The sequence below is a fragment of the Lucilia sericata genome, unplaced genomic scaffold (assembly GCF_015586225.1).
Source record: "Lucilia sericata isolate MDLA Ls3-8-SP2 unplaced genomic scaffold, ASM1558622v1 Contig002298F_arrow, whole genome shotgun sequence".
Classification (NCBI taxonomy): domain Eukaryota; kingdom Metazoa; phylum Arthropoda; class Insecta; order Diptera; family Calliphoridae; genus Lucilia; species Lucilia sericata.
In genome coordinates this window covers 1-60,556 of record NW_023996114.1, presented here as the reverse complement: position 1 = coordinate 60,556, position 60,556 = coordinate 1, and the positions used below count along the sequence as shown (strand labels likewise).

The 60,556-nt window shown below is 30.1% G+C and overlaps 1 protein-coding gene across 3 annotated transcripts; it reads right to left on the bottom strand.

The window, feature by feature from the left end:
- Positions 1-24,180: 24,180 nt before the first annotated feature.
- On the bottom strand, positions 24,181-56,047 carry LOC119613767 (protein numb). Of its 3 annotated transcripts, XM_037969800.1 has the most exons (5): positions 51,650-52,251; positions 28,764-29,302; positions 28,486-28,664; positions 28,106-28,354; positions 24,181-25,984 (listed from the first exon to the last, which is right to left on the bottom strand). In XM_037969800.1, the coding sequence occupies exons 3-5, from the start codon at positions 28,564-28,566 to the stop codon at positions 24,605-24,607; spliced, it is 1,710 nt and encodes a 569-aa protein (XP_037825728.1). In that variant the 5' UTR covers positions 28,567-28,664; positions 28,764-29,302; positions 51,650-52,251; the 3' UTR covers positions 24,181-24,604. The 3 variants fall into 3 exon arrangements, with proteins under 3 accessions (XP_037825728.1, XP_037825727.1, XP_037825729.1); XM_037969799.1 differs by having other exon boundaries at positions 28,486-29,302; positions 51,650-52,263; XM_037969801.1 differs by lacking the exons at positions 28,486-28,664; positions 28,764-29,302; positions 51,650-52,251 and adding an exon at positions 56,013-56,047.
- Between the last annotated feature and the right edge of the window lie 4,509 nt (positions 56,048-60,556).

Here is a 60,556-nt window from a genome sequence, read left to right as displayed (position 1 = left end):
AGACTAGTCTATAGTCTAGTCTAGTTCGTCTATAGTCTAGTCTATAGTCTAGTCTATAGTCTAGTCTATAGTCTAGTCTATAGTCTAGTCTATAGTCTAGTCTATAGTCTAGTCTATAGTCTAGTCTATAGTCTAGTCTATAGTCTAGTATAGTCTAGTCTATAGTCTAGTCTATAGTATCTAGATAGTCTAGTCTATAGTCTAGTCTATAGTCTAGTCTATAGTCTAGTATAGTCTAGTCTATAGTCTAGTCTATAGTCTAGCTATAGTCTAGTCTATAGTCTAGTCTATAGTCTAGTCTATAGTCTAGTCTATAGTAGTCTAGTCTAGTCTATAGTCTCTAGTCTAGTCTATAGTCTAGTCTATAGTCTAGTCTATAGTCTAGTCTATAGTCTAGTCTATAGTCTAGTCTATAGTCTAGTCTATAGTCTAGTCTAGTCTATAGTCTAGTATATAGTCTAGTCTATAGTCTACTCTATAGTCTAGTCTATAGTCTAGTCTATAGTCTAGTCTATAGTCAAGCCTATAGTCTAGTCTATAGTCTATAGTCTAGTCTATAGTCTAGTCTATAGTCTAGTCTAGTCTATAGTCTAGTCTATAGTCTAGTCTATAGTCTAGTCTATAGTCTAGTCTATAGACTAGTCTATAGTCTAGTCTATAGTCTAGTCTCTAGTCTAGTCTAGTCTAGTCTAGTCTATAGTCTAGTCTATAGTCTAGTCTATAGTCTAGTCTATAGTCTAGTCTATAGTCTAGTCTATAGTCTAGTCTATAGTCTAGTCTATAGTCTAGTCTATAGTCTAGTCTATAGTCTAGTCTATAGTCTAGTCTATAGTCTAGTCTATAGTCTAGTCTATAGTCTAGTCTAGTCTATAGTCTAGTCTATAGTCTAGCTATAGTCAATTTCACTTACTACTTCTTAAATATTTGAACATCTTTTTTGCACATTTTATGGTTAAATGACCATTTTCAAAATTGCAACATTAATGGTCTTTTGTTTTTGGTCAAAACGTAACTGCAAGTTGGGGGTGTATTCAAGTGTTCTGACAATTTCTTTTGTTCTACTGAAACCATAAAGTCTAAAACTCAAGTTTAACTTGTTGATGATAGCAAGGAACAAGGACATTGGCAAAGCAATAAAAACTGCATAAAATGTCAAATACATAATAACAAAAGAACACTGGCTTTCCCCGTTACCCTAAAAAAACTCAAACGCAAAAACTTAAACTATAGACACTACACACGCCCGATTGTAAAGTGTTTTACTACCACATATACAAACTGGATGATATAACCCAGCAAGCGTAATGAACAAAACGTGTGCAAAGCTTTACGAATCAGGAGATTGAATAAAATTAGAGACAAGAGGTCTTACTAATATTTGTTAGTAATTATCTTTAAAGTTGTTTCTTTAATTTTAAGCATTTTTCATTTAACAGCAAATCTCTAATGTTTACTGGGTAGTAAATATGGTTGTTTTAGCAACAACATTATGACAATCAAAACTGGCAATTAACTGTGTCGTCTCAATGGTATCCTTAAAATAATAATAATTATTATTATTGTTAGTGTATTTGTCGTAGTCTAAAGGAAATATTGTTATGAGCCACAGACGCACACAAAACCCAAACACAAACACATTCACACAGACTCTACACAACCAGAAAGAAGGTATTCGTCTAAATCCAGTAACTGGCTGATTACTTCATAACAAAAGGTTATAATACTCAAAGCAACTGTGGAGACAGGGAATGTTTCCAGAGGCAGTTGTTGTACTAGAAATTATGGTGTAATAATAATGAAAGGATGTCGCCATTTAAGTACATACAGAGAGAGAGAGAGAAAACAGGATACAAAATTTAACACAATAATTATAATGGTGCTGATAGTAGATGTTAATGATAATTGTAGTGTCATTGGAGAAGATTGTTGTTTAATTAGTTGTAGGATTTTTAAACCAAAAAAAAAAGATGTTTAAAAAATTAAAAGATGATTTTTATACATAAATATTTTACAATTGTGTTTAAACAACTACCATTGAAAAGGAAATGTAAAGTATTTCTAAGATTTTTTTAAATAAAAATATTAAACAAAGCTTTTACAAAGGCTCCACAAAGTCCCATGTTAGAATATGAAGCTAATTTTGGTGAACAAGTAGGCGTATGAGTACGATGTTGTTATAATTGTTAAGTATACGTCACTGTGTTTTATATTTATACAGGAAAAAAAGGAAAAATTTTCTTTCATAAAGAATTTAAAAAATATTTTCTTTCTTTTATATAAACTTTTTTAAATATGCGTTTTAGTTTATTTTAAATTCAAAATAACTATTTCTTTTGTCTTACAAAAGAATTATACAGATCATTTACAAATACCTTTATTTTTTTCAAAATTCTTTTTTTTAAATATTAGTTTATCCTTTTATACTTTTATTATTCATACTATTATGTTAAAAGTGTATAATTTTTCAAATTAAATACTTGTATTTTTTGTTTATGACAGATCAAAGCAAAATCATTTGTGTTCTTTTTTTCCAGCCAACAACCAGCTTTTATAAATAAAAAAATGAAACACTTTAGTGCACACAAAACCGCACACACACACACATGCTTCAACACATTTATAATACAAATACCAACATACCTGATTTCAAGCATAAAACTTACAAATACATTAAAATTTCATTAAATTGTTTACATGAATTTTCTTTTTGTTTTTCACATTCATTCGCATTTTAAACTCATTTAAGTGTGTATAATTTGTGACATTAACAGTTAACAGCACAATCTCTTCTCAACAACTTACAAAGAGTTTTATAAAATTTATAAAACAAAAAAGTATATAAAGACTTTGTTTCAGAGATCAGCTCAAATGAACTGAGTAACTCAGAGTTCAGTTCATCTACAAAGAGTGGTAACATGTATGTATTTGTTAGTAAGCAAACATTGTACATGATGATTTTCCAAAAAGGCAACATTAACAAAGTAAATTCACACAAACAAAACCCATCATGTTCAAATACTTAAATAATTTTGTTTTTAACCAGCTTTTTGGTTACCAAATAGCCAACCAAACCCCAACCTTACCAAGTATAAATACAATGAGTTTGAGTTTGGTTTATCAAACATCATTTTTCGGGTAGCTAAAGCAGCCAACTATTAAAACATCTACTGACCATTTGTTTATACAGAGGAGAGTGATTTTTTTTCAACTTATAACAAAAAAAGTTGCCAGGAGTTTAATTAAATTCTCAAATGGAGCGCGTTTTATTTGTTTATTTGTTGTTTACTATTTCTCGTGCATAATGTAACATACTTTTGGGGGGGTTTATTATGCTGCAGTTGAAATGCTATTTAAAGAATAGCAAAAATAAAACAAAAACAGACAGTTACATTATTCTTGTTTAAATTTACATTACACCAACATCCACTCACTTACATATATTACATGTGTTTCCATTTCCATTACATTTGTTTATATTTTACTTTGGCTGATCGATAAAAGAAATTAAGCTGGTATAGTTGTTGTAATATTTGCAACAATTTCCCTTCATGAAATAAAACTGAAGTTTTATCAAAATTATGTATTTCCATATAAAATAAAATGCAAAATAGAGTGAAACAAGAAAGAAATAGAATGGAACTAGAATAGAACTAGAACAGAAACTAGAACAGAACTAGAACAGAACTAGAACAGAACTGAACTAGATCAAAACTAGAACAGAACTATAACAGAACTAGAAAAGAACTAGAACAGAACTAGACAGAACTAGAACAGAACTAGAACAGAACTAGAACAGAACTAGAACAGAACTAGAACAGAACTAGAACAGAACTAGAACTAGAACAACTAGAAACTAGAACAGAACTAGAACAGAACTAGAACAGAACTAGAACAGAACTAGAACAGAACTAGAACAGAACTAGAACAGAACTAGAACAGAACTAGAACAGAACTAGAACAGAACTAGAACAGAAAAGAGAACAGAACTAGAACAGAACTAGAACAGAACTAGAACAGAACTAGAACAGAACTAGAACAGAACTAGAACAGAACTAGAACAGAACTAGAACAGAACTAGAACAGAACTAGAACAGAACTAGAACAGAACTAGAACAGAACTAGAACAGAACTAGAACAGAACTAGAACAGAACTAGAACAGAACTAGAACAGAACTAGAACAGAACTCGAACAGAACTAGAACAGAACTAGAACAGAACTAGAACAGAACTAGAACAGAACTAGAACAGAACTAGAACAGAACTAGAACAGAACTAGAACAGAACTAGAACAGAACTAGAACAGAACTAGAACAGAACTAGAACAGAACTAGAACAGAACTAGAACAGAACTAGAACAGAACTAGAACAGAACTAGAACAGAACTAGAACAGAACTAGAACAGAACTAGAACAGAACTAGAACAAACTAGAATAGAACTAGAACAGAACAAGAACTAGAACAGAACAGAACTAGAACAGAACTAGAACAGAACTAGAACAGAACTAGAACAGAACTAGAACAGAACTAGAACAGAACTAGAACAGAACTAGAACAGAACTAGAACAGAACTAGAACAGAACTAGAACAGAACTAGAACAGAACTAGAACAGAACTAGAACAGAACTAGAACAGAACTAGAACAGAACTAGAACAGAACTAGAACAGAACTAGAACAGAACTAGAACAGAACAGAACTAGAACTAGAACAGAACTAGAACAGAACTAGAACAGAACTAGAATAGAACTAGAACAGAACTAGAACAGAACTAGAACAGAACTAGAACAGAACTAGAACAGAACTAGAACAGAACTAGAACAGAACTAGAACAGAACTAGAACAGAACTAGAACAGAACTAGAACAGAACAGAACTAGAACAGAACTAGAACAGAACTAGAACAGAACTAGACAGAACTAGAACAGAACTAGAACAGAAACTAGAACAGAACTAGAACAGAACTAGAATAGAACTAGAACAGAACTAGAACAGAACTCTAACAGAACTAGAACAGAACTAGAACAGAACTAGAACAGAAACTAGAACAGAAACTAGAACAGAACTAGAACAGAACTAGAACAGACTAGAACAGAACTAGAACAGAACTAGAACAGAACTAGAACAGAACTAGAACAGAACTAGAACAGAACTAGAACAGAACTAGAACAGAACTAGAAACAGAACTAGAACAGAACTAGAACAGAACTAGAACAGAACTAGAACAGAACTAGAACAGAACTAGAACAGAACTAGAACAGAACTAGAACAGAACTAGAACAGAACTAGAACAGAACTAGAACAGAACTAGAACAGAACTAGAACAGAAACTAGAACAGAACTAGAACAGAACTAGAACAGAACTAGAACAGAACTAGAACAGAACTAGAACAGAACTAGAACAGAACTAGAACTAGAACAGAACTAGAACAGAACTAGAACAGAACTAGAACAGAACTAGAACTAGAACAGAACTAGAACAGAACTAGAACAGAACTAGAACAGAACTAGAACAGAACTAGAAACTAGAACAGAACTAGAACAGAACTAGAACAAGAACTAGACAGAACAGAAACAGAACTAGAACAGAACTAGAACAGAACTAGAACAGAACTAGAACAGAACTAGAACAGAACTAGAACAGAACTAGAACAGAACTAGAACAGAACTAGAACAGAACTAGAACAGAACTAGAACAGAACTAGAACAGAACTAGAACAGAACTAGAACAGAACTAGAAAGAAAGAACAGAACTAGAACTAGAACAAAACTAGAACAGAAACTAGAGCAGAAACTGGAACAGAACCAGCACAGAACCTATAACTGAACTGGATTTGGACTTAACCTTGGCGTAGGTCTTACAAAATTCGACTAATTCTTATTTTGTTATTTACAGTGAACAAACCTGAAGGCATGTTTGTTGTACTTTTGTAATTATCATGTACGTTAGTGTTTTACATATATGTTGTACATGGCAATATGTTACTATAGTAAATATACATTACTCTTTTTTTATTCAGGTTAATGTTTGTTGCCACGACCAGTGTCCATCAGTAAAAGTTAAATATTTTAGACAAGTTTAATTAATAATTAATATTTTAATTAGAAAAAACACAGTTATCCCTGCACAGGCATACTATAAAAACTTTAAAATGAGGCAGCTAATAGAAAATAAATTTCATCAAAATTGACGAGATCCTTAAACCTTGCTATGAACATAAATTTATAATAATTTAATATAATATAATTAACTATGAATAAAAAATAGTTGTAGTTAAAGCTATGAAAAAATTAGGTCAGAACAGGCCTAAAGGAGAAACCAAATAAAAAAAATATTTTATTAGGGAAATTTTTATTACAATTTATTCATAAGTTAAAAAGGCTGAAAGAATTTCCACAACAAGATTTAACAAAAAGCTAGGAAAAAAGTAAAGTTTATTATATTTTTCTAAAAACTAAAACAAGTCAATGTAGAAATCAAATTTATTACTTTAGTTTAAAATAGCACTTAATACAGTGCAACTTCCTAAAGTTCATACAAATTTATAAAAAATATTTCCGTTTAAAGAAACAACCATGTATTTAATAAATAATATTTATAATAAAACTCACCAGCAAAAGAGAACAGCAAAATTTTAGAAAATATTGCACAACCTTAGAAAATGTAACACAATACTTTAAATAAAACAACACACATATACATCTTAGCATACATATGTATATCCCTTCCCTATATACACACATCAACAGAATGCAACATTAGACGGAAATACACTTTAGCACGATTGTGATTGACACACTGATGAACCGGAAATGAAATTTCACAAGCAACTGCAAAATAAATACAACAACATCAGAAGCCAGTAATGGCAGCAAATGTAATACTCTGTATTTAAAAGGAAATATAAAATTGCAATAACAAGCAAGAAATAACTATAAATAAGATTTTATTTAAATTTTAGTCTAAAAGAAAATGTTTTTCTAATAAATAGTTTATATTGCCTAAAATTTAATTCAGTTCTAGTTCTAGTTCAGTTCAGTTCTAATTCAGTTCTAGTTCAGTTCAGTTCTAGTTCAGTTCTAGTTCAGTTCTAGTTCAGTTCTAGTTCAGTTCTAGTTCAGTTCTAGTTCAGTTCTAGTTCAGTTCTAGTTCAGTTCTAGTTCAGTCTAGTTCAGTTCTAGTTCAGTTCTAGTTCAGTTCTAGTTCAGTTCTAGTTCAGTTCTAGTTCAGTTCTAGTTCAGTTCTAGTTCAGTTCTAGTTCAGTTCTAGTTCAGTTCTAGTTCAGTTCTAGTTCAGTTCTAGTTCAGTTCTAGTTCAGTTCTAGTTCAGTTCTAGTTCAGTTCTAGTTCAGTTCTAGTTCAGTTCTAGTTCAGTTCTAGTTCAGTTCTAGTTCAGTTCTAGTTCAGTTCTAGTTCAGTTCTAGTTCAGTTCTAGTTCAGTTCTAGTTCAGTTTAGTTCAGTTCTAGTTCAGTTCTAGTTCAGTTCTAGTGCAGTTCTAGTTCAGTTCTAGTTCAGTTTCTAGTTCAGTTCTAGTTCAGTTCTAGTTCAGTTCTAGTTCAGTTCTAGTTCAGTTCTAGTTCAGTTCTAGTTCAGTTCTAGTTCAGTTCTAGTTCAGTTCTAGTTCAGTTCTAGTTCAGTTCTAGTTCAGTTCTAGTTCAGTTCTAGTTCAGTTCTAGTTCAGTTCTAGTTCAGTTCTAGTTCAGTTCTAGTTCAGTTCTAGTTCAGTTCTAGTTCAGTTCTAGTTCAGTTCTAGTTTCAGAATTCTAGTTCAGTTCTAGTTCAGTTCTAGTTCAGTTCTAGTTAGTTTCTAGTCAGTTCGAGTTCAGTTCTAGTTTCAGTAGTTCTAGTTCAGTTCTAGTTCAGTTCTAGTTCAGTTCTAGTTCAGTTCTAGTTCAGTTCTAGTTCAGTTCTAGTTCAGTTCTAGTTCAGTTCTAGTTCAGTTCTAGTTCAGTTCTAGTTCAGTTCTAGTTCAGTTCTAGTTCAGTTCTAGTTCAGTTCTAGTTCAGTTCTAGTTCAGTTCTAGTTCAGTTCTAGTTCAGTTCTAGTTCAGTTCTAGTTCAGTTCTAGTTCAGTTCTAGTTCAGTTCTAGTTCGATTCTAGTTCAGTTCTAGTTCAGTTCTAGTTCAGTTCTAGTTCAGTTCTAGTTCAGTTCTAGTTCAGTTCTAGTTCAGTTCTAGTTCAGTTCTAGTTCAGTTCTAGTTCAGTTCTAGTTCAGTTCTAGTTCAGTTCTAGTTCAGTTCTAGTTCAGTTCTAGTTCAGTTCTAGTTCAGTTCTAGTTCAGTTCTAGTTCAGTTCTAGTTCAGTTCTAGTTCAGTTCTAGTTCAGTTCTAGTTCAGTTCTAGTTCAGTTCTAGTTCAGTTCAGTTAGTTCAGTTCTAGTTCAGTTTACACAGTGTGTCGTTATGGAATACATATGTATGTACTCTATAGATAACAAACTGTAAGCAAATGGTTTGTAAAACACCCAAAACCGACAGAAAAGTTAAAAATAAAAATCAACGAATAACCAAAAAATGGTGCACAACTTTAAAACAACAATTTGCCATAAAAATGACACAAAAACAAACATATCATATGGAAAATATTCTAAAAATGTACACAAATATGCACAAAACTACATGTACATACGTACACACATATGTATGTGTGTATTTATGTAAACTAGTCGTTGTTGTTGCAGCATATATCAAATATTACTGTTGTTTACCTTTTACGAAAACAGTTGAATAATGATGTTCAATGTTGTGACAGTTGCTGTGTATCTTTTGTGCTCTTTCTGTTTCTCTCCTTTTCATGTATGTGTATATGTATGCATGCATGCTGGTGCCGGCTCCTTTTTGTTTTTTTTACATATTTACATTTGTTTTTATATTAATGCATGCAATTTATTTGTAAGTAAAAATATACTGTATAGTGTAAATGTTTTGATTTAATACTTTACAAAAATTCTGCATAAAATCTATATGTATAGTTAATTAATTTGTTTGTGTGTACATATATATGTATATGTATGTATAGTTGTTTAATTTTAATAACGACCTTGTATGTTTTTGGGAAAATAATTTTATGAAAATTATTTACATTTTCACTTTGAGGCAAATTGTTCATTTAAAATTTGCTTAAAGGAAGTTAAGTTGATTAAAAATTAATTAAGTATTTCTGGGATCACATGGCACAAATAGTTGTGGAAATAAAGATGTCAATAGAAAATAATATTAAGTTGAGTTCATAAGTATTAGTTTAGTTCCTGTTTTGTTTTCTTTGTTTCCTTTTTTTAAGTAACCTTCATAAATATAATTCTTTAAATCTTTAATGCAACTTTATTATTGATAAAGATTTAAAAAAGAGAAAAACTAGTTGTATATTTTAAAATCTATAAATCTATATGTAAGTGTATTTAAAAATTTTTACAACATAGAAAATATTTATGTATTTGTTTGTCTGGCAAAATGTTAGTCTATGTTTTATAATAGAAAATGCATTTCAATTATTTTAAAGTAACTTTCTCCATTTACAAAACAAAAATAATGCAGACACCCACCAGTACTCCTGGCATTCACAATTTTCCTTTCAATCCTGTTTATCTCCACAGTTAAAATAGTAAAAAAAAAAAAAAACAGAAATAAAACACAACTCGGTGAAAAAAGAAGTATCATTATTTTTCATTATATTTGAGCTGTAGAAACAGGAAAAACATAAAAACCTTAAATAGAAAAAATAAAAATAAAAAACCAGCAGATCGACTACTAGATTTCTTTCTTTTTTCTATAGCCTTGTTATCTTTACCTGGCTGGCAGCACCTTCTATCCATATCACTGGATAAAGTTAAAGAATAAGTGCTGGTAGTGGTGGTGGCAGCAGTTCTTCTTTTTTTTAACAGATTTATTCTTTCTTTCAACGAAAAGCTTCATCAGCAAAATTGTATTACAAAAATAGAAAATAAAAGTAAAGTTTCAATTACAAACAGTTTCTTTTCTTTCTTACTTTTTTGCTTGCAAAAAAAGAAAAACCTAAAATGTTTCTTTTACTTTTTGTATTTTTGTTCAAGCTGGCTTTAGTTGTTATTCATAAGGAAATAACAAAAATTAGTAGTGGCGAAAAAAAGTTGGGTTTGAATTCATAAACAACAAAAGACAACAGAAATATATTCGTAAAAATATCAGATTTTTTTTATAAAAGAGTCAGCAAAAAAAATTTAAATTTATGCTTTAAAAAATAAACTTTTTTACATCATAAAATTATTAGCAGCTGAAAAGTAAATATAAGTTCTGTTCTACTTCTCAAATTGAACTCAACTAGAACTGAACTAGAACTGAACTAGAACTGAACTAGAACTGAACTAGACTGAAATAGAACTGAACTAGAACTGAACTAGAACTGAACTAGAACTGAACTAGAACTGAACTAGAACTGAACTAGAACTGAACTAGAACTGAACTAGAACTGAACTAGAACTGAACTAGAACTGAACTAGAACTGAACTAGAACTGAACTAAACTGACTAACTAAACTGAACTAGAACTGAACTAGAACTGAACTAGAACTGAACTAGAACTGAACTAGAACTGAACTAGAACTGAACTAGAACTGAACTAGAACTGACTAGAACTGAACTAGAACTGAACTAGAACTGAACTAGAACTGAACTAGAACTGAACTAGAACTGAACTAGAACTGAACTAGAACTGAACTAGAACTGAAGAACTAGAACTGAACTAGAACTGAACTAGAACTGAACTAGAACTGAACTAGAACTGAACTAGAACTGAACTAGAACTGAACTAGAACTGAACTAGAACTGAACTAGAACTGAACTAGAACTGAACTAGAACTGAACTAGAACTGAACTAGAACTGAACTAGAACTGAACTAGAACTGAACTAGAACTGAACTAGAACTGAACTAGAACTGAACTAGAACTGAACTAGAACTGAACTAGAACTGAACTAGAACTGAACTAGAACTGAACTAGAACTGAACTAGAACTGAACTAGAACTGAACTAGAACTGAACTAGAACTGAACTAGAACTGAACTAGAACTGAACTAGAACTGAACTAGAACTGAACTAGAACTGAACTAGAACTAATGAACTAGAACTGAACTAGAACTGAACTAGAACTGAACTAGAACTGAACTAGAACTGAACTAGAACTGAACTAAACTAGAACTGAACTAGAACTGAACTAGAACTGAACTAGAACTGAACTAGAACTGAACTAGAACTGAACTAGAACTGAACTAGAACTGAACTAGAACTGAACTAGAACTGAACTAGAACTGAACTAGAACTGAACTAGAACTGAACTAGAACTGAACTAGAACTGAACTAGAACTGAACTAGAACTGAACTAGAACTGAACTAGAACTGAACTAGAACTGAACTAGAACTGAACTAGAACTGAACTAGAACTGACTAGAACTGAACTAGAACTGAACTAGAACTGACTAGACTGAACTAGAACTGAACTAGAACTGAACTAGAACTGAACTAGAACTGAACTAGAACTGAACTAGAACTGAACTAGAACTGAACTAGAACTGAACTAGAACTGAACTAGAAACTGAACTAGAACTGAACTAGAACTGAACTAAAACTGAACTAGAACTGAACTAGAACTGAACTAGAACTGAACTAGAACTGAACTAGAAATGAACTAAACTGTTTCTGTTCTAGATTTTATTTTCTTTTTACTGCATTTTTTTAGTTAAAATTTTGTAAAATGATTATCATTTAATCACATTCATTAAATACCTAAATCATTTAAAAACTATTTATTTTATTAAATTTTCTCAATAAAATCATGTTAAATTAAAAAAGAACAAGATATTTTCTTTAAATAAAATCTTATTTCTTAATAAATAAACATTTAACTTATCATCATTATATAAATATTTTATTACAGTTTTATCTACTTAAGAAAACTAAAATCTTTAAACTTTAAACTTTTCAGCAAAAAGTTATTAAAAGTCATAAAGAAATTTCTACAAAAGTGTTGTTGGCAAAAGGTCATTTAGCTAAATAGTTTGTGGGGTGTGTTAGTTGAACTAAATACTGGAGATTAAAACAAAAAATTTAACAAAAAGTTTTTCCTTTTTGTTGTGAGTTTTAAATATGAAAGAAATGATGACATCAAGATAAATTGTTATAACAATAATTAGATTTATTACAAATGATATAAATTAAAGAAAATAAAATGTTTAGAAATATAAATAAAATTACAAATTTATAAAGAAATAGATAAAAATGCTACAAGACGTATGAGTGTTATAATTACAAAAAATAACACTCATACGACTTAAAGGCTTCTACCTATAGTTATACATATTTTTCTCTTTTTCACAATCCGTTGCAGTAAACGTTGTTGATACCCTCTATTTTCCTGTGTATGTGTATTTTTTACCGTTTACCTTTTTTTTTTAAGAGGCCAACCTAGTGCCTGCCATAACACTGATTGAATTCATTTCCGTTTATTTATTTGTTAAATTATTGCTGTCACATCAAGCCAAGCGGACAGGCAGGCAGCAGACACCATGAATTGTATTAAATTAGTGTACGACATATGAAATCTTGTATGTTACGATGTGTTCCCTTTGGTGTTCGTTCCATCCTTGATGTGATGACTATAAATGCTTTGGAAGAGTATGAAGAGTATGTTGTTGTTGACGTTGCTGCCAACGGAAATTTACCCAACAATTGTTATAATTCCCCAAGACATACTTACTTTTCAGTTTATCTTTTTTTCTCTCTATATTTTATAACAGAAAAAAACTCGCACCAAATAAAATTACAAATGAAATGTTTGGTATGAATGTATAAAAGGGGTTTTGGCTGTAAGCCAACTATGTGGATTCAGTTGGCCCTGTTTTGGTCTGTTATTTCCTCTACAAATTGTTACAATAATCACTCATTCACCTCACTCACTCATAGTTGCATATTTATTGTCAATTTAGAAGTTTGTCCTAATGTAGGCTCAAATAAAGAATTAGTTATGATTTTGATTTGCTATTGACAAACATTTGCTGCAGACATTTTTTTGTAGGGGTTACTCTAAGGAATTTAATAAATATTTACTTTAATTTTGTTTTGTAATTGTAGTTTTTTCTTTCGTTAGCTGCCATTAAATCAATAGTAACCTGAGTTTTCTTTTAAAGCTTGATTGTTTGTTTGCTTAAATTTCCCCGGAAATGTAAACGACCGGTTAAAAATTAATAAAAGGATGTTATGATATCAAACAAAGGTCAAGATTTAATTAAAGGCTTCTCTTATTTCTAAGAATAACATTCTTATGGAATATGAATAGGTACAGAAAAATTTGAAGCTTCAGTCCAGGTTCTGTTCTAGTTCAGTTCTAGGTAGTTCAGTTCTAGTTCAGTCTAGTTCAGTTCTAGTTCAGTTCTAGTTCAGTTCTAGTTCAGTTCTAGTTCAGTTCTAGTTCAGTTAGTTCAGTTCGAGTTCAGTTCTAGTTCAGTTCTAGTTCAGTTCTAGTTCAGTTCTAGTTCAGTTCTAGTTCAGTTCTAGTTCAGTTCTAGTTCAGTTCTAGTTCATTCTAGTTCTAGTTCCAGTTCTAGTTCAGTTCTAGTTCAGTTCTAGTTCAGTTCTAGTTCAGTTCTAGTTCAGTTCTAGTTCAGTTCTAGTTCAGTTCGAGTTAGTTCTAGTCAGTTCTAGTTCAGTTCTAGTTCAGTTCTAGTTCAGTTCTAGTTCAGTTCTAGTTCAGTTCTAGTTCAGTTCTAGTTCAGTTCTAGTTCAGTTCTAGTTCAGTTCTAGTTCAGTTCTAGTTCAGTTCTAGTTCAGTTCTAGTTCAGTTCTAGTTCAGTTATAGTTCAGTTCTAGTTCAGTTCAGTTCAGTTCTAGTTCAGTTCTAGTTCAGTTCTAGTTCAGTTCTAGTTCAGTTCTAGTTCAGTTCTAGTTCAGTTCTAGTTCAGTTCTAGTTCAGTTCTAGTTCAGTTCTAGTTCAGTTCTAGTTCAGTTCTAGTTCAGTTCTAGTTCAGTTCTAGTTCAGTTCTAGTTCAGTTCTAGTTCTGTTCTAGTTCAGTTCTAGTTCAGTTCTAGATCAGTTCTAGTTCTGTTCTAGTTCTGTTATAGTTCTGTTCTAGTTCTGTTCTAGTTCTGTTCTAGTTCAGTTCTAGTTCAGTTCTAGTTCAGTTCTAGTTCAGTTCTAGTTCAGTTCTAGTTCAGTTCTAGTTCAGTTCTAGTTCAGTTCTAGTTCAGTTCTAGTTCAGTTCTAGTTCAGTTCTAGTTCAGTTCTAGTTCAGTTCTAGTTAAGTTCTAGTTCAGTTCTAGTTCAGTTCTAGTTCAGTTCTAGTTCAGTTCTCGTTCAGTTCTAGTTCAGTTCTAGTTCTAGTTCAGTTCTAGTTCAGTTCTAGTTCAGTTCTAGTTCAGTTCTAGTTCAGTTCTAGTTCAGTTCTAGTTCAGTTCTAGTTCAGTTCTAGTTCAGTTCAGTTCAGTTTCTAGTTCAGTTCTAGTTCAGTTCTAGTCAGTTCTAGTTCAGTTCTAGTTCAGTTCTAGTTCAGTTCTAGTTCAGTTCGAGGTTCAGTTCTAGTTCAGTTCTAGTTCAGTTCTAGTTCAGTTCTAGTTCAGTCTAGTTCAGTTCTAGTTCAGTTTCTAGTTCAGTTCTAGTTCAGTTCTAGTTCAGTTGCTAGTTCAGTTCTAGTCAGTTCTAGTTCAGTTCTAGTTCAGTTCTAGTTCAGTTCTAGTGTTCAGTTCTAGTTCAGTTCTAGTTCAGTCTAGTTCAGTTCTAGTTCAGTTCTAGTTCAGTTCTAGTTCAGTTCTAGTTCAGTTCTAGTTCAGTTCTAGTTCAGTTCTAGTTCAGTGCTAGTTCAGTTCTAGTTCAGTTCTAGTTCAGTTCTAGTTCAGTTCTAGTTCAGTTCTAGTTCAGTTCTAGTGTCAGTTCTAGTTCAGTTCTAGTTCAGTTCTAGTTCAGTTCTAGTTCAGTTCGAGGTCAGTTCTAGTTCAGTTCTAGTTCGTTCTAGGTTCGTTCTAGTTCAGTTCTAGTTTCAGGTTCTAGTTCAGTTCTAGTTCAGTTCTAGTTCAGGTCTAGTTTCAGTTCTAGTTCATTCTTAGTTCAGCTTCTAGTTCCTTCTAGTTCGAGTTCTAGTTCGTTCTAGGATCAGTTCTAAGTTCAGTTCTAGTTCAGTTCTAGTTCGTTCTAGATCAGGTCTAGATCAGTTCTATTCTGTTCTAGTTCTGGTTCTAGTTCTGGTCTAGTTCTGGTTCTAGTTCTGTTCTAGTTCGTTCTAGTTCTGTTCTAGTTCTGTTCTAGTTCTGTTCTAGTTCTGTTCTAGTTCTGTTCAAGTTCTGTTCTAGGTCTGTTCTAGTTCTGTTCTAGTTCTGTTCTCGGTTCGTGCTCGAGTTCTGTTCTAGTTCTGTTCTAGTTCTGCTTCTAGTTCGGTCTAGTTGGGGGTTCTAGTTCTGTTCTACATTCTGTTCTAGTTTTTGTTCACTTCTAATTCGAGATTGCAACTCTATTTGGACTATTATTATAGTCTCAGTTATTCATCTATAAAATCAATGCCTCCTTTTTCGTTTCCCCTTTTTATTTGCAATTCCCAAATTCCTGTTCTAAAATAGGAACGTGTATTAAGCATTTTAATCTAAATTGGAATGTACTTAAATGGTTCGAGTCTAAACTAAAATAAAGTGTTCTCATTACAGCAGTTGGTACGCATTGGCTTGGAATTTTCCCACAAACTCCAATTACCGAAGTATATTCCATAATGCTAATGGAAAAGCAATGCTGCTACATTAACATATTTGGTTGTGCTGATAATACAGTTTATAAATTTCATTGGCGATAAAGCAGTGATACAGTAACTGCATTATCTATAAATTAGAGGTTTGTGTACTTACTAAAGGTATTGCCAGTTTAGCTAAGAATGTTGTTAGTTTTTAAAACAAGAAGGCTAAAGAAGGCAACGGTTATTACTATGCTAGTATATATGAATGGTTCCTGTGATTTTTTCATATGATTGACATATTTTAGGCTTTTTTTAAGAATACTATTGAAACTTTATTTAAATTATTGCCTAAAAATTGAGCTCCTATAGAAACTTATTTTAGCCTGGAAATAGAGTCTTAACTATTGAATCTTATTTTGGTCTATAACTGGAACTACATTTGAAGATTTTTTATTTTGACTATCTGTGGAGCAGCTTTTAAACTTTTAATTTTCTATAAAATAAAACAACTTAGTTTTTTAATTTCAATTTAAATAAATTAATAGTTTTTTCTTTTATATATTTTATTTATTTAGATTAATTTTCTTTAAATATTTTAGTTTCTTTTTATATAATATATAATATATATGTAAGTTTTTAACTTATAAACGGTATTAAAGACACAAGAAAATCTTTGCGATAATCCTAGTCTAAGCAAGAATTATAGAAACATAGATTGCGCATTCAGTATGTAAAAAAATGTTCGTTCTGCGCATGTACGTCATATCAGCCTGGAACTTGAGAAAAAATAAAAGCAAAACATAAACAAAGTGACATTTTTGGAAAATAAAAAATATTTCGATACAAATAAAATACATATTTTTAAACAAAGAATAAATAAGAAATGAAACTGTTGTCAAAAGTACCTAAGTCTACTGTCATCCGGTACCTAACTCTAAGAATGTATTAGTAGAATTCTCAAGTCAACATAGTTGCAAAAAATCGTATTGAAAAATATTGAAAAAAAAATATTACATTTCAATTTATACTTTGAAAGGTTTCTTAAGATATTTTCCACATATTTTATCTACAAACATTTTATAAACACGTCTGTTTGTTTTTTAATCTATAATATTGAAAAAATAAATTATTTATTTGAAATATCTTTTTCGTTTACCATACGAAAATTTACAACATTGTTTTTTTTAGTTTTAATTTCAACCAACAAAAATTCAATGTCAAAAAATAAAAAATATTTTTTTTTTCGTTTGTAAAAAATATATTATTTTCGGGCTATTAAATGAGTTTAAATTGTGGAAAAAAATTATAAAATATAATGTTAAGTGATAAAAAATATTTCAAAGTGCTATTATCCTCAAATTTTCGCGAAAAAGTTTTGAAGTTTGGAGAGAGAATAAAATTTTTACATATGTGTTGGATTTACACAGCACTCGTCTGTGAGAAGAGCGTAATGTTATTGTTGTAAAAAAATGACAGCGTTTCACTTCTTGTTTATTCTTTGTTTTTAAATTTTAAAAATATTTATTTAACAATTAATGTACATCAATGTTTTAGTTTAATGTTTTATTGATCTTGCGTTTTCTTTGTTTGGAAAATTCAGAAATTTCGTGGTTTAGGGTTCTAATTTTAAAATACATACGAGCACGAAAGAAAAGTTTTTTAATTTTTTCGCTACAATCTATATTTTGAGCCAACTCCATGTGTTTTTTTAAAAAGCCTTCAGTGATAAGCAAGCCCTCGTTGTTTGTTGATTGAAAAATAGTGTGAAGTGCTTGTATCTTACACATCATTTCTTCAGTTGGTTTTGATAAGCCCCCTTCACTAAGGTGATCGATCCATGTATAAGGTTGAACTTGCAATTCATTTCTTGGCACAGAAATATTTGGTTCTTGATCTTTCAACCTATGGCATATGTAACCAGCAAGGTTTTCTAAGCCATCATACGCCAAATCATCTAATTCTTCCGCCTCAACGTTTTCTTTGTCATTATGTGGGGGATTTATTTGGCTAAATATAACTCCTATAATATATGTACATTAATGAAGCCCATTGCAGTTTCCTAATTATTTAAAATATAAAATATATTTACCAGTAAGCGACTTTTGCGTTCTTTCCAAATCGGGTGTGTCGTCGACCTCAACGTTTGCTGCATTGGACATTACACCATCGTTGCGACCAAGTACGTATGACCTTAAACGGTATCTGAACTCTTCTTGGTCGGGGTGATCATGCAAACCACCTTTAGATCGAATTATACCAAAAAAGTTTTCGAGTACGTCTTGATTAAGGCGATAGGTCAAAACATATTCACAATTATGCTTTGTTTTTAAACTCGTATAGACACCCTTTAAGGCATTATTTGACTGTATAATACCTATAATTTAAAAAACAAACTTAAAAGATTAAGTGGTACAATGTAAGATGACGTTTTACCCTTTTGAAAAGGAAGTAATGACTTTCTACCCACAGCTCGCATGTTCTTCATCAAGTTTGTCATTTCATCAAGAATTCGGTTTTGTTCTTCAATTGCTAAACCATATGCATGACAACGGGTTCTAGCATCCGCTCTCGGTACTCTTACGTTCATAATGTCAAACCAATCGTTAGTCTAAGTAAATATAATTCACAATTTCAAACTATTATCTAATTATTTAGGACTTTTACCACTTTAAAAAGCTGATGGCATTCACTCCAATTAAGCCCATCTAAAAATCCATGACTAGCAGCCCGTGTTATAGATTGAGCAACTGTATGTGAAAATAATTTTGTTGCCAATTTAACTTTCTGTCGCTGGGCTCCTGTTACATTTAAATTTGCTACGGATATTTTGTGCGTTATATTTACATCTCCTGATGACACCTCCAAAAGCTTTGTAATTATATCCTTTTGAACAATTTTCTGATCGACAATAAAGCCACTGTCAATAAAGTGGTTGCGCAATAGTTTTATCATATGCGGAACATCCGCAAATGAAAAAACTTGTTCATTTTCAAACAAAAACCTGAACATAAATACAAATGGTGATTTAAATTGTTAATTAAGAGTGTTTTGTTTTACCATGGGGCCTCTTCAGTTACTCCAAGTTCATTTAGTAGCGCTCTGTTTCCACCACCCAGATCAGAAACCATTGCAACAACTGTGTACCCACATGATTTTAGCTCCTCTAGAATTTCAAACAAAATAGTTTTAGTCATTTGACAGTCAAAATTATAAAAAATCGGCTGTTTCCATTTGGAAATGAGTCCTGAAAATTAAAAAAGGCAATGAAAACATTAATTTAAAAATTTTGTAATTTTAATTTACCTCTGACCATAGCTACTTGAGCATAGCTAACTGGACCCAATGTAGTATCTGTTGATTTGTTATAACAGTATGACTTTTTAATTTTCATCTCATCAAAACTTAACACGCAAAGTTTTTGAATGTCAGACATATGATTTGACTTTGATAAAACTTTAAAAACTGGTTTTAGCAATCCTTTATTTAAATCTACTTTCTGCGCCCAGCTTTGTAAAGTACGAACTGACGGAAGAGGAAAATGTTTGCGGTATAAAAGTTTGTATAGCTTTGCACTTGCGGCGTACAACGTTATTGACTGCGTTATATCTTCTTCAGTCCATAATTGTCTTTTCATGCCATTCTTTAGTTTTGCTATTTGTCCGCGAGTGAATATTACTGAAAGTTTTTGCTCTATATTTTCAAGCTCGTAATTTGTTTTTTTTATCTGAGTTTTCAACTCTTCAACGTCCTTTTGGTGTAATTGTTTTAGTACTAAAATTTCCTGGTGATGACTGCTTATTTGTGTGTAATTATCGCTTTTTAAAAGTTTGTTTTCATTCCGAAGATTTTGTCTTTAAATTAAAAAGTCATTGTCTATAAATTTTGAATGAATACCAACGCTACTTACACCTCGGTCCTTAAATGTTTAAGTTCTTCCATACATAAATATGGTTGAATATTTTCGGAACCAATGTCTTCAATAATTGTTTTAAAATTCCCGAGATTTTGGACGTCATCGGTGATATTTTCTTTTTGTTCTATATTTTTAATGCAATTATATTCTTGGAGAATTAAAGCTACCATCTTTTTGTTTTCTTGTTGTTCAATTATTGATAATTGTTCTTCGCCTAGTTCTTTATTTTCAAATGGGTCATGTTTTATGGATGGAACAGTACCGGGTTTTAAAAGTCTCCTTTTGGCGAACCCTTGGGTTAATGCATATTTTTATAAATATTTTTTTTAATCAATGTTATATATCCCACCCATTTCGTACTGCAACCTATTTTCCACATCTTCATCTTTAAAATGTAGCATGCATACATATGATGTTTTGGGATTTATTTGTTTCTCACGGTCACAAAAACTTACCCATTGCTTCTGAATGGAAGCGTCCGTCGGAAATAAAAAAAAACTAATTTCGCACGCCTTGGAGTTGTTGGTGCTTTTGCAATTTTTCACAGCGCATTTCATATTTAAAGTATTTTATTTTTTTAAATTTTTACAAAATTTTGTAACGTTTTTAAAATTTTTTAAATTTTTTTTTAAACGTCAATCACTTTATTTGCTGATGTGACGTAGCACATCGAACACCTGTTGATTTAAACCAAAAAAACCTGCGCAATGCGTAATCTATATTTTTATAATTCTTGTAGTCTAAGGGAACAAACCTTCGTTTTTTGTATTTATTTTTTCAAAAAAAAATTATTAAAAAATATTTGAAATATAATTTTTGCAAAAAATTAAATGATATTTGTTTTTATAAGTTTAAATATTTTATTTAATATTTTTTTTTTTACTAATCACAGAATTTTATTAACTAATACATAAGCACAGATGAATGTTGTAGGTATGTATAAATATGTAGTTGAGTGTTTTAATGTAAACAATAAATTAATTAATTATTTATTACATTTTAGATTAAATTGATTGATTGATGTAAAACTTTTGTTTTGATTTTTTTTCATTAAATATGTTTTAAATTTGTTGTAATTTTTAATTTTATATGAATGTTTTGAATGACCACATAAATAACAGTTTTAAATTTTTTTGGAAAATTTTGCTTTTCATTTGTTTAAGTTAATTTAGTTGTTGTATGTAGTTGTTGGTATTTAATAAATTTAATTAATTTCTTAGATTGTACATTGTGCAGTTATATTTATTATTTTTTTTTTAAATGTATGTATATTTATATATGTATGTATATATATTTTTTTTATTTTTTAATAAAACATTTATCCAGTGCATTGTATAAGTAATTAATTTTTTCTTTAATATATATTTATATTTAATATATATATTTATATTTAATATATATATGATAAAAATTGTTTTTCCCCAAAAAAATTATTTAATGTATATAAATTTGTTGTTGTTTTAATTTTTTATTTTAAAGTAGTGTTTACATTTTTAGTAAAGTTTTGTTTTTTTCATATTCTGTTGTTCAGTGTAAATATTTAGTGATGTTAATGTAAATAGTTTATAAAATGCTTATTAAATGTTTGATATTTTTCTTTGAAGTTTAGAAAAAAATCGGGAAAATTTTAAAACTAAAAAAAGTATTAAAAAATATAACAAAAAAATTTACAAAATATTGAAAAGCTTTTATCTAAATAAATATATTTAATGATATTTTTTTCAGTTAAAAAATTTATTAAATTTTGTTAAAAAAAAATTGATATGATTTATAGATGAAGATGAGGAATCTTTAATTAGTAAAGATAAAATCAATCAGCCTTATCGTTGAAAGTTTAATTTGTTTTATAAATAAAGCTTTACTTGATGTATATACGAAGCCATAGAAAAAAGCTCTGGTGTACTTTAAATAGATTCACAATAAAAGCTTAACTTTGGAATTTAAATAGAACTAAAATTAAATACTATTTTCTACTACAAAGTTTAATGCAATTGAAGCTTAATTAAGACCACAAATATGTAGCTAACTGAAGCTACAAATAAAATCACAATTAAAGCTTTAAAAGCTTAACTTGAATTATGAAAAGATCCCTTATTTAGGCATAATAAATAGATTTACAACAAATAAGTCCTAATTTAGCTTAATACAGCCTAAATAGAGCTTAATACAGCTTAACTAATAAAGCCACACTTAAGGCTTATTGAGATAGAAAATTAAGCCTTAACAAAAGCTTTTATTTGGACTACACGTAAAGCCTCAAATAAAGCAGTATTGAGACTACGAAAGAGCTGAAATTAAATCTAAGTTTGAACTACAAATTTAGCCTTAACTAGGGCTTAAGTTTCACTATAAATAAAGCTTAACTTAAGTCTATAAAAAAAGCTACAATTAAAGACTAATTTCGATAACAAATATTAGCGCATTAGAAGCTTAATAAGGACTATGAATTTGTAGCATACCTGGGTTCTTGTCTTCACTATTGAAAACTTTACTAGCCAAGACAAGAACCTCACATATTACAAAAATCTTGATGTGAAATGAAATTTCGTGGTATATTTGGTTCAAAATTTTTGTTCTAAAATTTTTATGAAATATTGGACCTAGCTCAATTCTGAAACCATTTTTGGATTCATCATAGATTTTAGTCTCAGATGACAAATTTCAGTTGCCCTCAACCTCAAGTTCCCGAAATGATAGTAAAAACTGTGCAAAATAAAAAAATTTCGGGAATTTTGATGAAGCAATGGACCTAGGTCCATTCTGAGTCCATTTTCGGATTCAGCCTGCGAATTTACCAGAAAGGTAAGTTTCCAGCCAGATTCCGCCAGTAGTTTTCGAGATTAAAGCAAACAAAAAAATAAATTCGAAATTTTGTTGCAGTATGGGTCCTAGGTCCTACATTTATCAAAATTACTAATTTTTTTTTTTGATTTAAACTCGGTAACTACTGGCCGAATCTGGCTGGAAACTCACCTTTCTGGTAAAATCCCATGCTGAATCAAAAAATGGAGCCAGAATGGACCTAGGTCCATTCATCAAAATTCACGAAAATTTTTAATTTTAAACAATTTGTGGTATTACATCGTGGTCTAGAGGACTAGAGCTGCAAAAATTCGACATTCAAGATTATGAACTCATAGTGGACCTGAGACCAATACTTCATTAAAATTTCAGACCGATTCTATTACAACATTTTATGTTATCTCAAAATTTTTCAAAATTTCCTTTACATTTGGCAAGGCAAGAACAGAACTAAAACTGAACTAGAACTGAAGAGATTTGATCTAACACTGAAGTTAAATTGCTTCAGATAAAGACTGAAAAAAAGACTAATAAAGTTTGTGTATTTGTATCTTTATTTCAGATTGTTGTTAATATTTTAAGTATAAATTTATTTGTATTGGATCTATACGATGTTTAGAAAGCCTAATGATGATCCCACCATGATGACAGATGCTGCTACACCATCATCAACTCCTCAGTTAAACTGGCAGACACAATGTGCAGAGTGGTGTACTACTTCAGCATTGTGAACGTAGCTTTAAGCATGTCAAGAAAATCAGTAAAAAATGCGCAAAAAACTTATTATTAAGCAATTTGTGTACACCTTTTTACTGCATACTTTGGGGCACTGAAAAGTATATGAGTCATTCTGTAGTCGCACAGGGTACACTGTAAAATATCTTCAGCTTAAAAGTATTGTTGAGAAAGTGATAAGGGAATAAGATTAGGGTGACCAGATGGACAGAATCAAGTTCTTATCATGGATTTTTGCAGCTTTTGAAACAGAAAAAGAATTATATTGAAGAGTAAAGTATATTTAATAACTTTTTGAAGCTTAAGGTGACCAGATTGGAAATTTTATTGTTATTATTATGATCGGGCTGACCAAAAATGTTTAAAAAAAGAAACTTTTATTCAAAAGACCTCCAAATTCTTAACGTAAAAGAAGGTGTACTATGGAATCAACACTTTTCAATTCAAATATTTTCCTAATAAAATTTGGAATCAAACAAAAATCTTAAAATCAAATTAACATTTAAAAATTTTTAATTATTTTTATCAATAAATTTGTTTTATATTTTTTATGATTTTTTTTTAATAATAATATAATAATAATAAATTTCTTAAATTTCAGTTTTGTTTATTTTTTGCAAATGTGTAATACAACATAATAATTATAATAAAAGTCTAAATAAAAAAACAAAAAAAAAAAAAGACAAAAATTTTATATATAAGTAAGTAAATTATAAGTAATAATTAAATTTAAAAAAAAATTAATTTAATATAATACATTTTGTACAAATTAATCAATTGATAGATTGTTAAATACAGTTAAGTTTTTAATTATTATTTTTATTTTTTAACATTAAAGAAGGCGTTTTTGTTGTTGTTAGAAATGAAATTAATTAAGACTTGAGTTCAATTAAGTAATTTTCTTTTTCTTTCTTTAAACTATAATTATTAAATTTATATAATATGTTTATGTTAGTTAAAACTTGCTCTTTTTTTATATAAAGTGGGGTCTGGTCTGTGACAATATTTCTTATAGAAATTGTCTATCTAAAAAATAATTCCTTCTTGTTGTTGTTGCAAATCTCTTTTCTAAATAATTTCTAACATATTTTTTTTTAAATTATATATAGAACAACTTAAATCAGTTTTATGTTGTGTTTTAGTTAAATGTTTTTTTGTTTTTTTTTTTTCTTATATTTGTTTATAAATGTAATATGTAAGTAACATCAATTTAGCGTTTAATTAAGTAACAAGATTGCCAGCCATTTATTTCAATGTTGTTTAGTAGATTGTTTTTTAAGCGGCTTTCCACTTGGTAGGTGGTGTTGTTTAGTTTTTAAAATTTATTTATTTTATTAACGCTTAACAAAAAAGTTTTGAGTTTTTAAAGTGGCCGTGTCCAACACTTCACTTTCCCCCTTTTTTTCTTGCAGCATGCATTTTAGTTCCCTTTTTACTAGTCTACTTAATTATTTAATGTGCTTTCTCTTTCCCCCATATCATCTTAGAGTTGCACTTGGAATGATTGCGCTGGAGCTTTAGGTGGCGATATAAAGGGATTAGTACTGTGTAGCGGCGTTGTGGTATTGGCTGGCGTGGTGGGTGTAGCAATACCTCCCGTTATTGCCGGCAATTCGGGTGACAATGGCTTAGTGACACCCGCTACCCATTCGGCATCGAAGGGATCATTTGTTCCGGGTACTGAGCTCATCGATTGTGTGCGTCCAGCGTTGACCAGTTGAGGAGCTCGTTTGAGGGCCGCCGGTGAGGTACTCTTAACAACCTGACCCAACCATTGATCGGCTTTCGGCAGTGTGGCTTCCTTGAGCGTTAACTTTTCGCTACTCGTGGGTAGTGTGGGTGTATTACTAGGCGTCTGAGGAGGTGTATTGAGTATAGCCGGCGATACCGAGGCAATACGTGGCGTAACTTGGGCCGTGGGTGTCACCACACCATAACTGGAGATGCTGGTGGGTGAGGAGATTACTTTTTGATAGTGTTTTTCTGCAGCTATAATATTCTGATTAATGCTCAAATTATTATTGAAATTGAGATCATCGGTAGCACCATTGGGCGATGCTGCCAGCATTGCATCGGTTTGCGAAAGCAAAGTCAAACCCTGGCTGAGCTCTTGACACAACTGGCTTACCGTTTCGGCGGTGGCTATACCGCCATTTTCCAACTCCAAACCGGCTTTAGCGGGTGACACCTCTGGTATGGGTGACACACTACGATTGGGTGTATTTAAAGCCAAAGCATTGCCCGTGGCTGCCGCCATAAAGGCCTTTTGACGCTCTGCATTGGACGGAAGATCATTAATGCGCAATGACATCTGACGCTTAAAAGGTGACTGACTACCAATTGTGCTAAAGGCCCTGAAGGAACCTTGACGCTCTAGCATGGAAGGTGTAGCATGAGGCCGTTCAATGGCAAAGGGATTAAAAGGTTTCGGCTGTGGTGTTATGGCAGCCGAGGGCGTATCAATGCCCCTTTCGTTGTTGGCAAAACGTTCGGTCATTGTCTGCTGACGGAAGGAGCCGGTACGTGTGAATGTATTATTCTTGGTATCAAAAGTCATAGTAACACCACATTCTTTATCACGTCTCTGCTTACGCTCCAAACACACCGCAAAGGCACAACCTACAGCATGTGACAAACGTTCTCCGGAATCCTTGCAAGCTAAAAAACCATGACACATCCAACGTCTAGTGGTGCCATCACGACAGATATAACTAAAGCCACGTTCATGATTACGATCTGGCGCACAGAAACTGACCTTTTCAATGGTCTGATCCACTATTAGGCCCTTGGTTTCGTCGTCTACCACGCGCAAACCATCACCACTAACATGTAAAAGACCTCTTACCGGACGACGACGAGAGTTCTGTAAAGAAATTGCAAATAAATTATTAATTTGTTGTTTGATTTGTTCGTGAACTCAAGGTTAAAATTCCTAATAAGTGAGTGTTTAATTGAACATATAATTCTTATTTTTTTGGTTATAATTAATTAAGAATCTCTTACAAATTAATTTCAACTTGCAAATTTCTGCTGTTGTTCAGTAAGTAATAAAAAGAAACAGACAAGATACCCAAAAGAAACGTTTAATAATACAGTAAAAGTCACAAGAAAGTTTTAAAGAAAAAAACTAAACCATAAATAAAAGGAAAGTCAATTTCTATATAAGATATTTCAAATATTTTTACTTTATCCTTTTAATAGATTCCATATAAAAAATCTTGCCTTTTTCTTACACCCTTTCTTATTTAACGCACTGTACTTTAACCATATGTGTAAAAAGACAATTATGAAGGTTTCATTAGCACAAAAATATAATCTACAAAATACTCGTATTACGATTACTATACTTATATTTTTAAGATGCAAAGACAACGCCCCCAATTTTCCATATGTGTATGGTCGTTTTGGTGTCAGTTAATAATTAGTACTTTGGTACTAAATTTATTCACTGAAAAAGATATAGACATTCTTAAACATACAAATAAGCGGATTTTCGTAGATTATTTTAATTTGAACGACGAAAGCTGATAAAAATCCATTTATTAATGAATTTTTAATGATTTTTCTGCTTTAAAGTATGACAATGTTTGTTTACAAATAATAAATAACACTGTGTAACAAAAGTTGTATTCAGTCTTTAAATTTAAGGAGTTTTACAAAAATAAATCATCTGTACAAAGAAAAAAGCTTTTTTTAAAAAAAACTTTAAAAAGCTTTTTTAAAGAAAGGCTCTAAAAGACTTTTTTGAAGAAAAACTCAAAAAGCTTTTAAAAACAAAATCTCAAAAAGCTATAATAAAGAAAAGCTCAAACAAATGTTTTTAAGATAATTAGTTATTTTGAAGAAAATCTCAAAAAAACTTTAAAAAGCTTTTTTGAAGAAAGGCTCTAAAACGTTTTTTCGAAGAAAAGCTCTAAAAGCTTTAATAAAGAAAATCTCAAGAATCTTCAATAAATAAAAGTTCACACAAATGTTTTGAAGATAATAAGTTATTTTGAAGAAAAGCTCAAAATAGGAGTTTTAAGCAAAAGCTCAAACAAGCTTTAATAAAGAAAAGTTAAAAAAAACTTTAAAGGCTTCTTTAAAGAAAGGCTCTAAAAAGCTTTTTCGAAGAAAAACTCAAAAAGCTTTAATAAAGAAAAGCTCAAAAAGCTTTTATAAAGAAAAGCTCAAAAAGCTTTTATAAAGAAAAGCTCAAAAAGCTTTTATAAAGAAAAGCTCAAATGTTTTGACGATAATTAGTTACTTTGAAGAAAAGCTCAAAAAGGACTTTTTAAGAAAAGCTCAATAAAAAACTTGGAAGAAGAACGTTTTTTTAAAAAAAAGCTTTATTAAAAAAAAAAGCTCATAAATCATTTTTAAAAAAAGCTCCAAAACATGTTGAAGAAAAATTGAAAAAAATAGCTTTTGTGAAGAAAAGCTTTAATAAAGAAAAGCTCAACAAAGCTTCAATAAAGAAAATCAAAAAAAAATAAATTTTTTTAAAATCTTTGTTAAATTAAAGCTTTTTTAAAGAAAAGCTCAAAAAGCATGTTTGAAGTAAAAACTTTTAAATGCTTTTTGGTACAAAAACCCAAAACTTTTATGAAGAAAAGCTCTAATAATCTTTTTTTGGAAAAAGTTTTAACAAGATTATTTGATGATCTATTTAAAATTGAGCAAAACTTTTAAAAAAATTTTTAAGAAAAAGCTTTAAAAACCTTTTCTGGGATTATTTGCTTAAAATTCTATTCAATTTGAATTTTCTAGAGAAACATCGAAAAAAAACTTAAAAAAGTGTTTTGTTGTGAAAAACATGATTTTGATAAAAAAAAGCTCTAAAAAGTTTAAAAAAGTACTAGTGAAAAAAGCCTTAGGATTTTGGAGAAGGAAGCATTATAAGGCTTTTTGAGACATGAGGCTTTTAAGTCCTAAGGAAAAACTAAGATTAACTAACAAAGGATGGAATAAAGAGATTTAAGATTATTGATATTTCCAAACTTACCCGCAAAACTTTGAGGGCCTCCTCGCAAACCTGCATACCACGCGATTCGAAAACCTCAACGCAACCTAAATATTTAACCGAAAATGAACAGGTGGCCGTGCGTACAGCCTCTTCATCCGCCTGCCATTGATGAGGTTTCGATGACTCGGGAACACGATCCTTTCGGCGTCTAAACGAATCACGAAAGGATCGTCGCAAACGATCCATTTTTTTGGGAGACTTTTTACTAAAACGGAATGAAGCGGATTTCTACATAAAAGAGAAAAAAGGATTAGTAAGGGAATATTTTTGTTATAAAAAGAGTTTTTTTTTTCTATCGAATTTAAGAGAAACAAGTGTTTATTACGTTTTAAATTTGAAGAAAAAACAAAAAAACCTACCCCATTTTTAACATCACCAAATTTTCCTCGTGTGAAGCCTCTTTCTAAAGGTTCATGCGTGTGTGACGATGTGTTTCCCATTTTAAACTAAATAATAAATGTTGCTTTTGATCTGTTGGGTTGTTGGTTGGTTGCTTGAACTGTTTCAACTATTTGTTTTGCTCTCGATCTTCTTTAAACTATGGTTTGTATGTAGTTTGAATTGTATTTAATGTGTGTAAGTATTTCCTGGTTTTGTTAGAATGTGTGTAATTTTAAGGGTTTTTTTTACTGGTTACCTTTTGTATGATATTTTAAAACGTGAGAGAATTGTTTTAAGCAACCGTTACAATTTAAATTAAATTGAATTTAAAACAAAAACAAAATTTTGCAATCATCCGTATAAAAACATATGGTGGGCCCTTTAGAATCTAGCCCTAGAGTCCTTTCGCGTATTAAACTATTTATTACTACTACTTAGTGTAATTGTTGTTTTTTATGTTTATTTTTAAATTTTATTAATATTTAATATCACAATTTGCTTGTAGTTTAATTGATTTATTGTTAAATTTGCATTGATTTTATATTGTTGCTGTTGTTGTTGTTGTATTTTTTCAACTGTTCATTTGTTATTGTTATATTATTTTGTTTGATATTGGTATTGTGTGTAATTAATAATTTAGACAACAGTTTGATTGATTTTTATTGCTTGATTTGATAGTAATTCCATTAAGAAACTGTAGTGAACAAACGATATGTTCCGTTAGATGATGTTGTTTAGTTTTATACAAAATACTTGAAATTTGTTAAAAATTTTAGTTTTTGTATAAAGTATTAGCTGTAAAAATTTATAAAAAAATTTAAAAATTAAAACCAGTTATTGAAATATTTTTCTATTGCTTTTTGCACAAACGAATGTATTTCTTAACACCACCATTTACAAGTATTATAATTAAATTAGTATATTTTTAACGAAAAACAACCCATAGTGACTCATGTATGTATGCATAAAACTCTTAACACCTTACAATTGCTAAATAGATTTTGTTGTGATTTTTTTTCTATTTTTTATAAAAAAAAAATAAATTATTTATGTTAAACTTAAATGACTCATTGTGGTCGCATTTAAAACCTCAGAAAAAACAATAAATAAATAAAAATTCTCTTGAAAAAAAATCTATATTTGTGGGAGTGCTTTTGTATAATTGATAGTCACAGCCTAATTCTTTTGTTTTCTTAACACTTGTATCTTTCTATTTCTATTACTTTTTATATTTCTGGTTTCTTTATCTGTTTTCAATTGTTCTTTTGCTAAAATCATCAATCATTTTTTTGTTAAGTTTTCTACCGCAATCTATATTTACAAATTGTCTCAATATTGTAGTCAGTTTTAATAAACATATCAAAAATTATTTAAATAAATAATGAAGCCAATGTTTACTCATATAATTTATTAGACAAGACAAACTAAAGAAAAGAGAGTAATTAAAAACTAGGGGAATGTAAAGACATTAAAGCTTTTTCAAAAATTTTACGTTTTTTTTTTTTCTTAGCAAAGTTTCTAAATAGTTTTTTTAAGCTGTTTATAAAAGTTTTATGTAAAAGCTCTAAGAAGCTTTTTTGAAGAAAACCTCTAAAAAGATTTTTCGAAGAAAAGTTCTAAAAAACTTTTTTAAAAGAAAAGCTCTTAAAAGTTTTTTTAAAAGAAAAGCTATAAAAAGCTTTTTTGAGGACAAGCTCTAAAAAGCTTTTTTGAAGAAAAGCTCTAAAAAGCCTATTTAAAGAAAAGCTCTTAAAAGCTTTTTTAAAAGAAAAGCTCTAGAAACTTTTTTTGAAGATATTTCTAAAAACTTTTTTGAAAAAAACTAAAAAGTTTTTTTGAAGAAAAGCTCTAAAAGAACAAAATATTTAAAATACTTTTTTTAATAATGTTGTAAATAGATTTTTTAAGAAAAATTGTAGAAAGCTTTTTTTAATAAAAGCTGTTAGAATCTTCTATGTAGAAATGCTCTAAATACATACATACATATATAGGTACCTCTAAAAGTTTTTTTAAGGCTACCCCTAAAAAGCTTTTTGAAAAACAAACTTTTTTTAAGAATTTGTATCTTATATCTGCTCTTCTTAAGAAGGCCTCTAAGAATTGTTTTTTAAGAATGCTTTTAAAATGATTTCTAAATAAAAGCTTTAAAACTATTATGAAAAGCTCTAAACAGCTTCTTTTTAGAAAGGCCCAAAAAAAATTTAAAAAAATTATGGAAATATTTTTGAAGAACGTTCTAACGTTTTGTTGATGAAAAGTACTAGAAAGCATTTAAAAGCTATTTTGAAAAAAAACTTTTTATAAGCTCTAAAAAGTTTTTACGAAAAAAGTTTGTTGAAAAAAAAAATGATGATTTTTGGAAATGCTCTAAAAAGTATTTTTCAAGAAAAGCTTTAAAAAAGCTTTATGAAGAAAAGCTTTGAAAGAGCTTTTTTATAGCATTTTCGATTTTTATTCTTCAAACCATAGTTTATCCTATATATTAATCATCTAATATTTAACAATCCAATTAAACCAAAATATTGCAAAGATTTTTCAAAAAAATTAAGCCGCCTTTCAGCGAAATATTTTTATTAATTTCAGAAAGAAAAAATGATTCATACAACATTTTGTCAAAAAAAAGTTTATTTTGAATTTTTTACCTCATTACCCCTAAAAATTAAGTAATAAATAAACTCATGTTAACTGCGACATTCAATCTATAGCATGTTTAGTTTAAAACCAGTTTAAACTATAGTCAAACAAACACATGATCACACAGAGAGAAATGATGAAAATTAACTCTCTTTCTTCCTAATAATTGAGCCAGATTTTTCTCTATAAATAATATTTACTTTTTCATTATTCAATTCATACAAAGAAACTTGATAATGTTTAAAGTAAACATAACAAAACATGACATAAATATAGCTTGACACTTAAATCACAAATATTTTTTTTTTCTAAATGAGAATAAAACCCAACAAGATAAAAATCTTGACCACAAAACAAGTATAAACAAATTTGTATGTATGTATTGAAACCGCTAAATAAATTGGAAATTTGCAATAAGTAACAGATTTAAACAACAAATAAAAAACCCTTCACATGTCAAGGAATGTTAATTAAGATTAAAATCTTTAAGTTTGCTACAGTTTAAAGTTTTTGTAGGAACTTGAAAAGTTAAAACTTTAAACTTTTCAAGTTCCTACAAAAATCAAATAATATTTTTCTTTATCTCTGTATTTTTCTAGCAAATTTTATAAAAATCGTTAAAACAAATTTTCTTAAATATTCTGTTTAACTATTGTTTTAAAACTTTTTTTATTTAATACTGCATGAAGCATGTGATGATGGTAGACTTTTAAAACATGTCACTCACTTTGTTGTATATTTATTTATTTTTATTTTTTTTTAATATTTTTTATCTAAATAAAAGTAATCAGTGACTGATAAGTAAGTTTAACTAAAATAAATATATATATAAATCATATTGTTTTATATATAAAAAAGTAAAAAAACTATATAAATAATATATAATTTGTAATTAAAACAATAACAAAGTCATGAAAGAAGAAAAAACACTGACAGAAAAAAGAATGGACTACAGCCTGGTCTCTAGTCTATGTTATAGCTATAGTCTAGTCTATGGTCTAGTCTATAATCTAGTCTATAGTCTAGTCTATAGTCTAGTCTATAGTCTAGTCTACAGTCTAGTCTATAGTCTAGTCTACAGTCTAGTCTATAGTCTAGTCTATAGTCTAGTCTATAGTCTAGTCTATAGTCTAGTCTATAGTCTAGTATATAGTCTAGTCTATAGTCTAGTCTATAGTCTAGTCTATAGTCTAGTCTATGGTCTAGTCTATAGTCTAGTCTATAGTCTAGTCTATAGTCTAGTCTATAGTCTAGTCTATAGTCTAGTCTATAGTCTATTCTATAGTCTAGTCTATAGTCTAGTCTATAGTCTAGTCTACAGTCTAGTCTACAGTCTAGTCTACAGTCTAGTCTACAGTCTAGTCTATGGTATAGTCTATAGTCTAGTCTATAGTCTAGTCTATAGTCCAGTCTACAATCTAGTCTATAATCTAGTCTATAGTCTAGTCTATAGTCTAGTCTATAGTCTAGTCTATAGTCTAGTCTATAGTCTAGTCTATAGTCTAGTCTATAGTCTAGTCTATAGTCTAGTCTATAGTCTAGTCTATAGTCTAGTCTATAGTCTAGTCTATAGTCTAGTCTATAGTCTAGTCTATAGTCTAGTCTATAGTCTAGTCTATAGTCTATAGTCTAGTCTATAGTCTAGTCTATAGTCTAGTCTATAGTCTAGTCTATAGTCTAGTCTATAGTCTAGTCTATAGTCTAGTCTATAGTCTAGTCTATAGTCTAGTCTATAGTCTAGTCTATAGTCTAGTCTATAGTCTAGTCTATAGTCTAGTCTATAGTCTAGTCTATAGTCTAGTCTATAGTCTAGTCTATAGTCTAGTCTATAGTCTAGTCTATAGTCTAGTCTATAGTCTAGTCTAGTCTATAGTCTAGTCTATAGTCTAGTCTATAGTCTAGTCTATAGTCTAGTCTATGTCTAGTCTAGTCTAAGTCTAGTCTATAGTCTAGTCTATAGTCTAGTCTATAGTCTAGTCTATAGTCTAGTCTATAGTCTAGTCTATAGTCTAGTCTATAGTCTAGTCTATAGTCTAGTCTATAGTCTAGTCTATAGTCTAGTCTATAGTCTAGTCTATAGTCTAGTCTATAGTCTAGTCTATAGTCTAGTCTATAGTCTAGTCTATAGTCTAGTCTATAGTCTAGTCTATAGTCTAGTCTATAGTCTAGTCTATAGTCTAGTCTATAGTCTAGTCTATAGTCTAGTCTATAGTCTAGTCTATAGTCTAGTCTATAGTCTAGTCTATAGTCTAGTCTATAGTCTAGTCTATAGTCTAGTCTATAGTCTAGTCTATAGTCTAGTCTATAGTCTAGTCTATAGTCTAGTCTATAGTCTAGTCTATAGTCTAGTCTATAGTCTAGTCTATAGTCTAGTCTATAGTCTAGTCTATAGTCTAGTCTATAGTCTAGTCTATAGTCTAGTCTATAGTCTAGTCTATAGTCTAGTCTATAGTCTAGTCTATAGTCTAGTCTATAGTCTAGTCTATAGTCTAGTCTATAGTCTAGTCTATAGTCTAGTCTATAGTCTAGTCTATAGTCTAGTCTATAGTCTAGTCTATAGTCTAGTCTATAGTCTAGTCTATAGTCTAGTCTATAGTCTAGTCTATAGTCTAGTCTATAGTCTAGTCTATAGTCTAGTCTATAGTCTAGTCTATAGTCTAGTCTATAGTCTAGTCTATAGTCTAGTCTATAGTCTAGTCTATAGTCTAGTCTATAGTCTAGTCTATAGTCTAGTCTATAGTCTAGTCTATAGTCTAGTCTATAGTCTAGTCTATAGTCTAGTCTATAGTCTAGTCTATAGTCTAGTCTATAGTCTAGTCTATAGTCTAGTCTATAGTCTAGTCTATAGTCTAGTCTATAGTCTAGTCTATAGTCTAGTCTATAGTCTAGTCTATAGTCTAGTCTATAGTCTAGTCTATAGTCTAGTCTATAGTCTAGTCTATAGTCTAGTCTATAGTCTAGTCTATAGTCTAGTCTATAGTCTAGTCTATAGTCTAGTCTATAGTCTAGTCTATAGTCTAGTCTATAGTCTAGTCTATAGTCTAGTCTATAGTCTAGTCTATAGTCTAGTCTATAGTCTAGTCTATAGTCTAGTCTATAGTCTAGTCTATAGTCTAGTCTATAGTCTAGTCTATAGTCTAGTCTATAGTCTAGTCTATAGTCTAGTCTATAGTCTAGTCTATAGTCTAGTCTATAGTCTAGTCTATAGTCTAGTCTATAGTCTAGTCTATAGTCTAGTCTATAGTCTAGTCTATAGTCTAGTCTATAGTCTAGTCTATAGTCTAGTCTATAGTCTAGTCTATAGTCTAGTCTATAGTCTAGTCTATAGTCTAGTCTATAGTCTAGTCTATAGTCTAGTCTATAGTCTAGTCTATAGTCTAGTCTATAGTCTAGTCTATAGTCTAGTCTATAGTCTAGTCTATAGTCTAGTCTATAGTCTAGTCTATAGTCTAGTCTATAGTCTAGTCTATAGTCTAGTCTATAGTCTAGTCTATAGTCTAGTCTATAGTCTAGTCTATAGTCTAGTCTATAGTCTAGTCTATAGTCTAGTCTATAGTCTAGTCTATAGTCTAGTCTATATCTAGTCTATAGTCTAGTCTATAGTCTAGTCTATAGTCTAGTCTATAGTCTAGTCTATAGTCTAGTCTATAGTCTAGTCTATAGTCTATCTATAGTCTAGTCTATAGTCTAGTCTATAGTCTGGTCTATAGTCTAGTCTATAGTCTAGTCATAGTCTAGTCTATAGTCTAGTCTATAGTCTAGTCTATAGTCTAGTCTATAGTCTAGTCTATAGTCTAGTCTATAGTCTAGTCTATAGTCTAATCTATAGTCTAGTCTATAGTCTAGTCTATAGTCTAGTCTATAGTCTAGTCTATAGTCTAGTCTATAGTCTAGTCTATAGTCTAGTCTATAGTCTAGTCTATAGTCTAGTCTATAGTCTAGTCTATAGTCTATCTATAGTCTATAGTCTAGTCTATAGTCTAGTCTATAGTCTAGTCTATAATCTAGTCAATATTCTAGTCTTGGCTATAGTTAAGTCTATATTCTGGACTATGCATGGACTAGAATACTAGCCATTAATCTGGACCATTGTCTGTTGTTCCATACTTGCAATAAGCATTCTAACTGTAAAAAAACAGAATTTAAATATTAAATTTTTTTATAAACCACAAGTTTCTGTCTGAGATTTAAGACCCACTCTCTTTTATAACAAACACACACAAATTAATACTCTCTTATATACAAAAAAATCTCAAAATAAAACCTGAAACCTGTTTCCGCCAGCCATAACTGCAGCTTTTTAATTCTGCTACACGTGCATGTGTTTGTAAGTAGTTGTTAGAATATCTGATTGAAGTTTAAGTTTTTTTTTTTTTTTAGGTGAATTCAAGGAAAATACCTTTTATAGAAAACGTAATGGAATGTGCTGGAGATTTACACGCACACACACGCCACAAACCGAAAGGGCGTGGGCTTTTTAACAAGTTTTAAAAGAAAACGTTAAGAGATTCTAAAATTTTCTCAACACTTTCTTTTCTAATTATGTATCTTAAAACTACGCACCTTAAGTTAGTAGCCACAACTTAAAAACAATTATTTGCTTAAATCTTATTATTTAAGCAAAATAATAAAGACCTTAGAAATTACTGTAAATTACAGCTTTTATAACTTTTTAAAAGTATTCTCTCTATCTGGTGTTTACTTTTAGTCAGTTAATGTTTTTGAATTCAATTCATGGTTTGGTTTGTCAGTTGGTTAGATTGACAATTTGATGTACAAGTGTTTGGTTACAGTTTTATGGGTATGATTTAAAATAAAACTCAACAAAGGGTCATTCAACCGTATTTTTAAGTAAGTTATAATAAAAAGGGTTACCAAAGCTTTTGGAAACATACATACATATGTAAGTAATTTAAAAAAATATATTTACTTGAAAAAACTTAAAACTCATTGCTTTTTTTTAAACATTTCCTTTTATTTACAAGGGAAGTAATGGTCAGTTTTGATTTTTATTTCTTTACAATTTTTATTAATTTTCTCACACTATCAATCTTACACAAATTCTTTCTAATTTGTTAGGTTGTATTTATTTGATTTGTTCTTCAACAAAAAAAATGTTTTTAGAGAAGAACTCTTAATTGCCTACACGATTGCTGTATTGTTAATGAATAAAATTCGAAAAAAAACTCACAATTCAATTAACCCTCATAATGTGTTTGTTTAATATAACAACAGTAAATAAATTTTAGAAATTCACGCCTGTTGTAATTAAAGTTGGATTGTCGATGATGATCGAACAACGACAATATCATGATGACAGTGGGAAATTGTGACAGAAACATAAAAGTAGTGAACATTTCGGAACTATTTAGGTAATCATGGTACAAATAAACAATTAGAGCATGTTTAATGGTGGGAATTTCTAAATTCACAAAATGGTACTTTTTTAAAAAGATACCAAAAGTACCTAAAATGGATATGATGTCAAAATAAGCAGCATTTAACTAGAACTTATCTGAACTAGAACTGAACTGAATTAGAACTAGAACTGAACTAGAACAGAACTAGAACTGAACTAGAACTGAACTAGAACTGAACTAGAACTGAACTAGAACTGAACTAGAACTGAACTAAAACTGAACTAGAACTGAACTGGAACTGAACTAGAACTGAACTAAAACTGAACAAGAACTGAACTGAACTGAACTAGAACTGAACTAGAACTGAACTAGAATTGAACTAGAACTGAACTACAACTGAACTACAACTGAACTAGAACTGAACTACAACTGAACTAGAACTAAACTGAACTGAACTAGAACTAAACTGTACTATAACTGAACTTGAACTAAACTGAACTAGAACTGAACTAGAACTGAACTAGAACTGAACTAGAACTGAACTGAACTAGAACTGAACTAGAACTGAACTAGAACTGAACAAGAACTGAACTAGAACTGAACTAGAACTGAACTAGAACTGAACTAGAACTGAACTAGAACTGAACTAGAACTGAACTAGAACTGAACTAGAACTGAACTAGAACTGAACTAGAACTGAACTAGAACTGAACTAGAACTGAACTAGAACTGAACTAGAACTGAACTAGAACTGAACTAGAACTGAACTAGAACTGAACTAGAACTGAACTAGAACTGAACTAGAACTGAACTAGAACTGAACTAGAACTGAACTAGAACTGAACTAGAACTGAACTAGAACTGAACTAGAACTGAACTAGAACTGAGCTAGAACTGAACTAGAACTGAACTAGAACTGAACTAGAACTGAACTAGAACTGAACTAGAACTGAACTAGAACTGAACTAGAACTAAACTGAACTAGAACTCAACTAGAACTAGCACTTTCTATTATTAAGCCATAAATGGCACTTTAATGAAAAAAGTACCAAAAAATGGTATCAAATTGAAAACGGTATTTTTTATAAACGGCCTAAATTGAAAAAAAAATATCTGGTTTTCAACTAATTATAATTTAGCTGCGACTTTCCCATACTTTTGCATCATGAGATATCATTAGATTTTCCTGATTTCTTATTGACAGCTGTCCTTGCAATACCTACATACTCAAGCTGATGTCCTATTTTCAGCATCATCATTAGCAAAAAAAATTCTCCTAAGCTAATAATTATAAATACCAATAGTTTTTAAAAAGTATGCTAAGAACCCCATAATTAAAATTATGCACAATAAATGTAAATAACACCCCAAAAAATACCAACACAGAAATGCAAGCAAGGACATGACAGAATGCACCCTGTTCTCTAAGGATAATAGAAAACCATAGTAATAATAATTTGTATTCAAAAGGTGTTGCATAGCAGCATGGTAAGGAATGCTTAGGGTGCCTGGTTCTTCTTCATTGAAATGAAAATATAAAGCGTGTGAAATATTTAGGTAAGCAGAGTAAAATACTAGCTTACCCAACTTTTATTAAGGACACTACTGTTACTTTTATTTTGTGAATGCAATAATAATACAAAAAGGATTCTTTAAGAAATTTTAAAAGATTTCAAAGATTTTTATAAGATGAGAAAAAACCCATGAGTTTGAAAAACAAATAAGAACATTTTTCCTTTTTCTAAAAAAGAAGAGTATTAGGCAATAAATAAAAGTATAAAAACTAACCCTTAAAAAAGGATTTAAGAACAAAAGTACCACAAGAAATGACTTAACTATAAGAAAGAGTTCTGGATTTGCAAAATAAAAGCAAGTTTTATTTTCAGCAACAAATTTTAAAAAAGAATTTTACAATTTCTTTAGTTTCTGGCTTATTATAATCTAAATATAAATTACCTTTCATTTTTTTCTGTCATTATTAAAATTTCTTCCCACTATATGTAAAAACTATAACAAAAAAAATACTATTACAGGATGTTAAGTTTTAATATTATTCCCACACTTTTTTTGTTGTTGTTGCTACTGTTGTTTTGTGGGTTCTTAATATGGTAGTTGCTGTTAAATTCTAGCATTTAATACTTTTATAACTATAACAAGACCCAGCAAATTAAAAATTCCTTTACATCCTTAACTACTACACAACCTACAACACAATAACAACAACAAACTACTTTTAAACTTTCCAACGACCACTTTTTTCCAACGTGAACTAACTTATAGGTGTGTGAACCTAACTTTTATATAAATACGAGTGAATGAGTGAGTTTGTCTTAGTATGTGTGTGAAATTATTCTTTATCCTTTTTATAAGCGTTTTAAATATGTATATAGTTTTTTCAATATGAAAATAATTTCTTTTTTTAAATAGTGGTGGTTTGTCGTTTATAATGTTTTTTCTGTTATTTGGTCTTGAACATGTTGGGGGGAGTTTAGAAAAAAAAAACTGTCAAACTGACTGTTAAAGAAACGTGAGAATTTTTTAATTCCTTGCTTTTTTAAATCATGCATTTGATAATAATGTTAGTTAAAAAAAGTTTCAGTTGAATAACATTTTTTAATATTGGCTTTAGTCCTAGATAGGAGTTATGATTTCAGCATTACTCTAAACTTTACTTTTCACTATAGTTCTACTTCAGTTCAGTTCTAGTTCTGTTCTAGTTCAGTTCTCGTTCAGTTCTAGTTCAGTTCTAGTTCAGTTCTAGTTCAGTACTAGTTCAGTTCTAGTTCAGTTCTAGTTCAGTTCTAGTTCAGTTCTAGTTCAGTTCTAGTTCAGTTCTAGTTCAGTTCTAGTTCAGTTCTAGTTCAGTTCTAGTTCAGTTCTAGTTCAGTTCTAGTTCAGTTCTAGTTCAGTTCTAGTTCAGTTCTAGTTCAGTTCTAGTTCAGTTCTAGTTCAGTTCTAGTTCAGTTCTAGTTCAGTTCTAGTTCAGTTCTAGTTCAGTTCTAGTTCAGTTCTAGTTCAGTTCTAGTTCAGTTCTAGTTCAGTTCTAGTTCAGTTCTAGTTCAGTTCTAGTTCCTAGTTCAGTTCTAGTTCAGTTCTAGTTCAGTTCTAGTTCAGTTCTAGTTCAGTTCTAGTTCAGTTCTAGTTCAGTTCTAGTTCAGTTCTAGTTCAGTTCTAGTTCAGTTCTAGTTCAGTTCTAGTTCAGTTCTAGTTCAGTTCTAGTTCAGTTCTAGTTCAGTTCTAGTTCAGTTCTAGTTCAGTTCTAGTTCAGTTCTAGTTCAGTTCTAGTTCAGTTCTAGTTCAGTTCTAGTTCAGTTCTAGTTCAGTTCTCGTTCAGTTCTAGTTCTAGTTCAGTTCTAGTTCAGTTCTAGTTCAGTTCTAGTTCAGTTCTAGTTCAGTTCTAGTTCAGTTCTAGTTCAGTTCTAGTTCAGTTCTAGTTCAGTTCTAGTTCAGTTCTAGTTCAGTTCTAGTTCAGTTCTAGTTCAGTTCTAGTTCAGTTCTAGTTCAGTTCTAGTTCAGTTCTAGTTCAGTTCTAGTTCAGTTCTAGTTCAGTTCTAGTTCAGTTCTAGTTCAGTTCTAGTTCAGTTCTAGTTCAGTTCTAGTTCAGTTCTAGTTCAGTTCTAGTTCAGTTCTAGTTCAGTTCTAGTTCAGTTCTAGTTCAGTTCTAGTTCTAGTTCAGTTCTAGTTCAGTTTTAGTTCAGTTCTAGTTCAGTTCTAGTTCAGTTCTAGTTCAGTTCTAGTTCAGTCTAAAATTTAATCTTTACTAAACCAAATTGTGTATATAATCTAATCCATAGTATTGTGTCTTTTGTCTACTATACAGAGTAGACTATAGTCTAGTCCGTAGACTTCACCATAGTCTTCAACAATCTAGCCGTTTTTGCGACTATTTTTTCAGTGTATTTTTAAATCCTCAAAAAAAACGCACTTTACTTTTTTCTTTCCAATTGTCATATTTTGTTTGTTAGTCAGCCAAACTAGAAAGTAGACAACATCTGCTAAAATTTATGAAAACGAATTTCTGCTTCGTTTTTTGAAAGGTTTTCAAAAAGAAACCATATGCATTTAAATAACACGTACCATGAAGAAATAGTCTGAAATAATGCATTTATCTCTTTTACTCATCTCTCTATTGTTTATGTCTCTTTCAACTAACTGCATTTAAACACAATATCCTGTCAGTTCAGGTAGTTTTTTTGTTGTTGTTGTTTAAGGAAACACTTTAAATAGAGAAAGAGAGAGCAACAGAAGCAGTAAAAGGAAATGCTGTTTTAAAAATTAAGGAACAAAAAAATTGTTTTCTTAAGGTTTGTTATTGAACATTTTCTTTCTTATTTTTGTGGCAAAGGAAACATCTGTCATTAAGAAAAGAAGTTGAAAAGAAAAAGAATAAAAGTCCTTATGATTTGTTTTACATACAATGTTACATGATTTTTTTAAGCACATGCCGCAAATTTTCTAAGATTTTAGAATTTCCTTATTTTACAAAATGAATAACATCAGCTGTGTTTGAAATAAATTGTTTTGATTTTTGTTAAAGATTGACTCATTGGCTTAAGTCAATTTAGAATTTATTTTAGTGAAAGCCTGTTTTAAATATTTATATAATTTATGTCTCGATATAAAATTTATTTATATTTTTATTTATGGTTTATTTTTTTTCACTTGTTTTCATATTTGTGTCTTACATAAACAAATTCCTAGAATATTGATTGGGTGTTAGGGTCTCAGAATTCGTTGTGTATGTGAGTGAGTGTGTGTGTGGCTTAAACGCTATTAAAATTATGTATGCATACCGCAAAAACCCATTAAATAGCAACAGGTTTTATACTTTTTCTAACTTTTTTAATATTTTGTAACTAATTCTTGCTTTAAGCCAAGAAATCAATAATTAACATAAAAATTAAAAAAAAAAAACAACAACATGAAAAGAATGTTGAAGTTGATATATTACAAAAAAAAACTAACGCCTAATCTTAAATTAGAAACAAAAAAATAATTAAACAAACAACAGTGGGGATAATTAAACAAACAACAGTGGGGATGGTGAGCAAATATTTGGAAAAAATTGATTTATTAATTGTTTATAGTTTAGTCGACATTTGACATTTTTATTCAGTAATCTTGACTATAGACCGGTCTATTATACAGTCTAGTATGTAGTCTATTGTAAATCATAATTGCCTAGTCTGTATTCAATTATTTATTTATTTTTTTTTTTTTGTCTTTAATATAGTCTATACTCTATTCTGTAGTCTGGTCTTATTTATAGTCTAGTCTATATTCGAGTCTGTATTTTAGTCTATAGTCTAGTCAATAGTCTTGTATACAGTCGAGTCGAACTAGAACTGAATGAGAAATAACCTAGAACTGAACTAGAACTGAATTAGAAATGAACTAGAAATAAACTAAAATTGAACTAGAATTGAATTAGAACTGAACTAGAACTGAACTAGAACTGAACTAACTGACTAACTGAACTAGAACTGAACTAGAACTGAACTAGAACTGAACTAGAACTGAACTAGAACTGAACTGAACTAGGAAACTGAACTAGAACTGAACTAGAACTGAACTAGAACTGAACTAGAACTGAACTAGAACTGAACTAGAACTGAACTAGAACTGAACTAGAACTGAACTAGAACTGAACTAGGAACTGAACTAGAACTGAACTGAACTAGAACTGAACTAGAACTGAACTAGAACTGAACTAGAACTGAAACTAGAACTGAACTAGAACTGAACTGACTGAACTAGAACTGAACTAGAAACTGAACTAGAACTGAACTAGAACTGAACTAGAACTGAACTAGAACTGAACTAGAACTGAACTAGAAACTGAACTAGACTGAACTAGAACTGAACTAGAACTGACTACTAGAACTAACTGAACTAGAACTGAACTGAACTAGAACTGAACTAGAACTGAACTAGAACTAGAACTGAACTAGAACTGAACTAGAACTGACAGAACTGAACTAACGAACTGAACTAGAACTGAACTAGAACTGAACTAGAACTGAACTAGAACTGACTAGAACTGAACTAAACTGAACTAGAACTGAACTAGAACTGAACTAGAACTGAACTAGAACTGAACTAGAACTGAACTAGAACTGAACTAGAACTGGACTAGAACTGAACTAGAACTGAACTAAAACTGAACTAGAACTGAACTAGAGCTCTAGTCCAAAGACTAGTCTATAGTCTTTTATATAATCTAGTCAAGACCCTAGTATATATTCTAGTTTATTGTCTAGTCTATAGTTTAGTCTATAGTGTAGTCTACAGACTAGTCTATAGTCTAGGTAGTCTATAGGCTAGTCTATAGTCTAGTCTATAGTCTAGTCATAGTCTAGTCTATAGTCTAGTCTATAGTCTAGTCTATAGTCTAGTCTATAGTCTAGTCTATAGTCTAGTCTATAGTCTAGTCTATAGTCTAGTCTATAGTCTAGTCTATAGTCTATAGTCTAGTCTATAGTCTAGTCTATAGTCTAGTCTATAGTCTAGTCTATAGTCTAGTCTATGTCTAGTCTATAGTCTAGTCTATAGTCTAATCTATAGTCTAGTCTATAGTCTAATCTATAGTCTAGTTTATAGTCCAGATTGGTTTTAAAACTTAAAATTCGGTTTTAAAATTAAAAAAAAAAATGTTAAAAATGTCGTGAGCGTGGAAAAATGCTCTTTAAACAGAACCTCTTTAATTAAAATAAGAATATTTACCTTTCTAATCAGTTTAATATTAAATAACAAATCTTTTTTTCGCTACGAGTGTTTTTTATTTATTTTACAAACAAAACAATATTATCTAAAAAGTATTTAACTTTTTTTCTCTGTTCAAGTATATTTAAGCAAAAATGTCAGCCTAAAGTATAAGGCTGACATTTTAGCAAATAAGCGCAAAATATATCGTTTTTACAGATTTAAGTATTAGAAAACTTTGCAAGTAAATATTTGTGACAGAGTTAGTAGCAACTAGACAATGTTATCATTTAGATAATGCAAATTATTATATAAATAAAAGCTGCTGGGGAAAAAAAGCATGCGTAATAAGTGTGTCATTATTTAAGCAGAATTTTATAAAATTTATAAAAAAAAGGATTATTTAAAATTTGGATGAAAATTTATAATTTGTTTAAAAATTATGTTTTATTAAATAATTACTTTTAATTTAGATAATTACATTTAAAATTTATAATTTAAACATTTCACTGGAGCATGCAGTAACAAACAATAACATGCTCTAGTTGTCATTTTTATGTTTTTTTTTTTGTGGAAAAAGAAAAACATAATTTTTGCTGTAAATTTAAATGGTATTCAAGCTGAAAATTGTTTTTATCATAGAAAATCATTTAAGAGAGAAATAAAATTATAAGAAAATCATTTGATGAGAGTTTGTTGACTTTGAAGTGTTAATTAAGTCATTTTGAAGATTTTTATTAGCTCGAAGGACCATTTTTGTTAAAAGCTCTGTTCTTAAAGTTATTAAAACTTGTTTATAAAACCAGCTCGTAGGACCATTCTTTAACCTAACTGCTAAAGTTTAGCTGTTTTAAGTTTTAAATCTCGTTATAGACTTAAACTACTGACTAATCATAATATTCCTTTCACTTTAACTAATTCTTATTACTTTCATTTATTATAAAATTGAAAGCTTATTTTAAATTTCTTTAATATCTTTGTTACCTTTAGCCAAATAGTATTTATTTCAATTATATTTAAGCACGTTTTGTTTTAACTCTAACCACTGCCAACTAGAAACCGCAAAAACATTATTTTTTTTACTTACTACTTAATATATAAAACAAAACTTTGTTTTAAATTTTATTTTGTATTTTTGCCATTTACAAAAATTTCCTCAGAAAATATAAACAAAGTTGTGAGCAGAGTGTTTTTTGCAACAATACAAAAATAAATTTTAAACCAAAATTGAGGTTAAGACCACAAGATTGTGAGTTTTTGTTACAACAACTAACCTTTTGGCTTGATGCTTGCTTTTTTTTCTGGGCAGTAGCTACTAGATTGAATGAAAATCAACATGTTTTTGGACAAAAAAAAACAGTAAAAGTACTTCATAGTTTGGCCGTTAGATTGTATAATCTGAACATTGGAAAGTAAACGTGTTTATGAAAAGTTAAAGTATCAAGTGCGAAGGACCATTTAAAAGGCAGGTTAGGAAATGTTAGGAATTAAAATGTAATGTCTACAAATTTTTATAAAAACTTGTATTTACATTATTCTCTACCCCGCCTTAAGCCTTTCTCATATTAAAAACCTTAACATAGGGCTCGAAGGACCCATTTCAAGACTATTTATAAATAATCACCATAGTTCAACTAAACTTTATCTTTAGCTTTAAAGTCCAATAAAATTTTCTAAAAAGCAATACAATTTTCTCAATTGCCTGCAATATCCATCTATAGCCCATAACAAAGTTCATAATGATAGTGATCTTAACTGGCTGGCTGGTTGATGAAGACAATCACTTGCACTTGTAGTATTTGAAAACTGGAACTAATGTCTACTGCTACCGACTAGCTAGCTAGCTGGCAATGAGTTCTGGACTTGAACAAAGACAACACATACAAACAAAAGTCAAGCAAAAAAATGAAGATAGAAAACCAGACACAGCAAAGGAAAAAACACAGGCAAATGTACTGTAAAGTTTAAACAAATTAAGAAGACATTCAAGCCAACCCAGAGGCAAGAGAAGAAAGGCAAATAGACAAACATTACTCCCATACTTGTAGATGATGGACCATTTGGAGCCAATCAACTCAACAAAGAATAAAACTATTATTAAATGTTTAGAAAGAAAAAATAAAAATAAATACTTTTTTTATAACTTATAGTAATTGCCCATAAAGTTAAGGGTTTGAACTGCAAGTTGAAGTTTGTATCTTTTTAAAGTTTGAGTTAAAAAAAAAACAGCAATAACTTGTAAATTCTTTTTATATACATAGTTTCTTAAGATCTCTTTTAATAAATGCCTGTCTAAATGGTAAAAACAGGTTTTGTTTTTGTTTGCTTTTTTTTCATGTTTCTTTATTTTTATAACGATGAATTTAACAAAATATTTCTATATCTGATTACGGTGAGATACATACAACTTAAGGGCAGGGATGGGAAAATGAAAAAAAAACAGAAACTAATATAGAATTCAACTAGAACAGAACTAGAACAGAACTAGAACAGAACTAGAACAGAACTAGAACAGAACTAACAGAACAGAACAGAACTAGAACAGAACTAGAACAGAACTAGAACAGAACTAGAACAGAACTAGAACAGAACTAGAACAGAACTAGAACAGAACTAGAACAGAACTAGAACAGAACTAGAACAGAACTAGAACAGAACTAGAACAGAACTAGAACAGAACTAGAACAGAACTAGAACAGAACTAGAACAGAACTAGAACAGAACTAGAACAACTAGAACAGAACTAGAACAGAACTAGAACAGAACTAGAACAGAACTAGAACAGAACTAGAACAGAACTAGAACAAACTAGAACAGAACTAGAACAGAACAGAACTAGAACAGAACTAGAACAGAACTAGAACAGAACTAGAACAGAACTAGAACAGAACTAGAACAGAACTAGAACAGAACTAGAACAGAACTAGAACAGAACTAGAACAGAACTAGAACAGAACTAGAACAGAACTAGAACAGAACTAGAACAGAACTAGAACAGAACTAGAACAGAACTAGAACAGAACTAGAACAGAACTAGAACAGAACAGAACAGAACTAGAACAGAAACTAGAACAGAAACTAGAACAGAACTAGAACAGAACTAGAACAGAACTAGAACAGAACTAGAACAGAAACTAGAACAGAACTAGAACAGAACTAGAACAGAACTAGAACAGAACTAGAACAGAACTAGAACAGAACTAGAACAGAACTAGAACAGAACTAGAACAGAACTAGAACAGAACTAGAACAGAACTAGAACAGAACTAGAACAGACTAGAACAGAACTAGAACAGAACTAGAACAGAACTAGAACAGAACTAGAACAGAACTAGAACAGAACTAGAACAGAACTAGAACAGAACTAGAACAGAACTAGAACAGAACTAGAACAGAACTAGAACAGAACTAGAAACAGAACTAGAAACAGAACTAGAACAGAACTAGAAAGGAACTAGAACAGAACTAGAACAGAACTAGAACAGAACTAGAATAGAACTAGAAAAGAACTAGAACTAGAACTAGAATAGAACTAGAACAGAACTAGAACAGAACTAGAACAGAACTAGAACAGAACTAGAACAGAACTAGAACAGAACTCGAACAGAACTAGAAACAGAACTAGAACAGAACAGAACAGAACTAGAACAGAACTAGAACAGAACTAGAACAGAACTAGAACAGAACTAGAACAGAACTAGAACAGAACTAGAACAGAAACTAGAACAGAAACTAGAACAGAACTAGAACAGAACTAGAACAGAACTAGAACAGGAACTAGAACAGAACTAGAACAGAACTAGAACAGAACTTAGAACAGAACTAGAACAGAACTAGAACAGAACTAGAACAGAACTAGAACAGAACTAGAACAGAACTAGAACAGAACTAGAACAGAACTAGAACAGAACTAGAACAGAACTAGAAAACAGAACTAGAACAGAACTAGAACAGAACTAGAACAGAACTAGAACAGAACTAGAACAGAACTAGTACAGAGCTAGAACAGAACTGGAACAAAACTAGAACACAACTAGAACTAGAACAGAACTAAACTAGAGCGGAAATAAAACTTAGCTCTAACTTAAAGTACTATTCTACTAATTCCTCCATCTCTGACTCATACAGAGTTTGTCTTACATGACTTTAGTACGGGTTTCATGCAACAGCATGCAGCTGTATTTGTTAGTTCTGGATACTTATACAATAGATTTGAAATACAATAAATATTTTATTTTCATCTTCTTCTTTGGCCGAATCTTCTGTTATTTCAGTTCTTTGTGTTTAAAAAAAAAAAAACTGCATTTAAATTTCAAAAGAAAAGGTGACCATTATATTGTAAACAAACACTAAGGTTTCTTTTGAAAATAAAGTTTTCAAAATTATTATCTAATAAAATCACTTAATAAATTCTCAAAAAATAAAAACAAATTTATGTCAAATTTCAATAAAGAGTTGAAAATTATTTACGTGTTTAACTCTTAGAAAAATCACAGGTAAATATTAGTTTAAAACTAATGACTAATACCCACATAAAAAGAGAATGAACAAGAAAAAAACCCTAGATTAAATACAGCTTAAAAGATACGTCAGCAATAAAAATTTGTAATTATGCATTTGGTGTATTTAACAGATACAAATATAATAAAGAGAAACAGGCAGACAAATGAACGGACAGACAGAAATTCAATGAGTTAGTTAGTTAGTCAATATAACTAACAATAAAACATGACATGTTTTATTGGTATGGGTAAGAGTGTAAAATATATATGTGTGTGTTTACATTAAAGCCATCTGTGTTAATGAGAACTTTGACTTGAAATTGCAAGGTTTCAATACTTATTTTTATTGTTGTTTTATTTGTAATTTTATTTTGTACTCTTTTTTTTGCAAATTGTATTTGTTTTTTAAAAATATTTGTTATTTTTGTAGTTTTTGTTACCTGTTGTAATTAATTGTTATACAACAAAAAACACATAAGCTAAATTAACCAACAAAGAATTAAATAAAAAAAAATCTAAATAAAGAGTATTAAAAGTTAAAATTCTATAGGAATTTCGAATTCTATTTCTATATAATTAAACTCAATACCTGTTTTTTCAAATATGTATAAAAAAATTGTTAACAGTTTTTTTTAATGTGTTCAAAAACGATGACTCAAAGCTTCAAAATGTGTTTGAGTGTCTGACCTAAAATCATTTAAATTATTAAGTTTTCTTTTTGGAATTTTGAGGAGTTAAAAAAAATTAAAATGAAAAAAGCTTGCTTTCATTTTCCTTTTAAACAAAACAGAAATGGTAACTGAAATAACAAATAACAAGTAAATAAATAAATAAATAAATAAAGAAAAAAAGAGCTTTAACTGCTTTTTGTAGCTAAAGAAAGAGAAAAATGTATTTAAGCCGCTGCTGCAGCAACCACACCAGCAGCCAGTATTAATGCAGTTTTTTTATTTAAGACCAAGTCGGAGTTATGACAAAAAAGAAACTGTGGGTGGGGGTAATAGTAATTTCGTAGCTATGACAAACTCTTTTACAAAGTTCTTGTGAGAAATCACTGCTAAAATATCTCTGTGACAAAAGCTTAAAATTAAAAGCGCAAAGCTTTAGGTTTTCACTGAATGTTTGGAAAGCTTTATTATGTCACTCTTTCACAAATACTAGTTTTAATATCGCATCTATGATAGAAATTTATCTTCGGAAACGTAAACTTCTTCATAATAATGTGGAAAAAGCTCTCTATATTTAAGAAGTAGAAGTCAGAGTTGGAAGAAGATCATTGTTATTTTTCTCTCTCTACTTGGAACAATATTAAGCTGATTTAGAAGATCGAGATTTTAATCCAAATTTCATGCAAACATCAAGGTTGAGAAATAAACTTTTCATCGAAAACTATAGAAGAACTAACACTATAGAGTAAAGCTCGCAACCATCTTTCTCCCTCTCTATCTAATTGGGCAATGAATAATAAGACTTCTGTTGATTATATTTATCAATGTTTACAACAAAATTTAGTCCAATATCGTGGCTTGAGAACTTCCTCTTTCTCAGAGACTTCAAAGTTTTCTTAATAGAATGAATAGTGGTGATATCTTCATCTCTTCCTTTCACTCTCTCTCTCTCTCTCTCTCTCTCTCTAATAAAAGCGAACTTTAGACCAACAGAAAAAAGCTCTCTTTGCTTTTACGTAAGCTGAAACAGATCTAGTTACCCTCTGACGATGTCTGCTTTAGACTCTTAAGTTGATAGTAGGAAAAACTCTCTGCCGTTACCAGTTTTAGAGTCCGAAGTTTAAATAAATGTCCGTAATTTGGGGCAAAATCAAGTTTGAAAGTTTTCTCCATGGAATGAATAGTGGTGATGTCTTACTATTTCCCTTTTCCTTTCACTCTCTCTCTCTCCGATAAAAGCATAACACGAACTTTAGATCAACAGAAAAAAGCTGTCTTTACTTTCACGTAAGCTGAAACAGATCTAGTCACTCTCTGACGATGTCTGCTTTAGACTCTTAAGTTGAGAGTAGGAAAAGCTCTCTGCCGTTACCAGTTTTAGAGTCTGAAGTTTAAATGTCCGTATTTTAAAGCAAAATCAAGTTTGAAAGTTTTCTCCATAAAAGAATAGTGGGCTTCCTCTCTCCCTTTCATTCACTCTCTCTTTTCTGATAAAAGCATAACATGAACTTTATACCAATATTAGGGAAAACGCTCTCTTTGCTTTCACGTAAGCTGAAACAAGTCTAGTCACTCTCTAACTATGTCTTTTGCTTTAGACTCTTAAGTTGAAAAGTAAAAAAGCTCATAAGAGAGTTCTCTGCCGATACCAGCTTTAGAGTTTGAAATCGAATTTTAAAGTGAATGTTATCTGCTGAAACTTCTCTCTCTCTCTCTGTCAAACTCTCTCTCTCTCTCCGCCAATGCCACTTTAAAGGCTAAAGTTTGGACGATCATTTTACCTAGGGTTTATATCGAAATTTGGTTCAAAATCGAAGTTGTAAAATAAGCTTTTGTTTAAAAAATTAGTTTTAATATCGAGGCATTCAAATAAACTTCTTCTTCAGAAACTATTTCTTCAAGGATGTTGATCAAAATTTTAAAATAATTAAGATCTTTCATTCTTTTAAAACTACGTTTTCAAGGATCCAGGGCGATGATTAAAATTTAAAATATTAATGATCATGATCTGAAAATTTTAAGCTCAAGATTCTGAGATTAAAGTTTAAAATATTTAAGATCAAGTTTATTTTTTCAGAAACTTTTTTTTCAAGAATCCAGATCGATAATCAAGATTTAATCAAGGATCATGAGCTTAAAATTTTGAGATCAAGGTTCTGGAATCAAAATTTTAATATTCAAGATCATAATTGAAAAGTTCTGAACAAAATTTAAGATCAAGATCTAAACACCTTTTATGATCATGATTAGATGTATTAGAGATCAAAATATGAACTCTTGAGATAAAGTTTAAAGCTTTTTGATAAAGTTTGGAATTATTTAAGATCTTAATTTGTATATTTGGAGATCATGGTTCTAGATCCATGACAATTAAGATTTGTGAAGAATATTTGAAATATTTAAGATCAAGATTTGAAAACGTTTTGTGATCATGATTTCAAATATTTAAGATTAAAATCGGAACATTTTCAGATTAAGGTGGGAAGAACTCTGAACAGATTTGATACGTTTAAGATCTAAATGTTTAAATTTAGAGATCAAGATTCTAGATCTATGATAATGAAGATGTGATATATTTAAAACAAAATATTTAAGATCTGCGATAAAATTAGAATCTAAACATTTTAAGAGTAAAATGGCAGAATTCTGAGCAGAATTTGAAATATTTAAGAATAAGATTTGAAGATTTTGAGATCATGTCTATTAATCTATTAAAGATCGTCATCTTTGATAGTAACAATCTAGATTGGGGCTAAGCTTTTATTTAAATTTAACCTGATTTTTTAGCTTCCCCCTTTGCAACAGGAAATCTCTCTTACCACCTAACCAATTTTCAATTTAATAAACAAGAAAAAATTTTAAAAATTCCAATGAATTCAAAACTTGTTTTTTATACATTTTTTTTCGAATAAAAATAAATACAAACAAGTAAGAGGAAGAAGAAGACGATGACAAAAAAAACAGAGTTTTGTATATAGACAAACTTTGAATACTCGCTTAGTTTATTTATTTTTTTTAGCTTTAGCTTTATTTTCAGTATTTGTAGCACATAAATATTTATCGGGGAGTAGTAAGAGTATAAAATACATATAAAATGGAATTCGAATAAAATACGCGTACAAAATGTTGTCTTTCTATACATTTTATGGTTTTTAAATTTATTGTGCATTTACGTTTTGTTAAATACATTCGTTTGTACGAAATAGAATATTATTTTTATATTATGTTTTAGCAATAATAATGCAGTTGTTATTGTTATTGTTGTTTTTAATTTACCATTTAAATCCAGAATTAAGGTTGGTTGGCTGTTTTTTGTTTTGTTGTTTATGTGGTGGTTGTCGGAGTTAATTATTTTTATCCAATTAATAATTATTTATATAGTTGTAGAGATTTGTTATTGTTATTTTGTTAATAATTTTAAAATTGAGCTTGCAATTCTAATAAATTTGTTCTATGAGTGAGTAATCCACAATTTTATTTATTCAGTTTTAATAATACACAATTATTTGTTATTGTTTTTTCATTTCATTCTATTGCAAAACTTTTCATTATTCTAATAAACTTTTTAGCAACAAAAAAACAAACGTTTTTAAATTAAATTTAAAATAATCGATATGTTAACGCGTTTTGTATTGAACTATAAAACTAAACCGCCTATTGAGGAAATTGAAAATACGGCAACAAAACACCTAAATTGATCGTTGAATCTATAAGTACAAATTGTTATTTTTTTTTTGTACTATATAAAACTGTAGATAAAAAAAGACCCTAAGAATACACGGCGGTATGTCAAGCTTTAGCGAGTTGAAAACCCTCTCGGTTAATACGTGCTCACGTTCTTTACGTTTCAGCGGCTGAAATAACTCTACTGTACTGTCGTTGGCAAAAGTGGACGGTTACATGAAATTTTACTCAACAGCAACTGAAAGCCAAGCAGACAGCTGTTGTTGGGTTTAAAGGAAAACAATACAATACAAAAACAATACCAGATACATAGATACAATATACAACATATACAGAACAACACACGTTTTAAGATACCAATACCACCACCGTCTGTCTACTAATACCTTTAAAGCCCTACCTAGTTTTACTCTTAAATCTCTATAAAAAACTCTTAAATCCTACAACTACTACTCTTATCACAACCCATAGATACTTAGCAAAAAGAAAAGACTAATACCATGACATTAATTACTATATGAAAAAGCATCTAGATAGTTTATTTTATAATAAAACATAATAATCTGACAAGTCATTAAACGTGTGCAATTCTAAGTTGAGATAAAAAAGAAGTTTTTTTTTTAAAAAGTCAAGATTTATTATATTTAACTTTACAAATCTTAATAATATTCTAATAAATTTAATAAAACAAAAACAAAAACTCTACTAGTTTTGTAAATTTCTTTAAATCTACAACAAGGTCTTTAAAATAACTCTTTTTTTTAGTAAAATAAAGTCATTTTTATACTCTTTTTAAGCAACAAATCATTCAAATGTCTCTCTTTAAAATTAAAATTTCTCTTGCTGCCAGGTAGTTAAATCTAGATTCTAGAATCTTTACCTATTGTTTATTTTTTTGAAATATATAACAATGCATACAGAAAAATTTTATAAATAAGAAGCTAGATATTGGTACTTTTAAAACATAAGATTGGATTAGTTTACCACCTTTAAAATTTTGTTTTAAGATTAAATGCAGTTTAGCAAAATTATCAGGAAATACATCAAATTACTGTCTATTACTTCTCTTAAATATTTGACAGACTATTGAAAGAGAGATCTAATATTTATTTTTAACAGGGAAGCATAAAACTAAATGTTATTTTTTATTAAATTTACAGTATTCTGGAACTAAAACAGAATTATAACTGAAACTACAACTGAACAAGAACTGAACTATATCTATATTAACTAGAACTGAACTTGAACTGAACTTGAACTGAACTAGAACAGAACTAGAACTGAACTAAAACTGAACTAGAACAGAACTGGAACAGAACTAGAAGAGAACTAGAAAATAACTAGAACAGAACTAGAATAGAACTAGAACAGAACTAGAAAATAACTAGAACAAAACTAGAACTGAACTCGAACTGAACTAGAACAGAACTAGAACAGAACTAGAACAGAACTAGAACAGAACCAGACCAGAACAGAACTAGAACAGAACTAGAACAGAACTAGAACAGAAATAGAGCAGAACTAGAACAGAACTAGAACAGAACTAGAACAGAACTAGAACAGAACTAGAACAGAACTAGAACAGAACTAGAACAGAACAGAACTAGAACAGAACTAGAACAGAACTAGAACAGAACTAGAACAGAACTAGAACAGAACTAGAACAGAACTAGAATAGAACTAGAACAGAACTAGAACAGAACTAGAACAGAACTAGAACAGAACTAGAACAGAACTAGAACAGAACTAGAACAGAACTAGAACAGAACTAGAACAGAACTAGAACAGAACTAGAACAGAACTAGAACAGGACTAGAACATAACTAGAACAGAACTAGAACAGAACTAAAACAGAACTAGAACAGAACTAGAACTGAACTAGAACTGAACTAGAACTGAACTAGAACTGAACTAGAACTGAACTAGAACTGAACTAGAACTGAACTAGAACTGAACTAGAACAGAACTAGAACAGAACTAGAACAGAACTAGAACAAAACTAGAACAAAACTAGAACAGAACTAGAACAGAACTAGAACAGAACTTGAACAGAACTTGAACAGATCTAAAACAGAACTAGAACAGAACTAGAACAGAACTAGATCAGAACTAGAACAGAACTAGAACAGAACTAGATCAGAACTAGAACAGAACTAGAACAGAACTAGAACAGATCTAGAACAGAACTAGAACAGAACTAGAACAGAACTAGATCAGAACTAGAACAGAACTAGAACAGAACTTGAACAGAACTAAAACAGAACTAAAACAGAACTAGAACATAACTAGAACATAACTAGAACATAACTAGAACAGAACTAGAACAAAACTAGAACAAAACTAGAACAGAACTTGAACAGAACTAAAACAGAACTAGAGCAGAACTAGAACAGAACTAGAACAGAACTAGAACAGAACTAGAACAGAACTAGAACAGAACTAGAACAGAACTAGAACAGAACTAGAACAGAACTAGAACAGAACTAGAACAAAGCTAGAACAGAACTAGAACAGAGCTAGAACAGAACTAGAACAGAACTAGAACAGAACTAGAACAGAACTAGAACAGAACTAGAACAAAACTAGAACAGAACTTGAACAGAACTTGAACAGAACTAAAACAGAACTAGAACTGAACTAGAACAGAACTAGATCAGAACTAGAACAGAACTAGAACAGAACTAGATCAGAACTAGAACAGAACTAGAACAGAACTAGAACAGAACTAGAACAGAACTAGAACTGAACTAGAACTGAACTAGAACTGAACTAGAACTGAACTAGAACTAGAACTAGAACAGAACTAGAACAGAACTAGAACAGAACTAGAACTGAACTAGAACTGAACTAAACTGAACTAGAACTGAAGTAGAACTGAACTAGAACTGAATTAGAACTGAACTAGAACTGAACTAGAACTGAACTAGAACTGAACTAGAACTGAACTAGAACTGAACTAGAACTGAACTAGAACTGAACTAGAACTGAACTAGAACTGAACTAGAACTGAACTAGAACTGAACTAGAACTGAACTAGAACTGAACTAGAACTGAACTAGAACTGAACTAGAACTGAACTAGAACTGAACTAGAACTGAACTAGAACTGAACTAGAACTGAACTAGAACTGAACTAGAACTGAACTAGAACTGAACTAGAACTGAACTAGAACTGAACTAGAACTGAACTAAAACTGAACTAGAACTGAACTAAAACTGAAGTAGAACTGAACTAGAACTGAATTAGAACTGAATTAGAACTGAATTAGAACTGAACTAGAACTGAACTTTAAATATTTCAATGTAGAAAATAAAAGTTATAATTTTTCACAATATAATTAATCACCAGTATTTTACAAATATACATGCTATATTTTAAACCATCACTGTATGTTTGTCTTCTTTTATATTTTTATTGTTTAACCGTGTGTCATATGGAGACAGTTTGATTTTAGTAAACAAGCAAATAGATAAGATATTTAACCACAGATAAAAATAACTGAAGAGAATTATAATGAAATGTAAAGAGTGTTTCGAATTTAAGAGAGAGACATTTTTAATTTTCTCTTAACAGCCGATGTTTACCTTTAGGAAATAGTTCGTTTAAAATTACAAGCTTCATACATATGTTTGTCATCAATAATAGATTACAAATGTTCGTAAAGTATTTTATAATTTCGTCGTTCGTTCTATGAAAACGTAGCTGATTTTTGGCTTTTCATAAATCCATTTGGATAGTATTACAGATTGTCAATTTCAAACGATGATAGTTTTTTTTTCTTTGGATAAGATCACTTGATAATGCAGAAGATTTCGTCACACGTTACAAATAAAAACTCTTACCTTAAGGTGATGTTTTCAGGTAATATTTATAATTATTTTAATATTTTAACACTTGTTTCTCTTTTAGTTTTTGAAAATATACATTTTTCATTAAATTTTTTTCATACACTTACCTTATATTACTGAAAATTTCCTACTGGGATCTGTAATTAAAACAAGAAAAAGAGAACAAATTAATATTTATATATGGCAATGCTTTTTTTATAGAAATCTCTCTTAAAGTATACTCTTAAATTACGTGCTAACAAAGAGTAGGATGGGAAAATATCGGTAACATAAAAATTAGCCATTATTCAAATATGTTATTCGTAGTAAGTATTATTGTCATATATTTATACTTTTTGAAAATATTTAAACATTGAAAATTCTCACAAGTCATTAATAATGGTCAAGGCTTTAGAAAACCAATTACTTGAGTGAAGTATTGGTTTCTGCTTAAAGACTTGGTAAAATTAAAAATAACTTTAACAGAAGAAGTTCATAATTAACATTGTAAAAATAAAGCTTTATTGAATTAAAATAAGGATATAACTTAACCACATGATATTAAAGTAATTTTAGAAGAGATAACTTTAACTAATACATATCACAAGGGTGGATTAAACTAAATCCGACCACTTAACCGCAAAAGAAACTTTAATGAAAATAACTATAAAAAATGATACAAAAAAATCTTATGACACATTAATGACTAATAACATTCTGATCTAATAATGAAACTTGATCTAATAAGGATTAAAGTAAACAATTCACAACCGGTATCACCATCAACACCACCACCATCCATCCACCCAACAACCACTCATTAAAACATTCTAAACGCCCTTATCATTGCTTTATAATCCGCTAAATTTGTATCATTTATTCTCACATTAGGGATGATCGCTTGACAAAGTGTTTTCAAGTAGTTCTTAAAGTGTAAACGATTTGTATGCAATTTAAAAATAACATTAGTATTTTTTAAGTGTTTTTTAATTGCTTTGTTGTTTTTATTAGAAAAATGCAAAAAAATGTGGTTCGTAAAAAATTGGTTTGTAATAATATTTGTGTTATTGCTGCTGATTGGCTATTGTTTTTCTAGGTAAATTTTTGTTGGGAAAAATTTGTCTGTTTGTTTGCTTGACAGAGTTCTAGTTCAGTTCTAGTTCAATTCTAGTTCAGTTCTAGTTCAGTTCTAGTTCAGTTCTAGTTCAGTTCTAGTTCATTTCTAGTTCATTTCTAGTTCATTTCTAGTTCATTTCTAGTTCAGTTCTAGTTCTAGTTCAGTTCTAGTTCTAGTTCAGTTCTAGTTCAGTTCTAGTTCAGTTCTAGTTCAGTTCTAGTTCAGTTCTAGTTCTAGTTCTAGTTCAGTTCTAGTTCAGTTCTAGTTCAGTTCTAGTTCAGTTCTAGTTCAGTTCTAGTTCAGTTCTAGTTCAGTTCTAGTTCAGTTCTAGTTCAGTTCTAGTTCAGTTCCAGTTCAGTTCTAGTTCAGTTCTAGTTCAGTTCTAGTTCAGTTCTTTCAGTTCTAGTTCAGTTCTAGTTCAGTTCTAGTTCAGTTCTAGTTCAGTTCTAGTTCAGTTCTAGTTCAGTTCTAGTCCATTTCTAGTTCAGTTCTAGTTCAGTTCTAGTTCAGTTCTAGTTCAGTTCCAGTTCAGTTCTAGTTCAGTTCTAGTTCAGTTCTAGTTCAGTTCTAGTTCAGTTCTAGTTCAGTTCTAGTTCAGTTCTAGTTCAGTTCTAGTTCAGTTCTAGTTCAGTTCAAGTTCAGTTCTAGTTCAGTTCTAGTTCAGTTCTAGTTCAGTTCTAGTTCAGTTCTAGTTCAGTTCTAGTTCAGTTCTACTTCAGTTCTACTTCAGTTCTAGTTCAGTTCTAGTTCAGTTCTAGTTCAGTTCTAGTTCAGTTCTAGTTCAGTTCTAGTTCAGTTCTAGTTCAGTTCTAGTTCAGTTCTAGTTCAGTTCTAGTTCAGTTCTAGTTCAGTTCTAGTTCAGTTCTAGTTCAGTTCTAGTTCAGTTCTAGTTCAGTTCTAGTTCAGTTCTAGTTCAGTTCTAGTTCAGTTCTAGTTCAGTTCTAGTTCAGTTCTAGTTCAGTTCAAGAGGGTTTCTTCAGCTATAATTTAGTTTCTTATTGTTCATTAAATTCATTTTAAAATTAGAAATCAATTTCTTAATTAAGACATTTGTCTTTATCATTGAACAATAAAGACAAAGTAAACTTTATTAATAGAAATCTAAAAAAAAAGTATTACCTCAACTCAATCGAAAAATGCATTTAATGTGCTAACATTATGAATGAATTAGTGAGTTATGGTCATAAATGATCACCCAAGCGTTTCTATATTTCATTCATTCTTTTATTCTATTCTTCTAAAATAAAATTTAATAAAAGATTTCAACTCATATGTCGCTGTTACATTATAAGTTAAGACTATGTCTAGTGTACTCATCTTACTACCTCAAACAATACAATATGTTGTAGCTTTAATATTTATGTTGCAACATATGTTTTAGTTCCACAACCTAATACCACCTCTTCCTCTCTCAACAGAGATAATTGATCCAATAAGACAACTTCGCTGTCACCCACGTTTAGACAATTCAACTGAAATTGTAACACACAACAAATAGACTTCCTCACGTATGTACTTTTTGATTATATACCAGTCACACATGAGAACTTTTTCTGACAAGATTTTCCTTCTTTTGTCAATTTTGTTACAATGTTTGATATTAAACTGGTGATTTAATTTTTTTTTTTTTTTTGGGTCTAGTTTATTCTGTAGTTGTTGTTGCAATGAAAGCTTGTAAAAAGCAAAATCTGTGAAAAGTGGTTGAAACATAATGACAATATTCCCATGATCTTAGTTAGAGCTGTTGTTGTTAGTTGCCTCAATGTGTCATATTATTTCAATATTCTAATCATACGAAGCAAATTTACGGACGGGAAATAAACCAACACGTGTGAGTGTGTTGTTGCAAAGGCAGATAAGGTTAAATATTGTTTATTGACTCAATCAAATTGGGCAAAATGTTTTAACCCTTAGGGTGGTTGCTTGATTTGGTTATCAACATTTTGTTAAGTCTCACTTTTAGACTTAATTTATTTTAATTTAAATAAAAGGTATATTTTAAAATGTTTTTTTAACTTATGAAATTTGGTTCAACTTAAGTTCCCTTTTATAGAAAATAAGATCCGATTTTGGAACTTAACTAAAACTGGATTTAAATGAAAATGACATTTTATTGCTTATGTTTTATCCTAGACCTTTTAAGATTTTTTGGAAATAACACCATTTCATTATTGATTGACTATGTTCAACATTACATCCCATCAAATTTTTAACACTTTACATACAAATTAATAAAACATTAACTGCACTTGGTTCACCGTCCAAATAACTTTTTCCAAAACCTCAAAACAACTTCCCACACGAACACGCGTCCAAATCAAAGTTCCCAAGTGAAAATGTGAAAACTTCTATTCCCGTGGGAGTAAAGAAAAAAATCACAGAGCATATTAAACTTTTTTCCAAGCCACATTATAACTTTAAGGACATGTCCAAAACAGAAATTAGTGTAACGGGTGTGAAGACGAAAAGCATAAACATTTAGGATAATGAGCTACAAACCTTAGGATAACAGTAACACGCGCACAAAAGTGTGTCTACTACACATACACAACAAACAAGATACAATAGAACTACACAACCTATAACATAGATCAGCCTAAACACACCCCCTTAGGGCAGAGCTTATGGAGTATTAAGACTTTAATGGTATTTGTTCAAAAAATATAAAATTTTATTAAATATCCATTCACCACACATTATGAATTTGTTGCTTTAGTATCTGCAGTTTAGTGCAGTTTTATATTTTTAATATATAGAAACAATGGCAGAGGCCAAAGCCCCAAAACGTGTCATAAAATAATGAGTAAAATTTTGCTTAAGAACTAATTTTAACGAATATAATTAAAAATCTAATCAATGAAATATACAAATATAATTATTCAAAAAAATCCTTTAAAAAGTTGCATAATTATTAAACAAATAGAATTTAATTTCCTCAACAGAATAGCTGTCAAATTTTATTACTTTTTTAATGTTTGTATGATAATTGAAATCAATTTTAAACGATCAATATCCTGATTTTATAACTACTGCGTCCTGTTGCCAAGTTCAAAACACTTATCATTGCAAGAAATTAAAAAAATGTAAAAGAAAAACCAATTTTAGTTTTATAACACAGTGGCGCTACAAAGTGGTAATATAAGATTGATGTGATGAGTACTTTTTACACACACACACACCCAACACAAACTTTCTGAAAACGGAAGTCAATGATGCAACATTTAGCTTTTGTTTTCATAAATAGTATGTAGTTGTATTACCTCTTGTGTGTGTGTGTGTATATTTGCAAAAGTCTGTATAGATGTATGACACACCTTGTGGCAATGAATTTCCTGTTTTAGTACTTCTAGTATTTGGTTGGGTTTCGTATCAAGAAGAAGTCTTATAAATGTTGCTTCTTCTATTACTACTTATTTATTTTTTTCACATTTTTTTTTTTTTTTGGTTTGGTTTTTATTTGTGAGCTTAATTCAAAGTAGATTGTTAAAACAGTTTGATGTTGCAATATGTAGGATTATCTTACTATACCCACACTTTTACACAAACATACAATCA

Excerpts from the sequence above, each read along its gene's own strand:
- LOC119613767 (XM_037969799.1), bottom strand. The coding sequence starts at position 28,566 with ATGGGAAACACATCGTCACACACGCATGAACCTTTAGAAAGAGGCTTC. Across the intron at positions 28,355-28,485 it reads TTGGTGATGTTAAAAATGGG|AAATCCGCTTCATTCCGTTT; the intron begins GTAGGTTTTTTT and ends TCTTTTATGTAG. Across the intron at positions 25,985-28,105 it reads AGGCCCTCAAAGTTTTGCGG|AACTCTCGTCGTCGTCCGGT; the intron begins GTAAGTTTGGAA and ends ATTTCTTTACAG.